The sequence below is a fragment of the Cebus imitator genome, unplaced genomic scaffold (genome assembly GCF_001604975.1).
Source record: "Cebus imitator isolate Cc_AM_T3 unplaced genomic scaffold, Cebus_imitator-1.0 Scaffold58, whole genome shotgun sequence".
Lineage (NCBI taxonomy): Eukaryota > Metazoa > Chordata > Mammalia > Primates > Cebidae > Cebus > Cebus imitator.
The window spans coordinates 2,503,243-2,574,218 of NW_016107373.1; the positions used below are offsets into that span (position 1 = coordinate 2,503,243).

Here is a 70,976-nt window from a genome sequence, read left to right on the forward strand (position 1 = left end):
TTATTTGAGAATCCTCTGTGATTCACACAGCACTATGCTTCAGGTCATCCTCACAACATTCCTATAAAGTAGAGATGATTGCCCCTATTTTGCCAATAAGAAAACGAAGGCTCCAAAATATCAAGGTTACTTGCCAATGGATCACACAGCTTAGTGCACACACAGACAAAGGATTTGAACCCATTTCTACCCATTTCTTCTTATTTCAAGGCCACTCTTCTTCTTTTTTTTTTTTTTCTTTGTTGTTGAGTCACCCAGGCTGGAATGCTGTGATGCGATCTCAGCCCACTGCAATCTCCGCCTCCCAGGTTTAAGCTATTCTCCTGCCTCAGCCTCCCAAGTAGCTGGGATTACAGGCGCCCACCACCATGCCCAACTAATGTTTTTGCATTTTTAGTACAGACGGGGTTTCACTATGTTGGCCAGGCTGGTCTTGAACTCCTGACCTTGTGATTCACCTCCCTCAGCCTCCCAAAGTGCTGGGATTACAGGCATGAGCCACTGTGCCCAGCCAAATGCACTTTTCCACTCTTCTTTCAACCACACTAGCGACTCTTAATCTGGGGTTCAAGGCATCATATGATTTTTGAACAATTTAGAGTTTCATATGGAATTACATATATGTTACATTCAGACATTTTTCTGGAAAAGGAAATTGCTTTTATTATATTCACATGAACCCCACAAGGTTAAGCAACTCAATTCTGAAAAAAATGCTAACCTTCCTTCCAATATGGCAGGTGAAATTCTCCAGACGAAGTCTTGTAATTGTTGTACATTCCAGGAGCCTAGAACCAACTGGAACCTTTAGATTAGCTTCAGAATAAACGGAAGGGAATCAAGGAGCCATGCTCATGAGCACTAGAACGTGTGACTTCATCTTGTGCTGAGATGGAATCAGGATTTGAAGGAATCCTGCATTGTTGAAAAGGCCCTGCCAGGGCAGCTGATGACCTAATGGTTAATACAGTAACACTGCAATTTGCTCCAACACCAGAAGAGTTTCCTACCATTCAAAGACTTGAATTTCTGGATCAGGGCCCCCCAGACCCAATCCCTTTCTCCCCTTTCTTCTTTGTGCCTTAAGACTCAGCCACAATTGCTCAGGGTCAGCAATTGTGACCCTGTGTTGCTCAGGGTCAGCAACAGGAGTCCTGGGAGTGGGCCTCACCCCTGGGCCTGGACTGAGCTGCACTGCTTACTCTCCTCACTGTCAGTATCTCAGCTCTCCTGGGCTCTGCAAGAGCCTGTGGTGGGGCCCAGAATCTCCACTCCTTATCCCAGGCAACTTCCCCTTGCACATCTCACCTTTGGCGAGGAACGTGGGCTTGGGGAACACCCAGTCAGCCATGGTCTAGCTTGGAGAACCTGTAAAGTCATCAAATGAGAGAGCTAGCAGCACAGGGCTGAAAACTGGGGGCCAGAGAGGAAAAGTGACTACTTCCCTACACCATACCTGCCCTCTCCTTGTGCCATCAACAATTTCAGCCTGCCATGGACTCCCCATTCCTGGAGGGAAGCATGGTGTCTCTCCCTTGGTGCCTGCTATGGCTTCCTCTTTTCCTCTTTAGTCCAGTAACCACTTTGTTCCTCCCCAATCCCTCTCAGCAATTTTTTTTTTTTTTTTTTGAGACATGGTTTCCTCATGTTACCCAGTGTAGTCTTGAACTCCTGGACTCAAGCAATCTGCCCTCCTCAGCCTCCCAGAGTGCTGGGATTATGGACATGAACCACTGTACCTGGCCAGGAATCTTTAAAAAATGCAATTCTGATTACATCCTGCTCCTCTGCCTAAAAACATGCAATGGCTTTACGATGGCCTCCAAGCCCTGTTGTCTGGCCCCTGCTTCTTTCTTTAGGCTCATTCACTCTCCTGGTTGTGTGCTGAAACTGGCTCCTCCAAGCTCACAAGAGCCAATGGGAAATTCAGGAATTTGTTGGTAGCTGGAAATTGATCACAGTGGGGATATTTTATACTAGAAAAATCAACAAATGCTAAAAATCCTATTTTTTTTTTCTGGAGAGCCTGTTGGTCAGGCCACCGCCGCTCCATCCCCACTGTGCTGTTCCCTCACAGGGCTGCTGACACACTCTCTCCTCTTTCTTTGCTGAGTTAACTCTATTCTTTGACACCTCAGCTCAATTCTTACTTCTTCCAGGAAACTTCTGTGATATATCTGAATAAGTCCTTTTCTTCTTAGCCTGTATGACATTTGTAATTTTACATGTGTGAGGAATGATGAGCATCCGTCTTCCCCATGGGAATGTAAACTCTCCATGGCAAGAGAATCATGCCGGGTTTCACTCACTCTATTTGCTCTATCACCTGGCACAACACCTGATAATGGAAACTCAACATCTGCTGAGTGAGTGAATGAATTAGAAAAATATGCACTAGACAAGGTTCTGGCTTCTGTGGCAGGACTACTTTTGATCCTGCGTCTCCACATTCTCCTCTGCATTTTCCAGCCTCTCTTGCTGTTATGTTTGTCTTGTTACCAAATTCTGACCAGTGGAATGGCGATGCTCTGTGTCCCCCATTTCCAGCTGTGTCCTCTAGAATGCCACAAGTGTCCTTCTCTTCCCTGCATGGCTGGAAGTGAAGGAGTCACAAGACAGAAGCAAACCAGATTCCCGAGTCACCAGTTGGAGAAGAGCTGCCCAAATGAGTCATCTGACTCTCCTTGAATTGAGAAAGGAGGGAGGCTTATACTTTTATTGAGTTCATCTCTGAGGTTTTGAGTTAATTTGTTATTGCAGCAGAATCAGGTTTACCCTGACCTAAAACACCATCCTGGTTGTCATTAACTCCTACCCTTTGGGCGGGTCACAATGTCTCTGAACCTCGGTTTCCTTATTGATAAAATAAAAGGATTCCCCAGGTGATAACTGAAATCCTTGCAATGTTAAAATACAGTTATTCTTCTGATATATTTCCCTGCATAGCACCATGTGCAGACACCACAGATGCTTGCTAAATAAGAGAACCTCCTATTTCTGAAATCCTTTTCTCCAGATGAAAGCATTTTAGTACCTTAGAAGTTCAGAGTGATTACTCAGAATATTTAAACATCTAACATGCACAATATTGATCAAAATAACAAGGGGGACATTTCATCAAGAGGCTGGGGAACCTTCAAAGATCCATCCCTCAGCCTCGTAGATGCTTCCTAACCATCTTGCTCTGTCTGCCCTTAGAAATGTGGCCTCAGCACTTTCAATTATTTGCAGGTCTCAGCCTCTAACTGTCTTAACTGATCTGCTCAGCTGACTCTGTCAACTGCCTTTCCCAATAGGCATACTCTCATTTTTCAAAGGAAGCTAGCGATGCCTTTTTTCAGTGGGTTGTCATTAAAGGCCACTATCTGCATCTCAGTAACCAAGAAGCAAACGTCGCATCTTTGATGAGATGTCTGAGGGTGACTGGTTGGGTAGCAAAGGTAGCTCAGAGTCCTGACGGCTCAGCTGGGCTTCAGATCCCCTGGGGTCTATTCCTCGCTCTGCCATAGGTTTATTGTGTGTGAAAGAGGCAAAGGCAAGCTTTCCTTCTTGGGCTGGGGTCCCTCTTCCTGTTATAAATGAAGGCCACTGCAGCTGCTGTCAGCTCAGTAACCATAGTAACAATGGACCACGTGACAGGTGTCTGATCCCCATCAGACATCTTCTGATATTAAGTGTTCTTCATCCTTCCCCTTTAACCCCACCTCAAATCCCGTTATGAGTAGTGGCACTGAGGGTCTCCCAGGGCAGCTGTTTGAGCATGGGAGACTTGGAGCTGCCACCATTAAGTAAACCTCTATTTCCCCAAAACATTTTGCATTGCCAGGCCCCAGAGCCAAGAAAACCTCCCAGGGCAGCTCTTGTGTGAGAGATTGCTAAGGCTGTCACCAGGGACTACAGCGATTCAGCTCCAGTTTGCAACAAATGGGGCTCAGCAGGAAAATGTGCCTTCATACAGCAGGCACACAATACATACTTGTGGAAAAGTCAGCTTACTAAAATGGAGCTCATATCACAAATGGGATTCCTTCAGATCATTGGAAATTCTACATGAGATGATCATGTGAATTATTCCACAGTTATGAGTGCCTGTTATATGCACCCCTGGGTGATGACATGGAGGCTCTGAAGATGTTAGCTTGCTGAAGGAATCCCAAGTCCATGCGGTGGCCAAGGCTCAGGGGCACATTGGGAAGTATGTAGAGAGGAGTCTGGAGGGCTTCACAGGGACCGTATCACAAAGGGATTTGGATAAAGGTTGAGTCTTTTGTGTTTATCCTTGGAGATCCTTTGAGAGCTGTTACTCATGTGAATGACATGATCAGCTTTGTATTTTCGACACTCCCTTTTGGTGCCTCTGAAGGAAAGAGCTAGTGAGAGACTATTGTTTTGACCAAATAATTAGTGTTCTAGAATTTCTGAATCCAGGCCTTAAGATAACTGACAGCTTCTGCTTCCTTCCTCCTAGAATCTAGCCACTGTGCTGTGAGCAGTTCCAGCATCATGGAGAGGTGACATAGAGGAGAACAGAAATGCACGAGTTGACAGCCCCATTGTGATCCCATTGGCAGCCAGCACCTACTGCTCGCACACGAGTGCCTCATTGTGCCATCTTGGACTTTCCAGGCCAGCTGAACCCCCAGATGACTGCAGTCCCAGAAGACAACATGTTGAGCAGGAAAACCACCCAACTGAGCCCAGCCAACCCACAAAATCTTGACAAGTGACAAAATAACTGATCTAAGCCAGTAAATCATGGGCGGGTTTTTAATGCAAGTGTAGATAGCTGAAAACCGGAGGGCAGGTCGGATCCCAGGTGGTGGTTTGAGCTGTAGCTCAGAAGAAAAGGTCTGGCTGGAGAGGCCGTAGGTTTAGGAGACTTCGGCTTCATAGAAATGTGAAGTCTCTATCGTGGATGAAATCACCTACACCCCTTTTCACACATGCCCAGCGCACCTAGAGCACAGCTGACCCACAGCAAATGTTTGCTGAATTAAATTCAACACTCCACATAATGAAAAATACTAAAAAGTCACTGTTTTCTTGAGCTAAGACAGTCCTCCTCATGCCAGGAATTCTGATTTCCCCTTGCTCTAAGCATACTTTTTTTCTTTTTCTTTCCCATTTATTTATTTTATTGCATTTTAGGTTTGGGGGTACATGTGAAGAACATGCAAGATTGTTGCATAGGTACACACGTGGCAGTGTGATTTGCTGCCTTCCTCCCCATCACCTACATCTGGCATCTCTCCCCTTGCTATCTCTCCCCAGCTCCCCACCCCCCACCGTCCCTCCCCTATTTCCCCCCAACTGACCCCAGTGTGTAGTGCTCCCCTCCCTGTGTCCATGTGTCTAAGCATAGTTTTATGCTCACCCTCTCTGAATCAAATGTGTACTTCTAGCTGCTGTGTTTGATCTTCTTTATCCTCCTGAGACAAATCCTTTTGAGTGTGGACTTGGAATCTGCAAACATGAGCTTGGGTTCAGAGGGATGATTTTTCTACCTGTGCACCTCTCTTCTGAGCCTCAGCTCCCTCATCTATATATAAAGATAAGAATACCTGCTGATTAATTAGGTAACAAAGGTGAACTCTTGGGTAACCCTCAGGGGATGAGGCTGTGCTGTTCACTGTCAGCAGGGGATGCGGCTGTGCTGTTCACCTTCAGCAGGGATGCGGTTGTGCTGTTCACCTTCAGCGGGGATGCGGCTGTGCTGTTCACCTTCAGCAGGACACAGGTGCAGCTTCAACCCAAACACCCCATGGGTTCCCTCTACCCGTGGCCTGTGCCTCCTCCCTGTAAGAAACATCTCCCAGGTTGGGGAGCTGGGAAATCTCCAGCTTTGTGTTTGAAAAGCTCTCAAAGGACTCCATTTGACAGCCACCTTGGCCAGCCACTGGGGGAAAAGGAGGGTGAGCAAGAGGCTAGTGGTCTGGGAAAGTGACTCCTAGAGTCGAAGACCAGGTTGGAGCCCAGGTTTGTCCTCTAACACAGCGTGACATCCGCAAGCTGTAGCACTTCCTGGGCCGAATTGTTCCCTTTGTACACAAAGCATTAAGGCCGGCCTGAAACAACCCCAAGGCTCCTTCCACCTGGAAGCCTCCAGCTCCCGGTGGGGTGGGGGTCCGGTCACGTGTTGGCGGGGAGAGGGGTGCTGGTTGACGCGGCTCCGGGTGCAGCCTCCTCTGACGTCCTCGCAGCCGTCCTCCCTCCCTCCGTCCCCGCCCCTCTGGCGGCGGGAGAGCTGCTGGCTCGCCCTGATCCTGGGAGCTGCCTGGAGGCGGGCCCGGCCCCGGGAAGGTGCGCGGCGGCGGGACCCAGCCCCGCGCTGGGAGCGGGCACCATGGTGCTGTCGGTGCCAGTGATCGCGCTGGGCGCCACGCTGGGCACGGCCACCAGCATCCTCGCGCTGTGCGGGGTCACCTGCCTGTGTCGGCACATGCACCCCAAGAAGGGGCTGCTGCCGCGGGACCAGGACCCAGACCCGGAGAAGGCGAAGCCCGGCGTGCTCCGGTCCGCACAACAGGTGAGCGTGGGGCGGCGCGCGGGCCCTCCCGGGGCGAGGGGCGAGGCGGGGTCGCCAGGCAGCTGCAGAGGGGGAAATGGGGTGGGAGGCGGGCGTGGATCTTTGCACGACAAAGCTTAGAGGGGAGGGGGGACAGCAGAGGCGCTGGAGGACAGGCCAAGGAGTCAAAAAGGTAGGGCGATGGGAGAAGCTGGGGGATGGGGGAGACGTGGAGGAGAATTAGGGAGGGGTGTTCTTGTGGGGACTGAGAGAAGAATGGGGGCCAACAGAGAGCTAAAGGGAGGGGATAGGAAAGGGGACTTGGATAAGAATTAGGGCTGGGAGCGGTAAGAGGGGAGGGAGGTTGGGAGGGCAATCACCAGGGTTATAGAAGACGCTGAGAGGAACTAGAGAATGAGGAGCTTGCAGAATTGGGAAGAGGACTGGGGACTGTGAGAGGGAGGAGGGTGGTGATTGTGGAGCCAGGGTCGGGCAAGCTCTGCCAGAGCTGAGAAGAGAGAATGCCTGGAAAGCCAGAGGGGAGGTGGCTACTGTCCTGCAGGAGCTGGAGAGCTGGGGGTCTGGAGAGGGGAATCCCAGAGGAGCCTGAAGGGTTCTCCCCCACCCCCCAGCAGCTCTGAGCTCCAGCCGGTCAGAGGGGGTTGCTATGGCCTCCCCCAAGATGTCTCTGCAGATATCCCTGGAGACAGGAGAGCTTTTATCCCGTGCATTTGCTGACGGCCAGAGCCCCTTTGTGCAGGAAACAGGCGTGTTCCCGTTGTAAAGAGCAGCAGGAGGGGTCTGGGGAAGCGGTTTGGAAGGATTTCCCTGCATAGGCTGTGACCTCCAGGATGCATTTCTGCAGCGTGCAGAATGTTCTCTAGAGAACCAAGAGGCAGAGTCTTGCAAGAGTGATTTGAGGAAGGCTGGCCCTGGGGCTGGGGCATGACTTAAAGGCTCTCCTAAAGGCCCTCTAGATCCCTTACGGACCACGTCGTTCCAGGAGTGACACTAAAATGCTGTGGCTCCATCTTCCTTTTTCCAATCAATAATTCAAAAGCTCAGAGGACGCAGTTGTGTGTGGCCCATGTCAGTCACTGTACAGGGAGAGTGAGAGGAAATGGCTGCTGTCCTTGAGGGAGGCACTTATGGTCCAGGAACAGTGACATTGACACTGGCTAAACAGGAACAGGCTGCACAGCAGGATGTGGGACTGGGACGATCTGGAAATGGGAATAGTGGACTCTCCACTGGCCAGAGGTTGGAGGCCCTTCTCCAGAAGTTGGGGCCGGCCTCTCAACCTTCTCTGCTGTCCAACATACTTGAGGAACAGCCACTCTCCTGCCTTTCAGTGATGTCCCTCCAGGCATCGTCCCCTCCCCTTCCCAGAGAGAACCACTGGGAAAGTAGTTGATGTAAATGACCTCTAGGGTCTCTTCCAACTCTTTGTCTTATTGATGACCAGTAGTCCACAGAATGGCTGATCATCTGTTAAAGACAAACCAGATTATGTCTCTTCCCTGCTTCAAATCCTCCACAACTTCTCACTGAGCTTGGAAGAGGTCACAGCAAACCATGACGTAGCACACACTGTGTGCCAGGCACACGGTTCAGAGTGCTTTACACTAATTGGTGCATTTCATGACCCAGTGAGGGAGCCATAGAATGATCCTAACTTAAAGATGAGGAAACTGAGGCTCAGAGAAGGTAAGCAACTTGCCTGCAGCTGCGCAGCTAGAGAAGTTGTAGAGCCAGACTCTGGCTGAGCAAGTCTGATTCTGGAGGCCACGCTGTTAGCCACTCCTCTCCATCTCTCACCTTCTTTGACATGGCAGGTGTCTGCCTCTCCAGCCAAGCTCATGTCAGTTTCTTCCTTCATCAGCAGTCTTGGCCTCTCTGGATTTACGATCATTCTTTAAGGACACCGAGCTCTTTCCCGCCCTTTCATTTTTCTCTGGCCTTTCATACACGTAGCTCCTTCTCATCCTTCAGGTCTTTTTCTGTTTGAAGTCTCAGGGAGGATTTTGCCTACTGACACATGAAACAAAACACCCCCTTCCTGTTATCCTATCCCATATTGTTCCTGTCAAATCTTTTTATGGCACTCTTTATACTAGGAAGCAATCTTTCATATTCACTTACTGGTCTAATATTTATTCCCAGCACCTACTCAGTGCCTGAAAACTAGTAGGTGTCCAATAAGAAATTGTGGATGAATAAAGTCATCTCAGGGACCATCGGGGGATGGGGGGATTATTGTCTTCAAATGTGGGTGCATGTACTATGTCTTTGTAACCAAGTGCCAGCTCAGTAGGGGCACAATAAATATTTGTTGATGTGTGGTACCTGCCCATCCACATTCCCTTACCTGGTTCCCTCAGTGACAAGGATTTGGGCAAGTTGGGGCTGAATCCATAGGCATGAATCTGTTGAAGCTGAGATCTCACCATGACTTGATTGCCACTGTTCTCAGATTTGTTCAGCCAATGGCCCAGTTGAAGTAAACAGAGAAAAGACAACCAATTGACATTTCAACGAAAGTAAAGAAGGTGGTGTTAGGGGTGGCAGACAGACAGGACGATGATGTATGTGGTACCTGCTGACAAGGAGAGCAAGAGCAGGGAAGCTCTCTGAGGATGTTCCTTAAGGAAAAAAGGTATGGGGCTGGAGAACAGGGGTCTGGATGACTGTAATCCCAACAGAGGTTTCCAAGGCTTAATAGCCAGAGTCTCTGTAACTCACTATTTGTGGCTGCTGGAAAAATTCTTTGGGTTTGGAGGCCATTACTAGAAATATGATTTCTCACCCTGAATGGCTGGATGAAGTTGAAGTTTCTAGTGATTTTGAAAAGAACTCGGAGTTTTCCCAGGGGTTTTGTTTGTTTATTTTTTTTGAGACAGGGTCCGACTCCATTACCCAGGCTGGAGTGCAATGGTGTGATCATGGCTCACTGAAGCCTTGACTTCCTGGGCTCAGGTGATCCTCCCACCTCAGCCACCCAAGTAACTGGGAATACAGGCACATGCCACCATGCCTGGCTAATTTTTTTGTAAGTTCTGGGGGGGGGGGGCCTCATTGTTGCCTAGACTGGTCTTGAACTCCTGGGCTCAAACAAGTTGCCTGCCTTGGCCTCTCAAACTGTTAGGGTTATAGGCATGAACTACTGAGCTCGGCCCCCAGGTGTTCTTAATCTGGTTACACAAACCTGCCACCAAGGGGTCTGTAGATAGCATTTAAAGGTTGTGGTCTTAGGTAGGAAAAAACTTACGGCCGGGGGCGGTGGCTCAAGCCTGTAATCCCAGCACTTTGGGAGGCCGAGACGGGTGGATCACGAGGTCAAGAGATCGAGACCATCCTGGTCAACATGGTGAAACCCCGTCTCTACAAAAAATACAAAAAATTAGCTGGGCATGGTGGCGCGTGCCTGTAATCCCAGCTACTCAGGAGGCTGAGGCAGGAGAATTGCCTGAACCCAGGAGTCGGAGGTTGCGGTGAGCTGAGATCACGCCATTGCACTCCAGCCTGGGTAACATAGTGAAACTCCGTCTCAAAAAAAAAAAAAAAAAAAACCTTACATCATTATTTTCACTTACCTCTAACTGAAATAGTATTTTCTGTAAGTAGGAGTAGCAACAGAAACCACAATGTATTATCTATACCTGTGACTTTGTCCCCAAGGGAAGTCACAGATAGCTTGGTAGCACATTACAGCTCTTGCAGATGGTTCACATTAGATTTACGCTCATCTCTCATTCTAAATTATGGTACTTATTAAATCTCCTGCTAGACTCTGTTATTTAATGAATTAATAAAGAAGCAAACATATAGCTACTTCACAATTTGGTTTTATTAGATAGTCCTTTGTAGCCCTGAGTCTTTTATTTTCTGCTTTTTCCAGCAATTCAGAGGAAGTGTCCCTAGGCAGCCCTCGGCCATTTATTACCTCTCACGCCTCCAGCTGGCTTCAAGTTACAGTTCTTTGCTTTACTGAAATCCACACTCTGGACCCTTTATCCTGCCTTCTTAGACGGTGCCTCGCTCTCACTCTTGTGCAGTCCTTCCAGGCACGCAAGGAATTCAGTCTTACTATGCCGCCCACTCCTGGCCTGGCCGGTCACCTGGGACCTCTCTGTCATCAGCCTGGCTCTAGAAGCTTGATCATGAGGCAGTGACCTAGCAGCTTGAGCAAGGAGACAGAGCAGGGGGGCAAAGCGAGCATGATGGTTTCTCCTTCACCGTTACTTCTGAATCTACTAGTGAGCAATGGCCAGACCCGTGGGTTCCTGCCCCTGAATTTCCTCATCACGCTTGTCCACACAGGCTGCCACTCAGCCCACTTCTGGGTCCTTTCGTAGGAAGTCCTCCTTTGCCCAACCTAAAGAACTTGGGAGCGAGCTGGGAGAACCGCTCTTTTCCCTCACCCCACGCCTCAGTCCTATACCCCTACCACTTGGCAGCCACCCGTGCCCTGTTTTCAGAAAACCTTCCTTTGCGTGGCCTAGTTTTCTCCCCACATGGCACTTACCTTGCTGTGCACTTAAGTGAATCTTTTCAAATGCCAGAGAGGTCCCCTGGGTGACCCCAGTGCTATTTCTTTGAAGCTAACACGTGGCCAAAGGCTTTATTGAAATTACTTGGCCCTCAGCAGGAGTTGCCACACATTTTTTTAAGACAGAGTCTCGCTCTGTTGCCCAGGCTGGAGGGCAGTGGCATGATCTCAGCTCATTGCAACCTCCGCCTCCTAGGCTAAGGTGATTCTGCTGCTTCAGCATCCTGAGTAGCTGGGATTATAGGCATGTGCCATGATGCCTGCCTAATTTTTTGTATTTTTAGTAGAGGTGGGGTTTTGCCATGTTGGCTAGGCTGGTCTAAAATTCCTGAGCTTATGTGATCTGCCCATCTTGGCCTCCCAAAGTGCTGGGGTTATAAGTGTGAGCCACTGCTTCTGGTCCCCAGGCCTGTTCCATCCACACCCTCAGCTTCCCACTGTCACGTGTGACCAAACTCTACAATCCCATCCTCTTTCCAGCAGAGTCAGGATCACTAAAGTGGCTTTCAGTGGAACCTTAGTAGATTAGCTCTAGAGTTTTACAAAATAATATAAATAAGTGCTGAATTTCTCTTCCCTCCCTCCCTCCCTCCCTTCCTTCCTTCTTTTTTTGACAGAGTCTTGCTCTGTCATTCAGAATGGAGCACAGTGGCGGGACCTCAGCTCACTGCAACCTCTCCCTCCTGTGTTCAAGCAATTCGTTTGCCTCAGCCTCCCAAGTAGCTGGGATTACAGGTGCCCACCACCATGCCTGGCTAATTTTTTGTGTTTTTAGTAGAGATGGGGTTTCTCCATGTTGGCCAGGCTAGCCTTGAACTCCTGACCTCAGGTAATCCACCCGCCTCGGCCTCCCAAAGTGCTGAGATTACAGGCGTGAGCCACCACACCTGGCCTGAATTTCTGTCAAACAATATATGTATAGTGGAGTCTTCTCAAGATCGGAGAATTTTTCCTTCATTTTCCTTGTATTCTTGACAATGTCTGGTATGATGCTGAACACATGGCAATGTTTTGAATCAAATCATTACCTTGCAACCTAACACTGAATAAAAGAGGGAAGACACAAAGGAGTACATACTGCCTGGGCTCCCCTGACACAGGCTTTGAAACCAGCACAGTTTATTTATGGTGTCACCCTGGGGGACGGGAAATGACTGCAGCGGGTGGGAGAGCTTCTGGGCTTTTGTTCGTGCTCTGCCTCCTGACGTGGGTGCTGGTTACAGAGGTGTGTTTACTTTGTGAAGAGGCATCCAGCTCTTCATTTATGATTTATGTACTTTTCTGTATGCAGTTATACGTCAGTAAGGTTTTTTTTTTTTTATTTCTCCCCAGCTCCCCACCCCACACCGTCCCTTCCCTATTTCCCCCCAACGGACCCCAGTGTGTAGTGCTCCCCTCCCTGTGTCCATGTGTTCTCATTGTTCAACACCTGCCTATGAGTGAGAACATGCGGTGTTTGATCTTCTGCTCTTCTGTCGTAGAGTGAATCGGCAACCAACAGAATGGGAAAAAAATTTTGCAGTTTACCCATCTGACAAAGGGCTGATATCCAGAATTTACAAAGAACTAAAACAGATTTACAAGAAAAAAACTAACAAGCCCATTCAAGAGTGGGCAAAGGATATGAACAGACACTTTACAAAAGAAAGCATACATGAGGCCAACAAACATATGGAAAAATGCTCATCATCACTGGTCATCAGAGAAATGCAAGTCAGTAAGGTTTTTATTAAAAAGTGTCATATTGTGACATATTTGTGAACACTAATTGAGTGCCAGGCCAGTATTTTTATTAAGAGGAGGACTTCAGGGCTATATTCAAGAGATGTGAGCCTCCTTTTTCTTTCTTTTCTTTTTCTTTTTTTTTTAAACTGCTTCCTCAGCCCTGTTTGCTTTCTGCTGTTTCTCCCGTGGCCACCTCTTTTGTGCTACATAAAGGATTCCCCCTTGGGATTGGGACTTTAAGACCATCACTGTGACCCTATTAGTCCTTCCACCTCTTCTCCTCTTCCTTAGTCCTCTAAAGCAACACCTTCTCTGATTGGTGTTAATTCATACTTGTGAGAGTGAGGATGGACATATGCTGCATTTCATTAGTTCATTCATCAAAGATTAATGAGCACATGCTAGGCCTTGGGATATGGCAATGGAAAGACAGACATATGCTCTTCTTGATAAATGGGAAGACAGACAATAAAACAAGCAATTGCCATGATGGGGAAGCACAGGGAAACCTGGAAATCCTGGGTGGGAGGTATTATTTCTGCCTTCAGCCTAAAGTAGAACTTTATCCAGTGTGGGCTGGCTATTCTCCTGAGGTCTCCCCTGTACCTTAATGAGCACAGGATGCCCACAAATTGGTAACCCCACTCCTGGAACTGATTCAACTCTGGAAGACTATAAGGTCTGACTTCCATGGATTCTCAGGCTTTTAAAGGACTAATTTTCTAGCTTACCATTAGCTGATCTCCTGACTGGTGAAATCACCCATTCATATAAACCACCACCACAACAACAAAGTATTTCCATAGAGTAATAAATAACAGTGATAGACTAGCTAACATTTATCAAGTTCTTTAAATGTGCCAGTCACTGTTCTTAGCATTTTAACCATACTAAAATGTTTTTTGAGACAGAATCTCGCTTTACCATCCAGGCTAGAGTGCCATGGCATGGTCATGGTTCACTGCTGCCTCGATCTTCTGGGCTCAAGTAATCCTCCCACCTCAGCCTCCCAAGTAGCTGGGAATACAGTCATGTGCCACCATGCCTGGCTAATTTCTTTTAGCTTTATTTTTGTTTAGAGAGGGAAGGATGTTGGGGGCTCCACACAGGCTCATTGTCCACATTATTCTGTGTTGCCCAGGCTGGTCTTGCACTCCTGGGCTCAAGTCATCCTCCTGGCTTAGCCTCCCAAAGTGCTAGAATTACAGGTGTGATCCACTGTGCCTAGCCATAACCATATTAATTTTAATTATCGCAATAACTCTATGAAATGTGCATAGTTATTATTTTTCATTTTACGGAAGAAATGTGAAACACAGAAAGCTTAAGTAACATATTCAGTGGGAGAGCTGGGAATAAAATTTACAAAATTTGGCTTCAGAGCCCACACTTTTGACTGCTAGGCTGGAGATTAGCAGAAAAAAAGTAGTCAAAATTTTATCTGAGCCATTGTGTTTCCCCAGATATGGCATGAAAGTGTCTATAAATATGCATCTTTGCGGGTCAACTTCAGAAACCTTTCCCAATGCTTTGGATTGCTTTGCTGCCGCCATCACACTTCAGGCATTGGGTGCAGCCCAGGGCCCTCCAGAGAGATTTTACACAGTAAACATGTTTGGGCTGGTTGCTTAGCAACATGGAAGACAGTATGAATTTTTCATCAAGAAATTTGCATATTTCGAGGAGATGAGCACATACCCCCTGGAAATACTAGGTTCTTCAAAGCACTCACATGTGGGCCCCTCAGCCTGTGTCCCTCAGTCTTTTTCCAGTGGCAGGTCTGACCTGTCCCATCTCCCTTCCTTTCCTAGTTCCTTCTTTTGGCACAGTTTGTAGATAATTCAGATATGTGGCTCTTCTGTTCATGGAACTGACGATTCACTTCATGAATTGACTCCAGCAGAAGACGGTGCTGCATCCTTTTCAGATTTTTAGATACTGGCCAAGTTATGAGGAGGTACCTGGGGCACAGGAAGAGGGATAGAGAGGTTGTTGGATCATGACAAAGGAAACACCTGAAAGACAAACCAGAGGTTGGTTCCAAGTCTTTGCAATTTTGAATAGCGCTGCAATAAACACGCGTGTGCGTGTGTCTGTTTTTATAGTAGAATGATTTTGTAATCCTTTGGGTATATACCCAAAATCACAATGGCTGGCAAGTTTTTAACAAACGTTTGCTGTCTGTATTGAATGCCCATTAAAATGAGTCCAGATGGGCAACCCGTAAAGACATTTCGTTGTTCGTAAGTCTCGTGACAAAAAATGGAGTGTGCATGCAGCCATCCTGGCTGCCCTCTTCTTCCAGCAAGTTTGCACCTGCTGCTCTGTCCATCAAATATGTTATTATTGTGATCTTTCCCATTCTGTTCCCCCAAGCTTTAGCCCCTCATGAGTCCCACTCTGATTCACCCCGATACCTGGGCCCTGCAAACCCCATCTAATCGAGGCAGTATTTGGCATCTTTCAATATTTCCTTATATATGAATACTCTCAGGCCAGTGCGATAGCTGGAGAAGCCTTGCCCCTCTCCAGAGCCAGTTGCTGCCCACACCATGAACCTTCAGGAGGACTTCAGTAAGTCCCGATTCATTAGATAAAGGGTGCTTCATTGCCTTATGTTATAGAAAAGTCCTGGGAGCTTTTTTACCCAGTGCTTAAGAATGTTACAGTGATATTTGGGGAAGTTGATTGGGGTTTTGGGGTGGACTTGGAATGCATTATAATTTCTCCTATTAAAATAATGGAGTACCAGTGCCTGCTTTCTGAAATTTGCTAATCAGCATGTTTCTAGGAACAGATCAGAGTCAAATAATGAGGGGGAGTTGCATATATGAATATGAATGAAAATAAGAGTAAAGGGGAGAGGGGTCCTCTGAGAATTCTATGAAATTGAGTCAGTCCATCTGGCATAGACCCTAGAGTATTTTGACATATTTCATTGACTCTTCTCCCTGCCCCCACCTCCACTCATTAAGTCTAAGACATACTTTTCCCTCATAGAAAATCAAGCAGGACTTAGCACATAGCAAGGGGAAGTGAGAAGACATATCGAATGACTGAATACATTGATGAATGGATGGGTAGACAAATGAGGAGGCAGGGATCTGTGGGGCTGCCACCTCTGCTTGTAGCCAAAACAAAATCTGCAGGCTCAGAGAGGCAGGGGAGGGTGCTAAGTTCACTGAAGCATCTCTGTGCTTGCCTTCAGTGGCGTATCAAGAAATCAAGACAAGCAGGGAGTATGTGGCAACTTCACTTTTTACAGATTTCTCTCCCTTCACTTCTCTGTTCATCTGGCTAATGTCAGAAAGAGTTTTAAAAATCTTCAGTTGCAAGGCCAATGAGGTAATACTCAAGGAGACCTTTTATGTGGAAGAGCATTATGAACCACACAGGTTGGATGCGCTGGTAAGAACGGCACGATGAAAAGGCTGTAGGTTTATTGAGGCAGGATGGCAAAGACTCTGCTTTTCAAATAGAATTAAGAAGGATGTTTTGGAAAAGATCGTGTTTGAAGATGAAGATAAGGTTGGGAGAAGCAGTTTGGTAGGGCAACTAGAAGAGTTGATTGAAGCAGCTGCAAGTCTAGAATATCTTCTGTTAGCTTCAAGCTTATTCTGCATTTTTGAATCCCCCTGCACCCCACTTCTCAGAGCATATTGCCGAGCATCTTAAAATACACTTTCATTTCCAGCGCAGTCACTTCCCATAGAAGGAAGGGGAAGCTATCAGAGAGAAATACAGTGAAGGCAGTGATGTGGCATGAAGAGAAAATATCCACATGATTTGGAGGGCTTTGCTGCACATTCTTTGCAAGTGCGTCATCTAATGATCTCGTCTCTTACTAGCAAATGGAACAGATCCTTTAAGTGGTAACATGACTATCACCCTTCGTACAACAGCCTCCATAGAAGACACCTAGACAGAAAGAGCAGAAAGGAATGAACATGAGATTGGGTGCCTCCTAATCTCACCATGCTGTAGCCTTGCATTTGATTTTGGTACCCACTGGAATTAATTTTAGGTAAGAATCTTTGAGACCACTCAAAAGAAAAAATTAACTCAGAATGAAAATGTTCATTTTTATAATCAAGATGCTGAGCTAAAATGGGTATCAAGTGAGACTTAAACGCTTGCCTGTAGTCCCAGCTACTCAGGAGGCTGAGGCAGGAGAATTGCCTGAACCCAGGAGGCGGAGGTTGCGGTGAGCCGAGATCGCGCCATTGCACTCCAGCCTGGGTAACAAGAGCGAAACTCTGTCTCAAAAAAACAAAACAAAACAAAACAAAAAAACATGAATTTGAATTCAGACTCCACCATTTCCTAGCCAGATCACCACGGCCATTCTGAATCCCCGTTTTCTCATTTATGAAACAGAGATTCTACAAGATTCTCTAAGGTCATATGGAAGAATGAATGAGATGACACTTATGAAAGCACCCAATAGATTCAGCACCTGCCATTGCTCAAAGGACATTTTTAAGAATCTGTGAATTGCTGGGAGCAGCAGCTCACACCTGTAATCCCAACACTTTAGGACGCTAAGGTGGGTGGATCACGAGGTCAAGAGATCGAGACCATCCTGAGCAACCTGGTGAAACCCTGTCTCTGCTAAAAATATAAAAATTAGCTGGCATGGTGGTGTGTGCCTGTAATCCCAGCTACTTGGAGGCTGAGGCAGGAGAATCACTCGAACCAGGGAGTCAGAGGTTGCAGTGAGCTGAGATCTCTCCATTGCACTTCAGCCTGGTGACAGTGAAACTCTGTCTCAAAAAAAAAAAAAAAAAAAAAAAGAATCTGTGAATTGTTTTATTATTTATCCTTTACCAAAGCGATGACTTGTCTAGTCCCCCTGTGGGAAAGAAAAAATTCATTAAGGTATTCCAGATGTGATAAATAAAATGTGTCTGCTAGAATGAAAAGGGGAGCATGAACATTCCACTTCTAGGATGATTATTCCTTCAATAAGTATGTCTTGCATACCTGCTATGTGCAAGGCACTGAGTTAGCCCTCAGGGCAGTGCAGTGACAAGGCAGAACCCATCCCTGACCTCATGCAGTTAATATTCTAGAGGGAGAGATGTTCATCGCACAGTCATATACATAAATATATATTTACAATGGTGGTGTAATGAGGGAGCTCAGAGGATCTCCCAGGATAGTGACAAATGATTAATGCTCTGATCCTCAACATCTCTGGAGACCCCTTTCATACATGTATATTTAATTATTTGTAAAGCGTAGAAATGTTTATATAGAATGTATATTGCTGTGCGAATACCTCATGCACATAATAAAGCATGCACAAAGACCTTTAAAAACAATAAGATAAAAATAAATTATAAAATGAAATCATGTTTTCTTTCCCCATACCCCAAATGGACTATCTTGCACACCTCTGTGGCATACAGGTAGTGGCATTTACTAGGTAAAGGCATTGGGGATGAGGGTTTGAAATATTCTAGGGACAGGCATGTGCAAAGGCCCTGTGAAAAAAAAAAAGAACTATCACTTAAGAAGGACTGAAAGAAGGTCAAAGTGGGCAGAGCATAGAGAGCTCAGCAAGGAGTGAGGAGAAGTGAGGGGTAGGTGAGGCCACGGAGGGCCACACAGGGCCTTCTGGGTCACTGCAAGTATTTGGGTTTTAGTCTAAGAGCAATGGAAGCTACTGAAAGGTCTCAGTCCAGATATGACATGGTTGGATTTGGGTTGTGAAAAGATCATTCTGGCTGCTGTGTGAACAGATTGGATGGGAGAGCAGCGGAAGTGGGGATACAAGGGGGAGGTTTTGGAGAGAGACAATGATGGCTTGGGCCAGGTGGCAGCAGCGGTTTGGAGACGTGATTGGAAAACAGACTGGCTTTGTCAATGGGCTGGGTATGAGCTCAGGAAGAGAGAGGAGTTAGAGATGACACCTGAGTTTTCCACTTATCCAACTGGATGGCGGCATTTAGTGAAATAAGGAACACTCGGAAAAGATGAGGTCATGACTGTAAGTCCTGTGTCCACTTTAATGCAGGTAGAGTGGAAGGAGTCTTGGAGGCGTCTCCACGAAGAGGCCAGTTGTGCCTGCGGATCTGTAGGTCCGGTCCTTGCAGTGTAGGTCTGGCTGGAGATGTGTGTAGGGGAACCATGTACAGGAGATCACAAGCACAGCCCTGAGTGTGGCTAGGACCATGGGAGGAAGAGAGCAGAGTGAAAGGGAGGAAGGGCCCAAAACAGGAGCTGATGGACACTGACACTTAATGACCAAGCAGGGCGGGTCTACAGGTAGGCAAGGAGGAGTGGCAAGAGAGGAAGGAGGAAAACCGGGAAATGTCATGTCAATAATAATAATAATAATAAGAGAAGAAGCCTATCTAAGGGGAAGGGGCTCATCAACTGGGAAAGCCACTGCTGAAAAGTCAAATATATTAAAATCTAAAAATATCTGTAGGAATTAGACCATGAAAGTCGTTGCTGGTCTTGGAAACCAGCAGTGCCCTTCAGCAGGCTGATGGGGTCTCTTAGAGATGGGTGGTGACTCGGGTAAATGAGGAAATGAAGACAACAAGGACAGACAATTCTTTTGAGACGTTTGGCTGCAACGGGGTTAGGGCAGTAGCTGAGCAGGGAATGAGAAGTCAAAGGAATGCTGAGTACATTTAAAATCTGATGAGAAGAAACCAGTGGGAAAAGAAAGATGTATATTCAAGAGAGGAGGAGGGAGAGACTGAAAACAGGTAATGTGAGGCTCCTGTAAGTGCCGGTGGAATGGGGTGCAAGACTCGGGTGGAAGGTCTCGTCATGGAGGGAGGGATGCACCTGCCGCCAGGTACCAGGAGGGCCTCAGTGCAGCTTTGTGCAGACCAAGGTTGGCAGGTTCATGTGTCTGGGAGCAGGATGCTAAGGGGCCTCCATTCTCTTAGCTTCTTTTCTTTTTTCTCGTGAAGAAAGTCGGGGGAGAGTGGAGAAATTCTCAAATGCAGGCTTGAAGGAGGATCTTGGGAAAAGGATCTCCAGGCAGGTCGGAGAGCCTATTGAGGTTGGTGACATGACTGTCGTGGAGCCATCTGCCCTGTCAAATGACTCCAGCAGGTCACACTCATCACAGTACAGCTGGGCCTATCCAGCATCAATTGGAGTTTTGCCAGATGGCATCAGGGAGAGGACGGGGAGCCAGGAACAGTTTTAAGACTTTAGACAGTGTCGTTAAAACGATAAACTGTGGAATCAAATTAGAGAAGTTGGACACTGAAGTAAACAGAGGACTGAGTAGGTGGCTCCCTGGTCTTAGCTGAGGAAGGACAGTTGTGGAGGGGTCCAGCCAGATGGCTGGAATGAAGGGAGGCTGAGGCCAAGGGTGCGACACTTCGTGGGGGCCCTGAGAGTAAGATGCCCCATGGGTCAGAGGTGCCAGAACCATCCTTTATTTCCCTCACCAGGCAGGTAGGGGTTGGGGTGAGGGGGCAGAGTTAGGGTGAATAATTGACGTGCTTAAAGTTATTATGGAGAAGAACAAGCTATCAACAGGCAAATGAGTCAGAACCAGGAAGCCAGCAGTCAATGTGCCATGTGGTGCTTCTGGAATTGTTCTTTATTTTAGGAAAATACGAGACTTCCTCTCATGGAGAAGCACCTTGAATCTGCAAGTTCTGAAGCCCATGGGATCAGGCGGGGTGGTTGCGGCCGTGTGCTGGAGCCTGGCTGTACTGGTGGCTTAGAGTCTGGAAAAGGGGGTTGATCCCGCTGCCTGGGATGCAGGTGACATCCGCAGCTCTACAGACTGGTCCAGGCAGAGGCACAGCAGGCCCAGGGTCTCCTAGGAACAGAGGAGGGGTGCTCTGCTGCTGCAGCTGCTACCCTGTGAGTCCCCCCGGCGACTTTTGGGGGCTGCACTAATTGCAACGGTGAATGAAATGGTAATTGGATTAATACGTGGCATTAATAACAAAGTCCTCATTAATCAACTACTGTAAAATGATGTGACTTTATGTGTTAGATGTGCAGGGGGGAGGCACTTGCGACTGGGGTTCCAGTGCTAATCCGCCCCTTCCTTGATGACCTGCGACCACCCTCTATGACAACCTTCCTTTGGCTCAATCTGGCCACCTGTTAACAGTGTCATCATGGCTGAATTGTTGTTGGGGATTAAATCAAATAATACGCTAATGATTTTGCCGAGAACATAGTAAGTGCTAGGCTGGAAATCATCCCCTTGTGCCTCTAGAACCCCTGAAGACTCCCCTCTCAACCCCAAACCTGCTCCTTCCCAACCACCCGCTCCAAGTCTATCCCCATTTTCTCCCCCTCCACACGCCGGCCCAGAAGGCCCCCACCTATTGGCTGCATTGCCGAACTCCCCGGCCTTTGGCATCAGGTGGAGTTGGCCCAAAGGAGACCCGAGGACAGAGGGTGTGTGAGGGGCTTCCATCCCCCTGCTCCCTCCCTGCTAGGTGCCTGGGGGGTGGGCACATCCTCAGCTGAAAGGCTCACATCCTGCCAGGTCGCTGTCTCCATTCATCACCCTGACCTGTTTCCGGTGACCTCTCCTGCTTTGTGCCCCTTTAGGCCTAGGGATGTTAGCAGTGCCCAGCCCCTGCATGCTCACCATTCCTTGTTGGCTTTCTTAACCCTCCGTTCATTAGTATATATCTGCTTTGTGAAATTCTCCTGAGTTACCCAGTTAGAATGTGTAAAAACCCTTATTGATAGCATACTCAATCCATGTTAGCTATTATTACCCACCCTAATAATTCATAATAATAAAGGAAGAGTCTGTGAGAGGAAGTGTGCCAGTGAAATTGGCGAAACTCAGGACCAACAGTGATAACACCCTCTATTTGCACGAGCTTCTACTGTTTAGAAGCCGCTTTCATCTTCCCTTTTGATTCAGCATCTACCCTGATGCTTTGTGCATCTTCAAACCTTTAATGTGTGCTTGCCAAACAGATACACCTGCGGGTAGGATGCTTTGGGGCTGTTGTTCTCATTTTGAAAATCTTGGAGTGAGCTGAGGAAAAATGGTTCTCATTTATAGCAGTTTGGAGCCAGGTACTCTGATATTACTGATGTTCCATGCTCATATCACGTTTGGGGACATTTTGTAGACCGTTTAATTGTCAGCCAATGTAACGCAGAAGGAAATCTATTACGTTTGCATCTCATTTAAAAGAAGGAACAGCTAGATCTATGGATCACACTCACTGGCTTTGAGTCTGCCAAAATGTCAGCTGCTAGGGGAATGTTAGAAGAAGCACCTCAATGGCCATCTCTTGAAATCTGCTTCCTGACTAGTCATGAACTTCACACCGAAGAATCAACTTGTTGCCCAAACATGGCAGAGATTGCAGACATTCAGTAACAAACAGGGGTTTCTGACACACAAGGGTTCTACTTTCTTTCTTCCTTCCTTTCTTTCTCTTTCTTTCTTTCCTTCCTTCCTTCCTTCCTTCCTTCCTTCCTTCTTTCTTTCTTTCTCTTTCTTTCTTCTTTCTTTCTTTCTTTCTTTCTTTCTTTCTTTCTTTCTTTCTTTCTTTCTTTCTTTCTTTCTTCTTTCTTTCTCTCTCTCTCTTTCTCTCTCTCTTTCTTTCTTTTTCTTCTTTCTCTCCTTCCTTCCTTCCTTCCTTCCTTCCTTCCTTCCTTCCTTCCTTCCTTCCTTCCTTCCCTTTCTTTTTATACTTTAAGTTCTGGGATACATGTGCAGAATGTGCAGGTTTGCTACATAGGTATACATGTTTCATGGTGGTTTGCTGTATCCATCAACCTGTCATCTACATTACATATTTCTCCTAACATCCCTCCCCTATCCTCCCACCCCCGGCTATCCCTCCCCTAGCCCCCTACCCCCTGCTATCCTTCCCCTAGGCCCCTACACCCCGACAGGCCCTGGTGTGTGATGTTCCCCTCCCTGTGTCCATGTGTTCTTATCGTTAAACTCTCACTTACGAGTGAGAACATGCAGTGTTTTGTGTTCTGTTCCTGTGTTAGTTTTCTGAGAATGATGGTTTACAGATTCATCCATATCCCTTCAAAGGACATGAACTCATCCTTTTTAATGGTTGCATAGTATTCCACGGTGTATTTGTGCTACATTTTCTTTATCCAGTCTATCATTGATGAGCATTTGGGTTGGTTCCAAGTCTTTGCTATTGTGAACAGTGCCACAATAAACATACATGTGCATGTGTCATTTTTGGAAAGGGGGCCTGAGAAGTTAGAGTTGAAGTATATTTTTCTTGAGGCAGCTCTCACTCTTGGATTCCTCCCTCTCCTCAGCACACGGTTCCCCTGACGTGGGTTACCTTCACTGTGTCTCTGCGTCTCCAGGGTGGTTTTCTCACCTGGTTTCCTCCACGTCTGCCTGTCCCTCCTGTATGTATTTACTGAAAACAGTTTTGCTCATGTAATTCTCCCACTCACAAACTCTCAAAGTTTCTCAATTGTTTATAAGATAGAATTCAAGATCTTTTGTTTGGCATAGGCCTTTAATGACCTGGCCTCACCATTGCTTTCCAACTCAATTTCTCCAACCCCAGCCTTCCTCTCCAGCTGACTCACCATGTCCTAAGTGTGCTCCCTTCTGGATGCACGCGCTGCTGTCCTCTCCATCTGAGAAGCCTCTCTCCCTCTCCCTGATCATTAATCATCCTTGAATGCTGCATTGAAGCACCTCCTCCAGGAAGCCTTCTCTGATCACCAAAAATGAAGATTTCCCCATTAGGTCTTCTGTAGCCTACAGTCTAGGTATTTGGCTTTTTAAGATTGCCTTCTATTTTTATCTATCTTTTTTTGTTTGAGATGGAGTCTCTCTCTGTCACCCAGGATGGAGTGCAGTGGCGCAATCTCAGCTCACTGCAACCTCCGCCTCTCGGTTTCAAGCAATTCTCCTGCCACAGCCTCCTGAGTAGCTGGTGTGTGCCACCACGCCTGGCTAATTTGTGTGTGTGTGTGTGTGTGTGTGTGTGTGTGTATTTAGTAGAGACGGGGTTTCACTGTGTTAGCTGGATGCTCTCGATTTCCTGACCTCATGATCTGCCCGTCTCGGCCTCCCAAAGTGCTGGGATTACAGGTGTGAGATTTTTATCTATCTTTTCATAAGTTTAAATCAGGAATAGCAAATGTCTTTCATTTTCCACATCAATCCCTATTAATGGATAGTAGCTTCCTGGAGCCTTAAGCTCAACGAACACCCTGAGCTCAGCAGGAAATAATGCTTTGATCAATCAGCCGAATGTGCCATGAACGTAGGGTAGGAGAATTGTAGTGTAAGCACCTCGTATTCCCCCTTTATTGAATATCTCATCTCCACCATGCGATGGTAAACTCTCTGGGGGCAGGGACTTACTCATGTATCTCCCATGGTATGTAGGGTGGGCAAACAGATAATTGGCAGGCAACAAGTATGTTCTGATTTCTGTTTGACAGCAATATGATGTGGAGTGGCTTGACTTAAAACCAAAATATAGGGAGAATCTAGTTAAAAAAGCCTCTTGTCTTGGTTTTGAAATTATATTTTACAACTCAGCTGGTTTTTAAACTTCTGGGTTAGAGATTGATGTGCCTGAATAAAAGTGGATGGATGTCTTAGATTAATGGTTCTCTGCACTTTTTTTTTCTATACTGCATCACCTTTAATGGGTGATATTCACATGGGTGTGATGGCTCTGTAGATTTGTGTCCTTTCTCCTCCACTAAGAAAAGTCTATCAGAATGCAAAAGTGTGAAAGAGGTCTTATTATAAGGATAACTTTGAATATATGTTAATCAATTTTTAAATGGATACAAAATCAAATTTTTGTGCTTTATTTTGTAATATATTAGCACAATAACAGCGTTATAGCAGCTGCCCTAGATAACGGTTTCATCAGTTGTCTGAGCACCACAGCATCGAGTAATCCTATAGCTGGTCTGAAGGAATATTCTAATGTCAATGCCAAGGTAACTGACATATAAACAAACTTTTCAGCCTTTAATACAAAAATGACTTTCTTGAGAAAAGAACGGTAAAACTATGGACACCCCAAATGAGAAACTGAGAAGAAAAGGTCTAAAGGATTTAAATGAACCAATCTTAAACAATTGTGTTCCTATCCGACAGACGCTTTCAATGATGCAGAGCTGAGATCCTTCTTCTATGCATGAACTCAGTTTAACAGGAAGACTTTGAGTCCCTAGTAAATCAGTACAGTGGGACAGGGTCGGGGGCAGAAGTGGAAATTTTGGAAATCAAAGTCAAATTTTTGGAGTCACAGAGACAGTGCTCTGAGGTGAAACGCATTGCTGACAGCCTCGTTGTGGCCACTAGAGATGGGAAAATAAGGTCAGGGTGGCCGGAGTGAAAACGCTGTGTTCAAGCCCAGATTACTGACCTTTTAAAATACAGCAGTTTACGATGCGTGTTGATGAGGTTACAACATAGTCTTGACATTGCCTTTGTTCAGGGCACAAATGTAACACATTTCCTGCACAAAGAACATCAAACCCAGATTCAGAACTGAGGACAATACCAAAGCTGATGTCCAAACATCCAGGCAGTTCATGAAAACCACCAGACCACTGGAGGGGAAAGAGGGGGTGGGTGGGGCTGCCAGTCTAACGAAGTGGCACCTGGCAGAAAAGCAAAAGCAATGATTTAAACATTTCCATTTTTAACTGTGTGGTTGGTATCCAGAGACACGGCCCCAAGAAACCACACAATATACAGGTTAGTAGGACTGACTTTGAGGTGGACATGCGTTCAAAGCCCAAGGCTGTCATATATTAGCTGTGTGACCTTGTTTCAATCTCCCTGAGCCTCAGTTTCCTCCTCTGTAGTGAAAATAATTAGGTTATTTTTTATTTGTTAATATTAGGGTCTATAGAATGAAGAAAATATTAGGCGCTTACCTATAGGGTTTCATGAAGATTAAATACAATAAAGTTTGTGTTGTGCATAGCAGAGCATCTGTTACGTAGGAAATTTACAGAGACTGTGGCCTAAAGAGCTTTATGATGTGACTGCTGACATAATGCAGGGGCCACTTACAAGAAGGAAATCTCTAAGTAGGATCTTGCCATTTTGCAGTTTCCAGTCCCACGAAGTTTTTTTTTTTTTTTTTAAATTCTGTTTTTAAATTCAGCTTCCTCCAGAAATGCTGGGATTCCAGCAACATTCACCCTCCTCCTCTCACTGGGTTTTGGTTGCACTGCACCTGTGGACTAACTGTACTCTGGACACAGTACAAACTTTCCTTCTACTGTCTTGGCAGAATGCCCCTCTCCAGTGTCTCTACCTGTCAGACTTCAGGTGCGCCCAACCCAAAGTCAGCGTCTCTATGAACCTCTCCCTTCTCCCCTTCCTGCTCCCACCACCTTCCCCTTCCCCTTCCCTAGGCAAAGCTTGGTTTGCTCTTACAGACTCTGCCAGTTTTTTTAAACTATTCCCCAACATGCTTATTACTCTAATAATCCCCCTACCTACTCACACATACAGACTGTGCGTGGGGGTGGCAATCAGTGTTGGCCATGCCTTTTGTCCCATAAAAGGCTCTCAATATTGAATGATGATTGATGGAATGAATGAGTGAATGGCTAGGCTAGGAGGGTAGAGATGAGATATGCTTCCTCCAGCCCCAGCTGGCTTCTCCTTATACCTACCCAAGACCTTGGAATGGTAACAGACCATTGTGTCTTCCCAGGAAGGGAAGGATAGGGCCAAGCTGGAAAGGCTGCAGGCTCCACAGTCCTTATTAACCGTGTGACTTCAGGCTTAACCCTTCCGTGCCTCAGTTTCTTCCTCTAAGTGGGGACGACAATAATATCTCCTCATGAGGCTATGAAGTTTCAGTGAAACCGAATGGGTAAAATGCTTAGACTTAGTATCTGACACATGGTAAAGCTACATATAATGGGTCATTTTTTTCTTCAAATTTTAATTCAGGGACCTTTCCATGGCTCTCAAATTCTTAGTAGAAACAACTTCCCCTCCCTACCAACCTCATTACCATCTGTTCTGATCTTGACAGCACTTATTCCTAAAGGAAATAAATAGCTTTTTGGGTGTACTGGCTTCTCGCTGTCTACCCCACTGGAAATGTCCACAACTTGAGGACCGTGATCAGATAGTGTTGTTTGGGCAGCTGACCATTATCAGGAGGGTTAATCAATGTGGAATGAATGATGGAATGATGACAGACAGCAGATAAAAGGCTTGGGTTAGGGCTGGCTGGTATTCCCGCTGTGTCTCATCCTGGCCAGGTTGGGAGGGTCACCTTACTCAGCTGCCAGCAGGGCTTACCCGCCAAGAAATCTCCAACTTTGTCACATGAAATACCAGCTGGGGGCAGTGAGTGCCCTGGGCCAACTGCAAACTGGCTTTTTTAGGTTTCAAAATAACCACAAGGAGAAAGGAGACTAGGAGAACGTGAATTCCAAGGGAGGTGGATTTGAGAAAGGGTTGGGGGCACAGACTTGGAACAAAGAGGAGAGGAGGTGTTAGAAGGGATAACAGAAGCTGGTACGGATGGGGCAAGGTCGCCATGGAAATGCCACACTGCCTGGACCAGAAGCCAAGCCTTCTCCTCAAGGTGGATTTCCACTGTGCAGCTTGAACTATGTCACCTCTCTCCCACCCCCGGACATAACTGTGGATTTGCCCTAGGATGACTTCACAATTCTTGAAGCAGACAAGAAGTAGAGGACCTGGTCTGGCAGCTTCCTAGGAGATGGAGGCCCACCAGACAAATCAGCACTGCGGGGGGAGCTGAGCGGACTCTGAGACAGGAGCCCACACCTGTGGGCGGCCTACCGTGAAGGAGGTGGTGTCTACATCCACCCTACCTGGATGTTTGGGGCTCCCCTAAATCAGGGTGTTCCCAAGTGAGGCATCCCGAGGCTCCACCTAGAGCCCACCAAGTCAAACCCCTGGGGGGCCTGGAAGTCTGAACTATGCTCTCCCCAAGTGAAGTTGATGCACGTCAAAGTATGGGAATCAGCGCTGACAGTCCTGTTTCCCTGATCGAAGGACATGCAGGGGCAGCATAGCGGGTGGGGGGACCAGGCAGTGTTCTGGGCATCCGCCTTAGGGGCACAGAAACGTGGCAGAGTGGTCAAGGCTTAGTAGAAATGGGAGGCGGTGTCTGAAGTGGCAGGAAGGCAGCAGGGCCTGGTGGTTCCCCAGGGGATTCTGGAGCGAGTCAACCTGGGTCTGAATGCAGCCTCTACTGCCCCCTAGCGGGCCATGACTTTTGGCACAGAACTGAGCTCTGCGGACTCAGTGTCCTCATCTGTAGAATGGGATTGACAATGTTGGTACTTCCTATAGTGTTATTATGAGGATTTGAGGAGTTTATATTTGAATGGTGCAGGGCACAGGTAAACAGGGCCACAGGTGGAAGAGGCTGGGACCCTGAGTTTGAAAAGAACCAGCCCTTTTCAAAGACTGTGAGAAATCAACTTTCATTGTGCTCAGCCTTGAGGTATAGCAGTTGGCCTTCCCTGATGAATGCAAGTCTGTTAACAAGTGACCGGCTAGCCATGAAGGTTCAGATAGTTGTTGGTATCTGCGAGGACACAATGGGTTGGGTGTGCCTTCCTCTACAGAAGGAAGGGGCAGAGGAGATGGAAACTTTGGATTGGTTAAGAGCTTCTACTGCACCCCATATCTTCTCCAGGAAAATTTTCTCTGCAGTTGGAAAGAAAATTTTGATAAGCTTCTAAGCTATCGTCAAAGGATAGTGAGGCTGTTCCCACTCAGCTTCTAGGAACTGGTCCTTCCCTGAAGGCAAAATGAGCACAATGAGGACCTCTCTCAGCTTCTTCTAGATTGCTATAATAGACTTAATGTCTGTGTCCAGACATTAGGGAGTGTGTGTGAATGTGAATGTGTATGTGTGTGTGTGTGTGTGTGTGTGTGTGCACGCGCTGTGAATGTGTGTGTATGTATTTGAGGGGGAGTAGAAGGATTGTGGTACCAGACCCAGAAGTCATAAAATAAAAGAAACTTTTCCTTGCTGGTAGTAATTTAAAACATTTTAATACTAAAACAACCATATGGAATCAAATACAAAGACTTATGAATTTGTAAGATAGAACTGAAGATTTGGAAAAAGATCCGCAATTGCTCCCGACTGCTTCTGTTCCCTAGAGTACGCATCACCTTCCTCTGCCTCTGAGGCTATTTGGAAAGAAAGTTTGAGAAATACCGGTCTAGAGACCAGTGGATCCTAAATGCAGGTCCACGGATAAGCTCTGGGCTGGCTGTATGCAGAAATCACTCAGCAAACTTGCTGAACATACAGATTCTTCAACCACCCCAGAAAGCCCAGTTCAACATGCTGCTCAGGTGCATGTGTGTATGTGCATCTATCTGCATTTTATTGTGATATAGCTTGCATACGGTGAAATAGACACATTCTAAGTTTACAGTTTGATCAATGTTGACAAATATGTATCCCTCATGTGCCTCTTCCCAGTCCATTCTCCCCAAAAGCAGTCACTGTTCTGATGTCTATTACCACAGATTAGTTCCACCTATCCTAGAACTTCACCTGAATCAGGGTTTCCCAACTTAAGGTTCATAAGTGAACCTTCATGGCGAGCAGGTCACTTCTTAACAGATTTGCATTCATCAGGGGAGGCCAACTGCCACACCTCATGGCAGAACACAATGAAAGTTTTGGGTTGATAATTCTTTGTTGTGGGGGAATTAGGGACTGAATGTGTCGCCTCGAATTCATATGTTGGAACTCTCACCCCTAATGCTATGGTATTAGGAAGAGGGGCCTTTGAGGGGTGATTAGGTCCTGAGGGTAAGGCCCTCGTGAGTGGGATTAGTGTCCTTGAAGAGGACGTGTGAGAGCGATGCTGTCTGCTCCCCACCATGTGAGGATGCAACAACATGGCTCTCTGCAAACCAGAAAGTGGGCAGACACCACACACCAGATTCGCCAGCTCCTTGGTCCTGGACTTCCGGCCTCTAGAACTGTGAGAAATAAACATTTGTGATTGAAGCTACTCGGTTTATGGTAATTTATTATTGCTGTTCAAACTAAGATAGGGGTTGACCTGTGCATTGCGGCTTAGCAGCATTCCTGGTGTCCAGTAACAGCTCCCAACCCCCGTGGTGACTGTTGTCAATAGCAGCTCCACCACCTCCAGTTGTGACAGCCACAAATGTCTCCAGACACTGCAAATGTCCCCTGAGGGGCCAAATTGTCCCTGACTGAGAACCTGTGCTGTCAGTGGAATCATGCAGTATGTATTCTTAGACATCTGCCTTCTTTTCCTCAGCGTATTTTTGTAATTCTCCTCTATTGTTGAGTGTACCTGAAGCTCATTCCTTTTGTAGGTTGAGGAATATTCCATTGGACGAATATGCCCCAGCTGACCTCTGCATTGTCCTGTTGGTGGACAGCTGGGCTGCTTTCAGTGTTTGGCTAGGACAAGTCACATTGTTCTCAGCCATATCTAAGTCTTCTTGCAGATTCATGTTTTCATTTCTCTTGGATAAATACGTGGGAGTGGAACTGCTGAGTCACAGGATAGATTTATGTTTAACTTTTAAGAAACCTCCAGTTTTCCAATGTGGCTTGCCATTTTCCCTTCCACCGGTGCTGGTGAGCAGCCCAGGCGTCTCACATCCTTGTCAACACTGGTGTTGTCAGTCTTTTTGATTTTAGCCATTCTAGTGGGTGTGTAGTGGTGTCTACGTTTTTTAAACACCTTCCTGGGTAATTCTCACAAACAACTGTATTAGTTATCTATTGCTGTGTAACAAACTGCCCCCAAACACAATGGCTTAAAACAACAATTATCTCACAGTTTCTGTGGGTTCAGAAATCCAGTCATGGCTTGCCTGGGTCCTTTGGCTTAGAATCTCTGCCAGGCTGTGGTCAAGGTGTCCTCTGGGGCTGTGCCCATCTCAGGATTTGACTGGGGCAACCTCTAGCTCCAAGCTTGCTTTTGTGGTTGTTGGCAGGATTCAGTTCTTCCTGCAGTGCCCTCAGATCTTTGCATGTGGGGGTCTCCATAGGAAAGCTCTCAACATTGAAGTGTGTTTTATCAGAGGGAGTGGGTGAGACAGAGCAAGGAAAATGGAATGTCATTTTTTCGGTCATCTAATCTTAGAAGCATCTTCTTCTCACATTTGCATATTCTATTCACTTGAAGCAAGTCACTAGGTCCAGCCCACACTCAAGGGGAGGGGATTATACAAGGGCATGGACACCAAGGGACAGGACCCTGAGAGGTTTCATCATAGATGGCAGCTGCCACGGCAGCTCCAGTGTGAGAATGCTCAGTCCAGACCAGAGCTTCTCCAACCGTGTGTGAAAGATGAGCCAGTTTAGGTTAGTTTAGGTATGTTGTAACGCTCACACTCAATTTCAATATTTATCACAAATGGGTAAAAAAGTAACAACAGAAAAAAGAGTTTATCAACTGGTCCCTACGCGCAAACCCCACTTTTCACAGCACCTGACTAGACCCGAGGGTCACATAAATATTGCCGACATTTGTCAAGGGTTGGCTGTGCCAGCCTCTGTCCTAAGAGCTTTGCATGGGTTATCCTAGCGAATCCTCAATCCAACTCCAGGAGATAGATGCTATTGTTAGCATCCCCGTTTTACAGAGGAAGAAACTGGGCACAGAGAGGTTAATTAATCAGACCCAAGGTCACACAGCAAGTAATTGACAGAGCCCAGACTCCAACTAAGCTGTCTTGTTTTAGAGCTTGAATACCTGACCAGCAGGGTATATTTTGTTATATACACGTTAGTGTGCATCATCGCCAGTATTAGAGCCCAGAGTGACAGGCTCTTGTGGGTCCCTTTGCCCTAGCCCTGCTACCCCCTTGAGAGGGGCTTAGCTGTACTACAGACCCCAGCAGCAGCAGTGGCCCATCGTAAGCCTCATCTGAATACTGGATGCTCAACTGGATGCTGCTTCTCTGTCCTCCTCCTTTTTGAACTTCAAGTTTAAGGAGCAAAGATGTCCCCTTTTTCGGCCAGATCTGCTTCCCCCACCTGCAGCCTCCTGGATGGTGCAATGCTACTGTAAGAGGGATGTCCCCGCATGAAATCCCAAATTAATAAACAGCCTTAAGGTGAAAAACTAATCATGTCACAAAAAGGGTCACCTAGCATCTTTGGTAAGGTTAAGTGTTTGTTTACAGGTCATTAACTACATAATTAATTTCTGGTTTTCCAACGTAAGCCCCATAAGGGAAGAACAGCATCTGCCCTGTTTACTTCCATATTCCAAACACTTAGCATAGGCCCTGGCCTGTAGTGGGGCTCAATAAATATTTGTTCATTAAATGAAGGTTCAGGTTCCGCCCCCCATGCCATCTGTCTCTGCCTGGATTATTACCACAGGCAGAGCCAGAGGCATCTGTGCTGCCTTCCGTGAAGAGGCAAGAGCCGGGGGACGGTGGGCGAGGCCCAGGAGGAGGGAGGACAGGCACGGGGACATTACTGAGCCACCACCACTTGGCATCCAGGGTGACTGCTGGATCTCCAGGGGTCATCTTCCAAAAGGCAACTGAAGGCACTTTTGGGAAGAGTGAGGAGGAGGAAGGATAATTCATTGCCTGTCTTCCTGCTCACGGGGGTCAAATTCCTCCCATGGAGGTGTTTTGGGTTTTTTTTCTCTTTTTTTTTTTTTTTTTGGGAAAAAAAAATAACATAAAATTTACCATCTTAACCATTTTTAAGTGTACACTTCAATTGTATACATATATATATGTATGTTTGATTTTTTTTTTTTTTGAGATAGGGTCTCCTTCTGTTGCCCAGGCTGGAGGGCAGTGGCACAATCTTGGCCCACTACAGCCTTCACCTCCCGGGTTCAAGCAATCCTCCCACCTCGCCCCCATACCCAACTAATTTTTGTATTTTCTTTGTAGAAATGGGATCTCACTATGTTGTCCAGGCTGGTCTCTATCTCCTGGGGTCAAGTGATCCTCCTGCCTCAGCCTCCCAAAGTGCAGGCATGAGCCACCGTGCCCAGCTTCAGTTCAGTGGTATTAATTTATTCATTATGTTGTACAAACATCACCACCATCCAGCTTCATAAAACTTTTTGTGTATAAAACTAAAAATCTGTACCCATTTAATAATAACTTCCTATTTTCCCTTCTCTTAGCCTCTGGCATCCACCATTCTATTTTCTGTCTCTAATTTTGAGGGCTCCAAGTATTTCATTTAAGTGGAATCATGCAATGCGTGGCTTTTTGTGGCTGGTTGATTTCACTTGGCATCATGTCCTCAAGGTTCATCCATGTTGTAGCATGTGTCAGAATCTTCCTCCTTTCTAAGGCAGAATCATACCTCATTGTATGAATATACCACATTTAGTTTATTCATCTGTTCATAGATGCTTGGATTGCTTCACCTTTTAGTGATTGTGAATAATGCTGCAATGAACATGGGTGTAAATATCTCTCCAAAGACGCTGCTTTTGATTATTTTGAGTACATGCCCAGGAGTGGAACTGCTGGATCATATGGCAATTTTATTCTTAATTTGTTTTTGTTTTTGTTTTTTTTTTTTTTGAGACAAGGTCTTGCTCTGTCACCCAGGCTGGAGAGCAGTGGTGTGATCTTGGCTCACTGCAACCTCCGACTCCTGGGTTCAAGCAATTCTCCTGCCTTAGCTTCCCAAGTGGCTGGATTACAGGAAAATTTTTGTATTTTTGTAGAGACGGGGTTTTGCCGTGTTGGCCAGTCTGGTCTTGAACTCCTGACCTCAAGTGATTCACCCACTTTGGCCTCCCAAAATGCTAGCATTGCAAGCATGAACCACCACACCCGGCTAATTTTCCTTTTTTAAGGAACTACTATACTATTTTCCACAGCAGCTGTACATTTTACATTTCTGCCAGCAGTGCACAGAATTCCAGTTTCTTCACATTCTCACTAATACTTGTCATTTCCTGTTGTGTTGATAGTAGCCATCCTAATGGGTGTGAGGTGGTATCTCGCTGTAATTTGGGTGTGTATTTCTCTTTAGTGATGATGAGCATCTTTTCATGTGCTTATTGCCCATTTGCATATCTTCTTTGGAGAAGTGTCTATTTAAGTTCTTTGCTCATTTTTGAATCAGGTTGTTTGGGTTTTCCTTGCTGAGTTCCCCTATGGAGCTTTAACTCTCTGTTCATTTCGGTTACTTCTGAGTGGACAGAGTGCTCCTGGTGTCTCACAGCTCAGCAGCCACGGAGAAGCCCCAGGGCAGAAGGCAAGAAGGGCATGGCTTGAGCCCAAATTGAGGCCCTGTGGGGCTGTGCCCATGCGCAGCTGGTTGGACACAGCGGGAGCAGCAGGCAGCCAAATGTCCCAGGGACAGGTGAGGCTGGGAGAATCTAAGGAGGCACATCTGAGGGGTCTGAGGCACATCTGAGGCACATTCCTCCATCCAGATGCACATGCAATGCTAAGCACAGCTGTGCACCCATCCTCTAATTGTTGAATGCCTGTCTCCACTAGAAACCTTCCCTCATTTGTCCTGCAGATATATTTCCCAGGCCCTATTCCTGGGCTTCAAAGGACTCGTAAACAGAGAATCCCTGATTCTGAGTCCTTTCCCTCCTGCACCCATGTGGAAGGCTGGAGCAAACTCTCTCTCTGGGGCCCTGCTACCCCGAGAGCCTCCTTCCTCCACATGTTCTTGTTCTTCACCTGGAACCCTCTCCCAGGCTTCCTCTCTCAACCCCGAATCCTCTTTTCTGTTTCTCTGGCACTGAAGTTTCAGCTATTTAAGTGCAAATATAGATGCATTTGAAAGATGTGGAGAAACCAGGCTTTTGAAATGCCATAAATAAGATTGTACAGAAGAAAGAGATAGGTAATCAGCTGCCGCTTTTGCTCCTTGAAGAGACTCATGTAACTGTCACCAGATTCTGCTCTTGGCCTGGGCAAAGGCTGTAAGTCATTCCCGGCTAAAGCCAGCCATTTGCCACACAGGATAAAGCAGGATAAGAAGAAACAGCAAATGAGGATGCCTCGGGCTGGATGCACAGATTCAGGAGGGGGCTTCCTACCTCAGGCCTAGTTTCTCTACACCAGGGTCATGATCTCCTGTGATGCTTGTGGGAAAAGGCAGTGCATCATTTGGGATGCCCTTGGCTGCAAGGCACAAAAATCCCCATTCAAACTGGCTTCAACAATAGGAAGAGCACTACTCATATCACTTGAAACGCAGAAGTAGGACAGAGTGCAGGATTGGTTGCCTGAGCAGCTTCATGACAAGGACATGGGTTCTTTCTGTCTCTCCACTCTGCTGCCCCGATGCTGACTCACCTTGCAGGCACAAGGCAGGGCCACCCGCTTTCCTGTCCGGGGAGGAGGGGACTTCGTCTACTACTGTGGAAAGCATCTGGGTTTCATCTCCCTTCCATCTGGCTTGGCTTCCCCAGGATGGGTGCCAACTCCTGGGCTGGAATCAGTCATCAAGATGATGCCAAGAGATGATAGGATCTGACCTTTTCCTGGGAGCTGGGGATAGGATGGAACCTAGACAACCTGGTGATGTTTAGGGCAGGTGGAGGGGAGAGGGAATGGATGTTGGTGGACAACCAAGAAATGGGCAATCTTTTGGCCATTTTAAGCTCCGGTAACAGGATCCTGAGGTTATCAGGGACACACAAATTGAGATCCACTGGGGAAGGAAGAAGGCAGAGCCAGACTCTGTCAAGACTTGAGGCAATGCAGAGTGAACTTCACTCAGACCTCAGCCCAGTGGTCATTTCCCCCTTGGAAATGCAGAATCATCCAAATTGCATCAAACTGGGAATGAAGCCCAGGCCTTTTCCCAGATGATTGAATTGGGATGAGACCAAATATAAACACAAAAATGTTTCCCAGGCCACCCAAACAGTCTTAGTTCCGGTCCCAACCAAGTGACAGAAGAGAGTAACTTTAAGTTAAGTGTGCGCTGGGGCCCAGCAGTCTCTGGGATAGATTTTGCACTGATGAATGGGAGGGAGTGGCCATGGGCAGCCCCTGGGATGCTGTGGTTGGCATTTAGAATACAGTGGCAAGACCAACAGGGATTTTGCAGGGGGAGGTTGAGGCGGTGCTGTTGAGAAGCAGCTGTAGGGCAATGGAAATGACGTGAAATTCAAAGCGAAAACATCTGGAGGCTCGATGAAACATACCACCTGTCAGTTGTATGATGGCGAGCTTCCCTGAGCCTCGGTTTCCTCATTGTGAAACAGTAGGATGAAGGTAATACGGAGTTATATGAGCTATTGAAGGTGGAGGTGACTTTGTGCAGGATAGAGAGATGGGGACATTAGTCATCGCTCTGTACGTCTCCTCCAAGGGCCCTGAGCATCTGGTGTCAGGAGCACACACTTTTACTCCCCTGACCCTGGTCTTCGCCCCCACCTTCCAAATCCCCCTCTCTTTCAAGCTTTTGGTCGTGCCCTGCCTCCTCCCTGAAGGCTAGCTCAGCCTCCCAGGTGCCTCTGATTATGCCCTGCATGTACCGTGCGCTGGCCACCAGGTGTTATTTACACAGACTACCTCCCATCCGCTTCTGTATTGCGGTCCTGGGCGGCCAGATTTACCTGTTTGTGATCATCCCCAACTTACCTATACCTGAAAATGAAGCAATGGTGTCTCTCACCTCTTGGCAGCCTAAAAAAGCAACTCAGAATGTGGAATGGGATGGCCCGCAAATCACCTGTCACTTAAGGTGATGACCCAGAGAGGTGAAATGACCTGCCCAAGGCGACCCAGCTCCAGCGACAGGGTTAGTACTGGAAGCCAGCCTCCTTGATGCCAGTGACACTCTCAGTGGGGGTGGAGGTGCAAAGGGGACCTGATTTTGCAAATCATACATGTCACCTCCAGGGTGACTGGTTGCTGTGTGTAATAAGATAATGATACATATTTCTGATGGGGACTGTTGTGCTGGGGAAAGATTTGAAGGCAGGAAAAATGTCGAGAGCCATGGGTGCAGTGGGCTTTGGGCCAGGCTGATCTAGGCTTGCTCTGCTGCTGCTCTCACCAGCTGCATGATTCCAGGCAACTTCACTCCATCAAAGTCAGAAACGTTTTTAGAGCCCATGTGCGCTAGGCACATTCAGTGGTGATCAGGATAGAGTCAGGTCCTCGCTTAGGTTACATTATAATCTACTGTACAGTGTTTCTGAGAGAACTACGGGTTTCTTAAATCTCTTCTGAGCCTCAGTTTCCTTATCTGTACAAGAGGGATAATCTCCACCTCTTATGAAGTTCAGAAGAAAACGCACGGAAATGCAGGGGCAGCAGGGGGAGGGGCCCTGGCAGGAAGTGGACTTCACAGAGGTCCCCTAGAGGCCAGCCCCAGCTTCCTCCCTCTTTGCGCCCTGCTGCAGCTTATGCATATCCCCTCTGTGTCCAATGGATGAAACTAACTGAAGAATGCCCCTGTCACCTAGGTCCAGCCTTCCTCGGGAATGGTTGGGGACAGTCTCAACCAGGGCAGAATGTCTCGGATTCATCTCGGGAAATCTAAATAAGGAGGGTACAAAAATTAGAAACACAACTTTTTGAAATAGTGTAAACTGTTAACTGCCTCTCCCTCCAGACCACGTCCACTTCCACCCCTACACCGTGCAGGGTCACTCTTGCCACCCAGTAGGGCGGCAGGAGGCTTCTTGGGAGACTGTCATCGATCTCAGTCTCCAGATCTGCCTGTCTTAACCTGAGGGACATATTGTGGGCTGCCCACCCAGGGTGCCAGCGATTTAAGCTCTACACCTGGTCTTCAACCCTGAGGAGCTGGAAGGCTCCTATTGCTACCTGTCACATAACTTTGAGTCTCTCAAAGAGGAGGCAAAGACAGAAGATCCCACTTCTCTGTGTGAGGAGCCCCGTGTACTTAAGGCTTGACAAGCAGGTGGGTCATTGCAAAAAGAAAGATTTCCTCTTTTTTTCAAGTAAAAATGCCCTAGCCTAGGGCACACAACTGGGCAGATGGCGCATAGGCTGGATTTTGGCTTCTACTCTGTCCCCAGCCAGAGATTTTTGTGCAGTGCACAAATCATACAACATGGCAGCCCTAGTCACAGGTATTTACTATGTGCTCCCTGTGAGCTGACCCCAAGCTAGGTACAAGGGACACAGCAACTTGATGCCAGTGACACTCTCAGTGGGGACGGAGGTGCAAAGGGAACTTGATTTTGCAAGTCATACATGTCTCTGCCAGGGTAACTGGTTGCTGTGTGTAACAAGATGACGATTAGTGTTTCTGATGAGGACTGCTGTGCTGGGGAAAGGTTTGAAGTCAGGACAAATGTCCAGAGCCATGGAGGCAGTGGGCTTTGGACCAGGCTAATCTAGGCAGGAGCAAGACAAGACATAATCCCTGTGCTCATAGATCTCGTATGCTCGTGGGAGAGACTTACTACAAACAGCGAAGCCTATGACCAGAACAGCCTAGGGTGAGAGCAATGCTGTGAAGCAAAGAGTGGGACATGGTGATAGGGAGGGACAGGCTTGAGGGAGGGATTTAATTTAGATTGGAAGGTTACAGATGGACTCCCTGGTCTGACTTCAGGCGTGAGATGGAGCCAGTCATGCAAAAGGCTGGTAGAGGTCAGGGTGGGCAGTTTGGGAGGAAAAGTTAGGGGCTGGAAGCTGGACCAAGGAAAGAGTCCAAGCTGTTTGAGAAGCAGGGAGCTCAGTGACTGGAGGTGAGCAAAGGGAGGATTGGGGACAATGTCAGAGATGAGTAGGATCAAGCTAGGCAAGCTACAAGGAACCTGGATTGTGTTTCAAATGTGGCAGGAGCCGCTGGCACTTCTGATCCATTAGGTGGAGGAGAGAAGGGAGGAGGGAGAAGGAAGAGGCAAGGGGAGCAGACGACAGCAGCAGAGTGGGGACACCTGCAGCAGGTCCAGGCAATACACACCGGCACAGCCATAGGATGGATGGGCCGATGGGTGGCGGAGGGACGGATGCACAGGGCCCAAATCTCAGTGGGCTGTGGATTTGGGTGGGTTTGGAGATGATGTTAGACCTTCCTAGGTTGTGCTTTTTGGAGCAGAATGAAACCACACCTCTTCTCCTACCTCCTACAAAAGGTCAGTTCGCCGCTTCTCCCTTCCATGGGGAAACAGATGGGAGGGCTCCTTGTGGACTAATCAGAGTAATTTGTGTTTGTAGTTCAACATTAAAAAATCCACGGAACCCGTTCAGCCCTGTGCCCTCCTCAAGTTCCCAGACATCTATGGACCCAGGCCAGCTGTGACGGCTCCAGAGGTCATCAACTATGCCGACTACTCGCTGAAGTCCACGGAGGAGCCAGCTGCACCTGCCAGCCCCCAACCTCTGAATGACAGCCGCCTCAAGAGGCAGGTCACAGAGGAGCTGTTCATCCTCCCTCAGAATGGTAGGGGTCTCCTGCCCACCACACTTCCATGGGCAGCACTCCAGTGGGGTTTGTCAACGTCTCTGCAGATGCTGTGTGTGGCCTAATGAGGAGGCCGAGTGCCCCCCACATTTGATGCCGGCCAAGCGGGTGGGCATTGGGCCTTGGAATTATGGTTCTTTCTTTCTGATAACATGGTGCCATAGTACTTCTCCCCCAGGTCACCAACTTTCTTCTGGGAAATGGAGTCCCTTTCTAGTCATGTGTTTGTAACTGAGACAGGATAAAGAGCTATGGTTAAAACCATGGGCTTCAGAGTCATGGCTTTAATTCACTGCCCTTTCATATGCTTGCTCTGTGGCATGGGTCTTGCTGTAACTCTGTGAACCTCAGTTTCCTCATCTACAAAACGGGACTAGACTGTTATCTGTCTGGTAGGGGAGTTGTAAAGTGTAGATAAAACAGTGCACATAAAAAGCTTAATTCAGAGCCTGGCACAAAGGATGTAACAAAAAACATATTGTTTCTGTTGTTTTTTTTGAAATAAGGTCCCAAGCACTTTTTTTTTTAGGTGGGGTCTTGCTCTGTCTCCCAGGCTGAAGTGCAGTGGCATGATCATGGGCCACTGCAGCCTCAATCTCCCAGGCTCCAGTGATCCTCACCTCATCCTCTTGAGTAGCTAGGACTACAGGTGGATGTCACCATGCCTAGATAATTTTTGCTTATTTTTTGTAGAGGTAGACATGAGATCTCACTACGTGGCCCAGGCTGGTCCCGAACTCCTGGGCTCAAGTGGTCTTCTGGCCTTGGCCTCTCAGAGTGCTGGGATTACAGGCATGAGCCATCGCATCCAGCCAAAACATATTGTTATTATTTCTACTCTCCTTTTTATCAGCATCAACATTGAGTGAAGCACCTTTAGGTGTACCGTGCTGCCGCCGGGAAGATATGGGAAGCAGAGACACAGTCTCTGACTTAAAGGAATATGTAGGCCTTTTAGAAAGACAAAACATAAAGCAGGGAGAGTGGATTGTTGTGTAGTCTCTGTTTTGTTTTGTGTGGTTCGTGAGGGAGCCAGTGGACACAGATGCAGCCTAATGGGCTGTGACATTGACCCCATGTATTGACCCTATGTGTTGTCTTCCTGTGGCCCCTGTGATTCTGCACACAGCTGGGAAGATTTGGGTTTAGGTTCCCGGCACAGATGATAGAGATGGGAAAGCCGTGATTGGGAAAGCAGAGCCCCAATGTGGGTGGCAGTGACAATTTTGCCTTTCTTAACAGGTGTGGTGGAGGATGTCTGTGTCATGGAGACCTGGAACCCAGAGAAAGCTGCCAGTTGGAACCAGGCCCCCAAACTCCACTACTGCCTGGATTATGACCGGCAAAAGGCTGAATTGTTTGTGACTTGCCTGGAAGGTACTGCTCTTATTTGACTCTCATGGGTTTCTATGTGTCCATCTCCCCTGGAGGAGCTGTGCAGGCAGGATGGGTTCATCTGTAGCTGGAAGGAGCACTGGACTAGAACTCTAACAACCAGACTCTGGAACACATGGAGCTCAGACACAAAGATTTCCCACACCCCCAGCCCCAGTAGTCCAAAGTGGGGATTCCTAGTTGACAAACATTTTTTTCTCCAAATAGTGATTTCAAAGACCAGGATCCTTTCAGCTGTGGCTCCATAACCCTCTCCTTGTCCTCTGTATCTTTGTCATATGTATCTGGCAGGTAGAAGGAGAAAGGGAAGGAGAGGGCACAATCACTCCTTAATAGCCTTTACCTGGACTTGGTGGATGTCACTTCTGCTTGCATCTCATTGGCTGTAACCCAGTCACATGAGCACAGCCAACTGCAAAGGAGGCTGGGAAATGTGGGCTAGCAGGTGCCCAGGAAGGAAAGGAAATGAGTTTGGGGTGAGCAGCTAGCTGTCTCTGCCATGGATGAATTTGAAATTGGACAGGGCCTTGTGCTGGACATGGAGGGTGTTCTGAATAGTCAGAAAAGTTTCTACAATCTAAGAGCCAAGCAGCCTGAGGGTGGTAGGATGTCCTTGGTTTCTCTACCCTGACAATTCACTTTAAGGTCAGCAAATAAAGCTAAGGCTTTGCAAAGGAATTAGGACTAGCAATGGGGCCAGATAAATTGGAATTTTGTATATAATTATGTTTTCTGAGTCTTTTTTCTTTTATTATCTTTTAAGATTTTAAAGCACCTTCCTCCTATACTTCATTGTATTTAGTCTTCACACTAGTCCCATTTTACAGATTAGGAAACTGAGGTCTGGCAAGTCATATGACTTGTCAAAGATCACAGTATGTAACTGGTAACAGAGCCAGGACTAAGAAGTCCCTTGAAGTTCAGTGGAAACCTCTTGCTCTTAAGACATATGGCCTCAGTTCTTCTTCTCTTCTTGTGAAATGTCAGCTACCACTTTCCAAATGATCATTGAAGAGCCAGTTGGGAAAGCACCACGGGTGTAAATTTCTGGGCAAATCCACATTATGAAGCGTTGAAAACACCAAGGTTCAGAACATAAAGCCACACTCATGAGGTAACAGCCAAGTGATTTACACGTGAAATGGTTATGTAGTGACTATTTAAAGTTCAGAATGAATGGTTACATGTCAGCAACATCACTCATAAAGGCCCCCAGCAGCAAGCCCGGGTACCTTGGCAAAATTTCAGAATCCAGAGCTCCGGGGGCTCCAGGAAGTGCCAGGTCTTGTCCCTGTTCTCCAGGAAAGAGAATCAGCTTGTGCCGAGGCCAGCCCCCCAGATGATCTATTTCTGTGTGTCTCACCGAAAGGCGATTCCTGGGTGCCCAGGGTGGTCAGCCTTTTAGAAACTCAAGGTCATGAACTTGAGCTGGATTCCACAGCCCTAAGCAAGGCCTGCTTCTGTCCCCTCCGCTTGTCCTGGGGAAGTCCCACCTGTGTTGTTCTCCTTCCCTGCAGCTGTGACCAGCAACCATGATGGAGGCTGTGACTGCTACATCCAAGGGAGTGTGGCCAACAGGACCGGCTCTGTGGAGGCCCAGACGGCCCTAAAGAAGAGGCAGCTGCGCACCACCTGGGAGGAGGGCCTGGTCCTCCCTCTGGCGGAGGAGGAGCTCCCCACAGCCACCCTGACACTGACCTTGAGGACCTGCGACCGCTTCTCCCGCCACAGCGTGGCCGGGGAGCTCCGCCTGGGCCTGGACGGGACGTCTGTGCCTCTGGGGGCTGCCCAGTGGGGTGAGCTGAAAACTTCGGCAAAGGTAGGGTTACCCCTAGGTTAGAAAGTCAACCCTGCCTGTGCAGCATGGGATGGCAGAACCGGGTGTCCTCCCAGCTACTCTAGGCCAGGTCTTAGAAAACAAGCCTCAGAGACCTCCCTGGCTCGGAGCTGGAAGAGAGGTTGGAGTCTTGAAGGGGACAGAGGGTTAGAGGAGACCCATGGCCCAGGATCTGGGATCCCTGGTGTCTGCTCCTCATCTTGGCTCTAGCTTGCCATGCAAAGACTCTCTGCCATCATGGTAAATGCCACGCTGTGTGTATTATCTTTACTGCTATGAAGTATTGCCCCCATTTCAATCTAGTTATACTCCGCGTGTTCCTACTATTTGCCAGACACTGCAGGGCACTCTACCCTCCCTCCCTTTGTGCGGATGAGCATGAAGGGGCAAGGGTGGAGCCCCACCACTCAGGAGTGTACAGACCAGAGGCCAAATTGGCCCACCCAGATGATGATGATGTGTTCCACATTGAGCCATGTAAGAGTGATCTAACCAGTGTGCTCTGATAAAGAGTTCTAGAAGGCCCCGTGTGCTGGGCTCTGAAGGAGCAACCAGGGCTGGGGACAGGCCCAGAGTCCAGTGGTCCACAAAGTCCCCAGCCTCAGGATGATTTCCTCACATCTGCTGTTGGGGAGCCACGAGTGGGAAAGAAGTGTCTTCTGAGATGCCACAGCCCTCAAGAAAGGGGACTCTTGGAGAGCAAATCATTGTTCCCCATGGGCTGGGACAGGAGGAGGGTCCAGGAGGGTCAGGGCTACAAGACAGTATGTAGTTACTTAGGCCCCTGGGTCAAAGTCCCAACCAAGGGCCTGCCCTGTGGTGCCTTGAGGGAACCTTCCGAGTGACTGGTCTCCCAACCAGATGGGCAGTGCCAAGCTAATCTAGAGACTGTATAACCTGCATAGCCCCAAATAGGTATTATCAGGCCCTTTCCAGAAAAAGCTTGCCAATCCTCATGCTAGAACAAAAAGAAATATACTGATCAGGGCACCATTTTTTAATGTGCACCATGTATCAGTCGCTATGCTTAGGACCCTACCTGAGGTCTGTCACTCCCCAAATCAACCAAATGAGAGAGACACCATGACGATCCCCCTTACAGATGAGGAAACTGAGGGTCATAGTAGTTCAGGAGTCCACACAGGGTCCCCCAGCCAGGAAACAGCAGACCTCGAGGCTGGGTTGGTCTGACTAAATCCTGCTCTATGTCATTACCTGCCATGCAGGCCACCTGACAAGTAAGAGGTGTGACCAGCAGTCACCTTTCCTAATAGACACAAAAATGGCAAGAGGGAAGAGTACATTTCACTCCCTGCCTGCTCCTCTTTTTGCTGTGATTTCCTCTGTGCTCCATTTCCCCCTCTTTCCCAGGCTCAGAAAATTGATAGAAAAATCACAGCCATTCTCAGATGGAACTCAGCTGTTCCAAAGCCCACTCTCTAATTAGTGTGTGATTTGGGACTTCTGTGGAATCACAGATGGGGATCCTGGGAGAAGGAATCGATACTTAGGGTTATTAAACTAGTAAACTAGCTTTCTCTCGAGATGCAGAGACTCCCCTGCTGGGCTCTGAGACTTGGTACAGCCCCCAAAGGCTGGAAATCCAGCCAATCTAGGCAGAAGTCTCAGGCACCTAGCATGCTTCTCTCACCACTCCCAGAGGAGCAGCCATCACTCACTCATTCATTCATTCTGCAAATACCTTGCCCAGTTTCTACCATGTGCCAGGCACTGTGCCAAGAGCTGGGGACACAGCAACCATAATTAAGATGAAGCCTGACCTTGTAGCTCATCCATCCTAATAATTGTCACAGTTTCTGTAGTTCTTTCTGTTCTGCAAATGTGTACCCACCACTACTTTGACCACTGGCCTGTTTATGACAAATGTGAACAATCTCAGAGGATGGCATGGAGTCAGAAGTAGGCATGACATTCTGGGTATATAGGGCAGGAGAAAGCCAGAAGTCCAGGTCAGGAAGCCCCTCACCCCAGCTTGAGAGTGTGGGCTGATTTGAACAAGGTGAGCGAAGCCCTCAGTCATTGTAGCCCAGATGTTTTTCTTCTCTAGGCCAGCATGGGTTGACAGAGGTGCCCACGGTGCCCAGTTTTAACTGGAAGATACTCAGTCAAAAGTGCCAAGCACATCAAGAGGGACCCATAGGGCAACCCACTCCAAGGGCAGCCTTACATGGTTCACTGAGACCCCAGGAGAAAGAGAGGGGCAGGGAAAACCAGGGGAAGGAAAAAGAAAGAAAGGATTTCTTTAGTCCGCAGGTACTTTCAGCAGCAGTGCCCAGGGAGCAGGTGCTGTTGAAATTCTCTGGCTATGGTACAGCTGGCTAGGCTAGACAGACCTCACTCTATGCAAAAGCAAAGAGCCCTGCAGAGGCCAATAGGTACTGACTCCTCTCACCTGGTCTGCAGGGAGAGAGGACTCATGTCTGATCACCTTGTGGCTGTAGCCCAGGCTATCTGTGGCCCTCTAATAACTGACCGTGAACCAGGAGGCTGGTGCCCATCCCAACTCTGCAGACACCTCTCTGGGTGCCTGGTACAAGTCCCTGGGCCTCAGTTCCTTCACTGCAAAATGAGAGGGTTGGGGAGGGCTGTCCACTGAGAAAGCTGGAGAGCCACAGATTCAGGACTTAGGTTTTGCTATCAGACTAGACCTCCTGTCCAAGGATTTTGGTACTTCCTGCCTACATAACCTCTGGCAGTGATGTTCCCTTTCCGAATCTCAGGTTCTTAGGCTTAAAATGGGAACAAAATCAGTAGCCCTCTTGGGTTGTTGTCAAGATTATAAATGAGATGTGTTACTCTTTTTTCACAAATATTTATTGTGTGCCCACTGTGTGCCAGATGCTGGGACTGCATAGTGTGAATGGAGGCCACTGTGGAGCTTACGGTCTAGTGGAATGGGCAATGAATTGCATCTAGCACATAGTGTTTAATAAACATTAGCTGCTATCATTCATTTCCTTGCCAAGATCCTCCGTGGCTCTCACATCATTTCCTCATATGGCTAGTCCCTCAAGGCTTGTGGAATCATTGGGGTCATACAGAAATAGAGGTTTAGAAAAGCGAAGTAACTTACCCAAGGTCACACAGGTAGTAAATGGTAGGATTGGAACTCAGACCCAGTTAACCTGGTCTAGAGTCTATGCTCTCAGCATTACTCTTATTCTGGATTATTAATAACGGTTGTTTTGACAATTGTCATTAGAATTGTAATTTATGACCTTTCCAGAGAACTTATTATATGCATTTTTTCACTTCATCCTTTGATATCCATACACTGCTAATGCTGCCCAATGTTGTATATTTAATCACTTCCTGTCTGTCCTCCCCAAGTGACTGCGAGCTCCCTGGAGGCTGACTGTGTTTCGTTCATGGCTTTAATTATGGCATCTGGAATACAGTAGGTGCATTATGTATGCTTGCTGAATGAATGGATCCACAAGAGGCCACAGTGAGCAGAGAAAAACTGATTCCGACCCTTCTGAGTGCCTGGTCCAGGATGGATGAACAGGCATCATCACGTGTGCTGGGTGTGACAGGAGGGGAGGAAGCTTAGGGAGGTATGGTGGCTGTTAGCCAGGACCCCAGCCTGGTGCCAGACTTCACTGAATTACCCTTATTGCACAGCTGGGAAAGCGGGACAAAGCTGGAGGGAAGGGGCACAGGACTGAAAGCTGGGACATCTGGAGGGACAAGCTTCCCGCGCTCTCCACCCACTCTCCCTCCCCACACTTCATCTTGGCACAGCAGGCCACACGCGTGCCTCTTCCTTGAGATTTCAAGGGAAGGGCATAGACTTTCTGCTCAACAGTGGAGACTTCTGACCTTAGCTGATCCCTGCCCACACATTCCCTTCTCTTTCCTGCCAGGCCTCCCCAGAGCTTGGATTGCAACCAAACACCCACTCCTGGGAGGGGTCTTTTGGTTGTTCTTGCCCCTTGATGGACTTGCTGAAATTCCAAACAAACTCCTGTCAGAATTTCAGGAGAGTTACTCTGAAGCTGCATACAGGGATAAATGTGTTTGTTTGGATGCTTCATCGGGGCATCAGTACCTCCTTTGAGGTGTGGTTATTGCCAGTTGCCTCTGGGCATGATCTACCATCATCTGCCCCAGACCTTCATTGATGTAATTGGTCACTCTGTTGATGAAGCAACCCCCTGGAGCTGGAAATAATTACCTTTTCAAACAAAGTAGTGAATTACAACTCTCCTACTGCACCAGGAACCTGATGGGTCAATGCAGGAATTCTGAAACTGTTCTCTGAAGCCCTAGAGGACAGAGGTGTCCCAGGAGCTTGGGGGTGGTGGAACGTGAAGAATAATGGGGCATTCTGGCCTCCTACCCCTGCTGCTTCTGAGTAGCATCTCTTTGCTCTGTTTTGTATGTTGGGTTTGAGTATATGGTATGTGAAAAATCACATTTTTGTGGCAAACAAAGAAACTACCATTGAAGCCCATGCTATGTGGAATTCCTCTGTGCCTCGCTCTCTTCTGCAAGGGTGGAGACCCCAGCATTGATGGGTAAATGATCTTGAGGATGCCCGTTGGATGCAAGTCCAGCCTGACCCCAGCTTCAGCATTTGTTGATGGGTCAGAAGCCGTCCCCAGGTGAGACTCCCCTCCTGTGTCTCCTCTTCTGTTTCAGGAGCCATCTGCAGGAGCTGGGGAGGTCCTACTATCCATCAGCTACCTCCCGGCTGCCAACCGCCTCCTGGTGGTGCTGATTAAAGCCAAGAACCTCCACTCTAACCAGTCCAAGGAGCTGCTGGGGAAGGGTGAGTGAGATGTGAGAGGACTGCTAAGGCCCCTCCAGCTACCGGGAGTGTGTGCAGAGGGAGGTGGTGCCTAGGAGGACATGGTAACAGGTAAGCAGGGAGGTGGAATATGAGCACATCTGTGGAGTTGTGCTCAGTCGTGTTCTTCACCCTAAGTTCAGAAACAGATTTTCAAGGACACACTCACTTCATTGAGTTCACATCCATTTACTCTTGGGGCAATCCCATATGTTAGGACCCAAGTGTGAGCTGCCTGGGGCTTCCTACCTTGGAGGTCCACTATGAGAATCATCAGGCCTATCCATAGAGCACAAGAAGCCAAGGATCAGACTGTAGCTGTGGAGTGAAGGGCCTAGGTTGTCGGGAAAACTTGGTCCAGCCCTTGTCACCCACACCTGGCTGGACCCACCTCTCAGGCAGGTGTCAGAAAGCCCAGGTTCTCCCCCTCCTGTCTGAACTCATCACTGCTACACTCCCTCCACCCACCCCAGTCTCTTTTCTCAGCCTTTACCAACCGCCACCCCCATACCAGCTGAGTGTGGTTGATGGCAGAAGGTGTGTGGGTACGTGGGATGAGGCCTGAGGCTTCAGGCATCTGTGCCCCAAATACCCAAATAAGCTTTTCTTCAACAACCTAGAAGCCTCAGTTTTTCCTTCTGGATACCCCAGCCCAGGTCCAGTATCTCGGAGACCACAGCAAGTTCTCCTATATAAGCAGGAAAGCATCCTTGGCTAGCCAGATAATACCTGCACTGGAAGCCACGTGCTCCTAGCAAGATATAAATAAATCTCTATTTATAGCAGGGTACAAATAAAGAATTGCCACTGCATTCAGAAATTCGAGCAAAAGACTTGGGGCTAATGAAATCAGAAGAGTTGGTCTTGCTGGCAGGCTCCTGAGTCAAAGGTCAGAGTTCAATGCTTTTATCTCATCCCCTTTAGAGAATTCTTTGCTTCTTGCTCTCTTTTTATAGCTCCTGTCAGGGCAATTACAGTAGGACACTTTGTTGCTCAACCATCTCTGCAGAAATAACAAACTAACCTCCCAGGGGTGATAATTACAGCCATAAATACAAAGTAGCAATTATTCTCACATTAACTTCAGAAACCTTGACTAAGTAATCCAGTCCAGGCTTGTGATGTGGCATGAAAGCTCGCCTGGGGACCTGTTTGTGGATTTCCTTAGGGGCAGCTTTCTTAGTGCTGTGCCCTGACTTTGGGGGAACGTGCAGGAATAGGCAGTCTGCCTTCATTCCTCTGCCACATGAAGTTGGGGTCTTCAATTAAACTTTAAAAAGTGCAGATGAGAAGAACTCAACCGATCAGCAGGGGATCTCCTATTTTAATAATAGACAAAAATGTTTAGACCAAGAATGAAGGGGATAAGACTTGAGAGCTGGCTTCGTTTTTTTTTTTTTTTTTTTTTTTTTGTCTGAGTTTAAAATTCAGCTGCAGGACCCCTGAGCTATTGTCCTGGACAATAGCTGAAGCATGCATTTTGGGCTCAGGTTGGCCATATTCATTTGATGTGGGGATATGAAGTCATGTAGCGAAGGATGGTTCCCTGGTGGTACTCTAACATGCCCCAATCACAGGCCACCCAGTGGCCAGTCGTATATCTTGGTATTGGCTGTTTCCTACACTTTAGTGTAAGTTCTACACAGGCAAGAACTTTCGCTGTATCCCCACGTCTAGACCAGCGCCTGCCATAGGATAGGCACTTAATATTTGTTGAATGAATGCATGGCCTAGTGGGGGAGTGGAGAATGATCCCCAACGCAAGGAAGTGAAAGTAGCCTGGATCAGCTCCTAGAGTTACAGATTGTCAGGCAGAATGCTTTCCTGCTCATACAGCAGAGCCTTCTTTGGTCACATAGACTTGGGGCCTGTGCTGGGGTATCCAGAAGGAAAAACGGAGGCTTCTAGGATGTTTGGGTATATGGGGCACAGATGCCCAAACTCTTGAACTAGAGACATCATCTTTCCAGCACCAGGAGGGAGCATTGTCCTGGGCCCCGCCAGATCCCAGAAACTCACTACTGGTCCTTCTCTCTGTCTCTTTTCTCCCCTGCCCCTCCCCAGATGTCTCTGTCAAGGTGACCTTGAAGCACCAGGCTCGGAAGCTGAAGAAGAAGCAGACAAAACGAGCCAAGCACAAGATCAACCCTGTGTGGAATGAGATGATTATGTTTGAGCTGCCCGACGACCTGCTGCAGGCCTCCAGTGTGGAGCTGGAAGTGCTGGGTCAGGACGAGGCAGGGCAGAGCTGTGCGCTTGGCCACTGCAGCCTGGGCTTGCACACCTCGGGCTCTGAGCGCAGCCACTGGGAGGAGATGCTCAAAAACCCGCGCCGGCAGATTGCCATGTGGCACCAGCTGCATCTGTAACAGCTGCCTGGCCGCCTCCCTTCTTGGACAGCCCTGGCCTGTCCTCTGCAACCTCCTCTCTGTGCCCTTTCCTAATTCTGACACCCAGAAGACAGTAACAGATGTGTTTGCAAGGCCAGGATGCCTCTCTCATCATACTCCTGTTTCTAAGAAATAGCAAGATAGGGCAGGACAGTGTGTGGAAATGGAGTATGTGGGTCACACTGAGGAATGCATTTTGCTCATCTGTGTTATTGAAAGAGATGCTTATCAAATACAGTTCCTATGCCTGTTTTATAGGTGGGGTTAGGCCAGATGCAGAGGAAGCTAAATGTGGGGATCATGGATTCAAAGAAGAATTTGGCTTTTTGAAAAACAAGCATTTCAAAAATGATGAAGGAAGTGAAAATATCCTGGATCAATTCCTAGAGTTGGAGGTTGCCTGGGTGGAGTGAAACCTTAGCCAGTGTTCAATCAACTCACCACGCAGGGCAGCCCCTCAGCAGTTCCCCAGCTTTAGCATGTGAAGAGTCACCAGCAGATTCCTGGGCTCACCTGGAGACATTCCTAGTTGGTATTCCTGGTCGAAGCCCAGGAGCCTTTGTTTTTAACAAGCTGATGTAGAGGTTGGAGCACTGCATTTGTAGAAATTCCTTCTACAACATTCCAGACAGTTTTTCGGCCGCAGTCCTTGATGGAGTCCCAAAACCATGGTGCAGCCAGTTCTAATGCTGAACACCTCAACCATCGGTGTGAAATCTGGGGCCTCTGCTTTTTAAAATTTAATTATTTTAATTCCTAATACCTTAATTTGTGCATTTCTTTAGGCCCCTGCTCTTGGACTGAATTTTGCGCATCAAGAATGTTATTGTTTTTATCTTAAAGTCAGTTTCTAGTATCCTTGGGGAGACCATTCCTAACAAAATACATGTGGGATCTCCTGTGAGTGATTGGCTGGGTTCTGATTGCTAGATGTCACGCCCACCAGCATCACCAAAGTGACTCTGAGATAGACCTGTCCCTTTTCAGTATTCCAGTCACTTCAGGAGGAATTTAGTTATTGACTTAGTCTATGATATGAAAGACAATTTTTAAAAGGAAGTCAGGTCTTTTGCAAATGTGCCTCCCTCTGTCCATTTTCACTTGAATGGGTAAATAACCAGCAGCTAGGGTTTGAATTCCTACCTTGTTACTCTAAACAGATGTCCACACTGTTAATTAAATCTAAATCATTAGCCTTGCTGAGTGGATACAATACTTACCCCTGAACCAGGATTCCTGGGTTCTGTTGTTGACCTTGTCCTTCAGAATCTGATGGCTGCCTGTGTAAGACGGGACTAATGACTAGGAAGCTTACCCCAATGAGTGATATAATAGATGAAGTAGTGTTCGAAACCTGTAGGCACTTCCTGGCTAAAAACAAACTCTGAGAAAACAGCAGTTCATTTTTAAGCTAAGTTACTATTTTTCACTTTAATTTGACAGCTGGGAATGTCCAGAAAGTGCCGGAAGCATCCCAGGCATTTCCAGAACCATGGATTCTACCTTTGAACTCCTCTCTACTAATATTAAAACTCTGGGCCTTCAGCTGTCACTCAAATCCCCTGCCCTAAGACAGCATTCCTAGACAGCATGGGTAAGGGCTTCATTCCTTCAACAAGCCAAGTCATACTCCTCCTGAGGAGGTTGCCCCTGATGGGCGCCATCTCTTCCTGAGAATCTGAGCAGGGGCCTTATAACCTGTGGTCATTATTTCTCCTTTCTATACAGAAAGAGGAAAGCATTAGAAATAACTTCTACCCATCCTCTGAAAAAAAAAAAAACAGAAAAAATATCGAATCCCTCTTTAATGGGAAAGTCTTTTGGATAGTTGGAAACCTTCATCACTGAGGTTGACCAGCCCCTGTCCAGTGTTGTTTAGGCAAAGTACCTGTTAGTGCTTTCCCATAACATGTTTCTGAGATCTCTTCACCATATTGGTTTCTTCTCTTTGGTTGGTATGGCTAAAAGAAAACAAAATATTCCCCATAACCTGAAAGCTGACCAGCATTCTCTTCTTGGTAACATCTGCTACTCCGATCTAGAAAATTTGGATTCTAGACTAAAAATCAGAAAACATGGCTCCTTATAAATGCACCTGCCCTATAGTACTACCAGAGGAATTTGAGGTGGGCTGGGCAGGGCTCCTGATCCCAAGGTATCAACTCCACCCATAGTCATTTGATCATGAAGCTTGCTTGCTTTAATTCATTCATTCATTTCTTCTTCTTCTCATTTCTTCTTCTTCTTCTTCTTTCTTTTTTTTTCTCTTTCTTCTTCTTCTCCTCCTTCTCCTTCTTCTTCTTTTTCTTCTTCTCTTCTTCCTCTCTTTCTTCTTTTATCTCAAAGTTTCAGTCTTCCAGAATCCAAATTAAAAGTGGCCCCTGATGGGAGCCAGTTTCCACCACAGAATATCTTGAATGTCAGCTTTGACCTCACTTAGCAGGGATTACAGAAATGAGATACATTTTGAAGGAGAGTTGTCTGTTATGTTCACTGGTGTATTCTAAGTGTCTGGGATAAAGCTGTCTCATGGATGCTCCACATTAATGAATGAAGAGTGGCTGGTGGAGTAGGCAGAAAAAGACACTGCAAATGGCATAAAAATTAAAGTCCTAGCTGAGTTCTCAATGGTAAAGGCATCAGATGTCTTAGCAGTCAGGCTAGAAATTCATGATAGTGAGTATTACTGTTTGCCTAATGACAATTCATAGCTCTCCATGCAAATGTAATTAACAGATGAAGAGAATATAATTGCTCTGTTTTTCCACTAAAACTCCATCTTAGTGAATTTTAAATTACCCAGAGATGTCAGACTGCCAAATCAAAATATTTCAGTAGTCTTTGCATCAGCTTACCTTGTACCAGCAACATTTCCAATTTACTATCAAATTAGAGTAATTCAGCCTGTGTGAAAGCATCTCATCATTTTTGAAAGGAACGCCTTGTGCTATGATAGGGAGCATTTCTAAAAAGGGTGTGAGGCAGAGGTAAAAATGAGGTGAGAGACCATTTCAGAATGGGCTGTTGCCCAAAAGGAGATCTGGGTTTTTCATTAGAGATTTCTATGGGGATAGAAAATTAGGAGTCCACCCTCATTAATCTGTGACTCCACCTTTTGCATCAAATCAGTCTCTATTTGTTGAGCATTTACTGATCAAGACCTTGCTTACATCTGTCTACTTGGATTTGAGATATAACTTTTTGTGTGGGTTGAATGGCAAGTCACCCCCAACAAAGCTGGGCACAGAGAGTCAGCTAGGAGGCCAGTTCTTCAGGGTCAATTTCTCTTGGATGTAAAGGAGTCCTGGGTGAAAGGTGGCTGTAGCCTAAACCAACTAGTCCTTGTGATTTGTTTCTGCCCTCTGTGTTTCCTGTTGTCAAATGCTAAGTGTGTGTTTTGCAGTCATGAACTGAAGCACAAAAAGACGCATGAGACATTGTAGTCATATGTCTGGTGTCACACTTTGGAGCAAAAACCTTGCAGTGGTAAATAAAAAATTTCCAACAGGGTCAGCTGCCTGGTGTTTTCTTCCCCCTCCCCCCACTTTTACCTAATATTTTGGAATATAGAATGCAGAAGAAACCATCTGATAAGCACATATGAACCACTTCCATGTTTAATAGAACTTGACAACTACAATTGAAGTACCCTCAATTGAAGCCCTTTACTCAGAGGACCATGACCTTAGATTTGGGGTTTATCATCCCAAGCATTCCTTCATACTTTTACTACATGTCTGTGTAAACCTTGAGTGTTTTTAAACTTCATTTAAATTGTTTCACACTGCTTTTGCTCAACATTAAAAATTTCATCTTCATCTGTCCAGACACATGCAGCTTTAGTTTATCTCTTTTTTACTGATGTATGCTATTTCATTGTGTGGATATGCCACAGTCCCATGTGGTTAATGTATATTTACATGTTTCCTCCTTCCTTCCTTCCTTCCTTCCTTCCTTCCTTCCTTCCTTCCTTCCTTCCTTCCTTCCTTCCTTCCTTTGACTGTTACAAGAAATACTGCTATGACATTCCTCTGCATGTCTCCCTGTGCACTTGTGCAAGTTTCTCTAAGATATATACCTAGGAGTGAGTGGAATTCACTCATAGAGTGAGTCATGGAGCACTCTGCTTGTGAATGTGCATTTGTGTGTACCTTGGTGGCCTTGCTTGAGTACTGAATCAAAGAGGCCATATATAATTAAGAATGCCAAAGTTGGGTGAGGTTTTTCAAGGATTTGGCTTCATTCTTGGGGAGAAAAATTAGGTGGAAACTAGTAACTTTTCTTTCTTTAACATTCTCCAAAGAAATACGCCATCAATGGAAGGCTCTTACAGCAGCCAGAGGTACTGATGAACTCCTGGTGGCAAGGAGGGACAAGGGGACTCCTGGAGTCCTGGCATCCTAAGTTTTCCTCGTGGCCACTGCAACCCTGACCTATGGAGGAAGAGGCATTAAGCAAGGGGCAGGGCCTGAATTTTAAAGCCAGTGGAAAATTAGCCAGATCACACAATAAAAATAGAAGGTTCTTAAGTGGGATAAACAATCTATAAAGAAAGCCATGCGGTGTCTTTGCTTCCCAAGTCTGCATATAATTCCTTATTTCATATTATGCATATACATACATTCTATTTTATTGGCAACAAGCATTTTAATTTTCATAATAAAATAGGATGAGTGAGCTTTATTCCACATAGCTAAACGTTACACAGACTATGTTTCACAGGTAACTATGAATATGGCCAACCTGAGCCCAAAATGCATACTTCAGAATCTGGATTAATATAAAAGAGAAATGGAAGGGGGAAGCAAAGTTCATGAATCACTTTACACAAGGGCTGTCCATTGAAGTGCCTCAAATAGCAAGCCCTGTTCCTGTGTATAAAACTGAGTCATGTCTAGAGCACTGATTTAGGAGCTGGGAATCTGTGACCTGGCTTGGCTTTGTGACTGGCCACCCACCTTCATGGCCCTGGGCAAGTCACTCACCTCTGGGCCTCAGATTCCACAACTGTAAAATGAATTTGGACCAAATGATCACCAAGGCTCCTTCCAGCTTTAATATTTTGTGATTCTGTGACCTAGGCTGTCAACAGCTTTCTTTCTCAACAGCTTTCTTTTCTTTTCTTTCTCTTTCTGCCTTTCTCTCTTTCTCAACAGCTTTCTTTTCTTTTCTCTTTCTTCCTTTCTTTCTTTTCTTTCTTTCTTTCTTCCTTCTCCCTTCCTTCCTTTTCTTTCTTTCTTTCTTTCCTCCTCCTCCTCCTCCTCCTCCTCCTCCTCCTCCTCCTCCTCCTCCTCCTCCTCCTCCTTTCTTCCTTTCTCCCTCTCCCTCTCCCTCTCCCTCTCTCTTCCTTTCCAAGGTCTGGCTCTATTGCCCAGGCCAGAGTACAGGGATACAATCTAGGCTCACTGCAACCTTGACCTCCCAGGCTCAAGCAATCCTCCCATCTTAGCCTCTTTAGTAGCTGGGGCCACAGGCACATGCCACCACCCCAGGCTAATTTTTTGTATTTTTTGTAGAGATGGGATTTCACTACATTTTTCCCAGGCTGATCTCAAACTCCTGGTCTCAGGCAATCCACTCACCTTGCTCTCCCAAAGTACTGGGATTACGGGTGTAAGTCACCACACCCAGCCAACAACTTACTTTTTACACATACCTTTAGCCTCCTATCTTGCGCATAAAACAAATTAAACCCACATACATGTGTACCTTCCGCCCCCCCATGCCTGCCTGGCAATGCCCCCGGTATCTCCTGACAGTCCCTCCTGACTGCCTGCAATGGCACCTGAGGCTTCAAGTCAGCCTCTTCTCATTTGCTTAATTGCTAATGGGGCTGGTGGTAATTTTCCATCCAAGAGTTTCAATTGGAAGTATTACCATTTCAGGAGCTCTGAACTCTAGCATCTGTTCTATCTCCGTCTGGAGGCAGACGCCGGCAAGGATAAAGCCACAGGACATGGTTGTGGATGGATCTGGGGAGCTGGGCATTTTCTTAGTGCAGGTGTTGGAGAACTGTCCCCTTGCTCCCCTTCCTCATCTCCCGCAGGTGAACCACCAACACATGGCCCTTGGCAGGGACCCCAGCAGCTTCCCCAAGCCAGAGAAGGAGACCCCTACCTGGGAGGATGGAAGGAAGGAAGCCAGACTTTCTCCCAGGTAGGTGCCTACATCTCTAGAAGCCAGACATCACCACGGAAACTGAGCTACTTGTGGCCACTGTGTGATCTGGACCCTGTGCTGGCTCATCCCAGCCAGGTTTGGTCTGTCAGTACAGCCTACCCATGTGAGGGCACAGTCCCCCAGCTCAGTTTCCCAGCACCCTTTCTTGGTGTTTCAGGATAGCCTGTTGGCAAGTGAGTGATGGCAGAAATCTTGCTTCTGAAACCCAGGGATTCCAACCAGGGACAAGCAAGGAGGAACATGCTTTTCCAGCCAGAACAAACAGAATCTCCCTGCAGTCCCTCTCTCCTTGAGGGCCAGGTGAGATGAACTGCTGGAAGCAGAACAAGGTGCCCTGAGGATTCCTTTGAGAAGGGAATGGTGATTCCCATTTAGGTAGAGGCATCCACGCCAGTTGTGAAGGTGCAGGTGTAGGTGGCTCTGTACTAAGAGTCACCCAGGGCAGCCCGAGGGATTCTGAGTAAAAGAGGATGGCAGCAGGAACCTCAACACTTCCTAGCATCTCATTCGCCCTGATCTTAGAGGTTGCAATGAGGGTAATAAGGATAATCAGCACCTAGTAAACCATGGCTCTGGGCTAAGAGCTGAAGAGATAGACTAGGATGAGTGACTCATCCATGGTCCAATAGGTTGAAAGAGGCAGAGGAGGATTTGAATCTGGGACTTTCTAACCCTAAAAGGTCCAGGCTCTGGAGTACAGCCAGTAGCCCAGGGTCTTTATTGGAAGGTCACTTACATGCATAGGCAGTAGTTTAAAAATGCTATCTGGAACCGTGAACTCTGATAGTTACCAAGCTGGAAGGAGCTGGAAAAGTTCTCTTTCATAGTGGAAGTAGAAGACACCTGGCTGGATTGGGTAGAATATTGCGCAAGGGGGAAGAGCAAGTTGGAATGGAGAGGAACCCAAGTGAGTACCATGGGAACAACCTCCAGCTTTGTGGCATAGGGGCTGGGTCAAGGTTAGATGTAACCAGAGGTCAGGCGCAGGGTCCCTCTGATCAAGGAAGGAAACCAAGATAGAGACAGGCAACACAGAAGAACCTAGGACCTCAGCTGTAGCCAATACAGCATTGCAGGAGTTGCACTTCTATCAGGAGTGGCTTAAATTCATTCATCCCTTGAATACCCACTGATTAACTGCCCACTATGTAGCTTTTCCCTTGTAGGCATTACAATATGGAAGGGGGAGACGGATATAAAACAATCTCTCATTCTCTCTTTCTCTCTCTCTCTCTCTCTCTCTCTCTCTCACACACACACACACACACACACACACACACACACACAGACAGAGTTATACATTTTTAGAGAGGGTGGTTAGGAAAGATCCCCTTTGAGGCTGCATCTTAGTCAAGACCTAAAAGAAGAGAAGAGTTCAGCCATGCAACCATCTGGGGAGAGCTATCTTAGGCAGAAGGTTCATGGCATCAGAGATCCCAAGGTAGAAAAGAGCTTAGTGAGCTGAAGGCAGTGTGGCTGCAGCCCAATGCAGGGGAGGACAGCATGAGGCTGGGAGGTAGGCAGGGCTGCACCGTGCAGGACGGATGGGTCATAATTAGGAGTTTGGATTGAATTCTAAGGGCAATGGGAAATCGGTGGAGGGTGTTAGGCAGAGAAGATGTCGTGACCGGATCTATGTTTTAAAAGGTCATTCTAGAAATTGTTGCATGGTAGCCTTTCAGGTTTTCAGGTGGCTGGTCATTCTTCTGAGTCCTCTCTTGGTTGAATTTAACTTGCCCTTGAATTCCGGGGAAGGAGGGACAGGAGAAGCTGAGGAGAGGAGGGAGGAAGGGAGTGGAATAGACTTCACTCTCTTATCACTTTCTCCAAGCCCCACTTTGGGAAGACCAAATTCAGGGTGAAGTGCAAATGGGGAATCTTTCCTCCCCTTGCTTCTTGGTGATAAAATCATTAACATACTCCAGATACTGCTGCAAAGGTACATCAAATCTGAGCAGCCCTGCATGGGGGTGGGGCTGAGCCTGGTTCACCTGCCCTGGTTGGGTGTGGACAGTTGTGTCTCTCTGCTCCTTCTTTCCTTCCACCTCATCTGCGAAAAAGAAAACTAGACCATTCCATGGGTTCTGTAGAGTGGCTTTCACAACAGGAAGCCTCTGAATGATCAACCAGGGGAAGGAAGCCTTCAAGGGTTGGGAGGAAAATGGCAGAAGACAGAGGTTAAGAAAAAGGAACAAAGAAGGCCCCTAAAAGGAAGACAAATGGGCAGGGCAGGGAAACCAGGAGTAGGAGGACTGAGCAGTTCAGGAGGAAACAATAAAAACATATTATGCATCTTCACTGGATTTATGCTCATCTTTATAAAACGACGTGGGCAAAGCATCACTCATCACCCCATACCAGTATCAATGACAAGCCATTGAGGAAAGACCCTTCTCCGACGACTAGTCTGCAAGTAGAGAAGCATGCAAGGCAGTTTGAGGGAGAAGGAGAACAACAGTTGATCTGCAACAGCCCTGTGTGCTGGCTCCAAGATTTTCCTGTGGGATGAATACATATGGGGGCAGAGAGATTTATTTTAAACGGTTTCGGTCACACCTCTTTTGGCCTGCCTGGTGGGCGAGGGACGTAGGTTACTTGCTGGAAGGAGACTCTAATGGGGGAATGAGGAGAGCAGCAAGAAGGGGCTAGAGGCCTCTTCTAGTCCCTTCCAACCTGGCAGCAGGCAGGCTCCTATCCTGACACCCGAGCCCTTGCAATGGGGTCCATTATGTCAACCAGAACACAGGCCGGGGATAGAGGCAAGAGGCAGCAATTCGACTGTGGTGAGTAAATTTAAATGCTTTTATTAACAATCTTCTTACATTACAAGGATAATATGACAAAAGGAAAGTTTCTGCGTACATATTATGATAAACCAACATAGCTCTATTTGTATCCAGTGTTCTAGGTCCCGTCACACAGGTACTATAAAGCGTAGTCTGCAAAATAACAACATCAAGAGGTTTTTTTTTTGTTTTTTTTTTAAGAAAGAAAGTATTAACATATTAATATGTATGTGATAATAGACTTCTAGGTATTTCCCCCCACCCCCACTTATTTTTCCTTTGTGATTGACATGAAAATGGTTCAGCAGCGTGGGAGTGGAGAGGAGAGAGACGGGGGCTGAAATAGACGGAATCAGACTGCTGGTTCTTCCGGAGAGACAAAAGTGAAGACTGAAGGATGCCCGAGGGCAGCCTGGACTTTGTCTTTTGGTGAGCAGTATTGTGACCGCTGTCCCCCTCTGAACAGAGGGCTCGGTCCCTTGGTGCCCCTGGCCTGCTCTCTCTCTGAGGTACAGTGCATTGTGGGATTGCTACCTGGGGATGCCCATCCCCTGGCTGTGGGTCTGGTCCACTGCAGTGGGAAGAAGCCTCGGCCAGGCCTGGTCTCTCTTGAGCCAGGTACTGGAGGGTGTCCCGAGACCCAGTTGGCAGCTAGCTGTGGTTCAAAGAGATGGGCATTGGCAGAACAGACCCACCCTGGGCTGCGGGTGGAAGGGTGGGCCTGCTGGAGACTGAGGTACTTGTAGGATGGTAGGGAAGAGCAAGAGAGGGGCAGAGGAGGCTCAAGATGGGAGCAAGTGCCCCTGTGGACCCCAAAAGCGGAAGGCTGGTCTGGAGAGAGGGAGCATGCAGCTGCCCTCAAGCTCCATCATCTGGTGCCTGGTCAGGCCCTCTCTCCTATCTCCAGGAGGAAAAAACACAAGAGAGAGGAGACTGGAAGCAAATGGGCTTCTGGGTCCCATCAGGGCTGCACAAGAACTCCGCCATGCTGCCAGCTTGCACCAGTGTGCAGCCCTCACCCCGCGACAACCAGACATCCCTGCCCGGCCCGGGCTGGGAGCGGGTAATAAACCCAGGGAGGCACACTCCCCAGTGAAAGTGGGTGGGCTTAGGGCATCCCGGCTCAGCCTCTGCCTCAAGTCACAGAATGCGAACAGTGTATATGAACTAAACCTGCCTGTTACAGCGTGAGTGGGGTGGAGGCCACAGGGCCTCTGTGAGGGGGGGGAGCAGCGTTGTCCTGAGTACAGCCAGCAAGCTGCTGTGTGGAGTGGGCTGGGCCAGAGCCCTGCTTCTGGACTGGAGTTGCCATTTGAATTTATGAGTGTGCAGAAATGCCTCTCCCACCGTTTCCTGCTAGCTGATGGCCCCTACCCTGGCCAGAAAGCCTCTGGATGGTGGGCAGCAGTGCCCGTGTCCTCACCCACTGACAGTGGCTGAGCAGGGCAGGCGAGGGAGGCCAGGACGGCTGCACTTCAGGGGCTCAGCCACTAAGGGCAGCAGAAGCATCTAAGAGGGCAGGGGCGGTATCTTTCCTGGACCAGCTCTTGATCCACTTTGCACCTTTTCTATTGTTACTGACGCTGCTCAGTCCTGGTGTGGGAGGGTATTGGAGGAGTTTGTGCAGTGGTTCCTCCACCAGGGGTCAGAGACCATGTCCTACTGCCAAGCAGCAGTGACCGCCTAAGCGTAGGCTGTAGGGGTGGGGAGAGGTAGGGGGCACCTCAGCTGGAGCTCAGGGGTATCTCCTTCCAACCTCAGACCAAGCCGGTGGAAAAGGAGAGAAAGTGCATGGAGCCAGCCGGGACCCAGCCACTCTCCTCTCCAACACTCCGGGTAGGAGGCCCCCTTGCCAGCCAATCCTGCCTGCTGGCCTTCCCCGGCTCCCTCTCCAAAGGTCCTGCTCCCCACTCCCTTGGCACAACACAGCGCCAGGCTTCCCACTGCTCTCCCAGCTCTATAGACTCTGTTTTTATATCTATTTAAAACATAGAAATGTATAAATATATAGGATATTATTTATAGATATATAGACGTGATTTACTCTTCTTACTCTGTGTGTATACGTACTGTATATGTCCATATATACAACATATATGCTGTAGCATCTGTATTCTACACTGCACATACCCCTGCTTCCATGCACTCTCTCCTAGGGAGACTGGATTGCATAGGTATTTCCAGGGCGATACCACTTGAGGGGGTGGGGGGGGAGTGCCAAATGGAAGTGGAGGGGCGTACCATTTTCCTCCCAAAAGGGCACTTTTTCTCCCTCAGGCTAACATGCAAAGATCGCCTCGAAGGGTCCTTAAAAATATCACAGCACCATCCATTCAGCTCAAGCACCCTGACCAACAGACAGCAAGAGAAGGGCCCCTGTCAAGTGGAAGACGGGCTTCCCTCCAAGCCGGAGAAGGGCTGTGCCAGTCTCTTGAGTCCTCCTGAGGACTGAGGAGGAGGCCAGACTAGAACCCATGACACAGCACCACCTCCCCACATGACTGGTGTCTGGAATGGGTGCTCCAAGCTCCGTTGCCATCTGAAAACCCCTTTCTTGTCTGAGGAGGCCTGGCCTGCCTGTTTCAGCTGTTCCAGCCTGGCCTGGCTACATCTGCCCCTTGAAGCAGGAAGGGGGCACAAGTCCAGTGCCTTCTGCCAAAGTTGTACGTACGGGCCAAGAAAAAGCACGAATTCTACTTGGAAATCAACCCAGACTGAAAGCCAAAAGCAGATCTCGGTGTAGAACTCCCGTTCCTAGAGTGGGTAGAAGGAAAAATGAGGGGGATCCAGAAGAGGGAGGTTATATTTCAACCCCTCAGGCCGCCTCCTGGGTCCCATCAGGCTCCAGGTGAGCAGGTGGCATGGCACCAGCCCCTCAGCGCAGGCTGGGCCAGGGCTCTGGGCCCACGGCAGGCTCTCAGCCATCCTCTCCAGCCTTCTGCATGCTTTCCCCTGTTTTCTGCCTTTTGGCACCACCTCCAAACGAATGGAAAATATTTAAACATTACTTTAAGTAATTACAAGGTCCTTTTCCCAAATTAAAGGGTTGGCATAAGCAACTCAAAGGGAGGGGATTCAGCAAAACAACTCAACTTGGAAACGTGGCAGGGGCTAAGGTCAGTGACCCCCAAGTGCCATGGATTCCGGGGTCCAGCACTGAACCTGGCCATCCAGGGTCCCAGAGCTTGAGCCTGCTCAGTCCCAAGTGAGGATAGGGAAATGAGGACGTGCCCCACATCACAAGGAGTCATAGGCCAGTCATTTAAAAAATTAAATAAGGCTGCTGTTTCTGATGCCTGGACTCATATTCAACCAGGCAGGGGATTCTGACATGGCAAGAGTCACAGACGTGGCTGGGCTGTAGATGGCAATGGATCTTTCGTTTTGTCCTCCATGAAGGAAAAGCAGACCATGTTACTCATAAAGGCCCCAGCTCCCAGGCTCTGCCAGGTGTCTCCCTGGCACAATTGGCCACAAACCTGGGCCTAGAGGTTAATCTCACTTCCCACCATCTCCACGAGCCAAAGAAAGTCACTAATCAGCCAGCCCCGTTATGCCAAGTCTCGGCCCCAGAGACGCATTTCATTCTAAGCCTGTAGTCATCACTCCTAAGCCTTAAAGGGCTCTGTCTTGTTTGAAGTAACCACATATGAGATGTACCAACTTCCTCTCCATAGTTCTGTATACCCATCAAGGGGAGACTAGGTTAGCCAAGCATAGGGGTCCCTGGGCTAGACCCTGAGTGTCCTATCAATCTAAGTCCTTCTCAAGCAAGCAGGAGAGTGAGCAATGCCTACGACAGAAATCACAGGTAATTTCACATGCAGAGTTCACAGGACAGATGCACTGGGCCTCCCAGGGAGCATCCAAGCTGAGAAGAGACCCCACGTAAATTGCAGTGGTGTATCACCCAAATTATTCCCTGTCCCATGGCCATGTGGCCTACAGAGTGTCTGCCATAGCCCTGGCATGGCTAAATTCAGCAGAAGCCACAAGCACCCAGAGTTTTAGGGGTGTCCTAACCTAACTTTAAGACCATCTGAGAGCTTAGCTTTTCCAAGGTCTGGTGGCCAGCGCAGGAGGTGACCCCTGCAGCCACGTGCTGCGCATAGCAGCTCATTCTGCTAGGCCAGAGGTGGGTCACCTGTTCCTAGCTTTCTCAGGAGCTACAGGGTAGGCACTGGCACTGCCCCATAAGCTTGTCCCCATCCAGCTGAAGATTTTAGCTGATTTTGACCATGATCTCTTGAGAGGAAAAAGTCCAGCCCCGACTGACTAGGTGCTCAGGCAGACACTGGTTCTCTCTTCCTGGTTTTCAAATGAATTAGGGGTCTTAGCCTGCTCCTCCCTACCCATTACCCAAGGTAAGGTGTAAGGCAACTAGTGGCTGGAAGAAAGGATCTCAACCTACTGTTTCTGTCCTCACCAAGCCCTGTCTTGCCAGCCATCTCTGCCCTCAACCCTTCTTAGTCTCTGCAATGTTTAGTGATGACACAGCAGTTTGCGTGTGCGAGGGGAGAGGAAGTCCCGAGGCTGGGGCTGGGCCAGGTGGGACCTGGGGCTTTGTAACAGCTCCCACTTGACCACAGTTAGTTTTAGACCCTGATGAGAGGAGCGGATGGAGGGAGATAGCAGTTCAAAGTGGGAAGTGGAACGGGGCCGGAAATCTCAAAGCTTCAGAAAGGGGCTTTCAGCCTTTCCTTGCTAGTTCCTGCTAACTGTTTTCTTGCTCGGAGGAGGGTGGGGAAGTATGTGTGCAACTGGGGTGGGAGGTGGGTTGGATGTCACCAGGCAGGGGTGCATTGATTTGTTGAAGAAGGCAGCATATGAGGCCTGGCAGTGGGACAGTTGGAGGAACCCAGTTTTTTGTTTTTTAACATGCTACATCACTGTTAAAAACAAACAAAAATGTTTCAAAAATAATATATAATATATATATATATAATATATTTATATAATGAAAAGCTATTGACTAGCAGCAATGATTCTAAAGTTACCTTAGCACCAAGACCATGGGGGTGAAGGGGAAGGGAGTGGTGGGGGATGGAGGGACTGGCAGGACCAGGAAGGGGCTATAACATGTTCAGTGTTGATGACGTTTCCACTATGGTTCTCAACGGCGGCATGAGGCCTCAGAGACAAGATCAACCAAGAAGGAAGGAAGCCACCAGTTTTATAATGTCTGAACCAAGCAGGTTGGAGACATTGGGGCCTTGCCTGCAGCCAGATCACACCAACCAAGAGGTGAAGCTCTCAGCAGAACTGACCACATGTATAGAATTCAGATCTTCCTCCCTCCCCTCAAAATGACCTGTATCCACATGATAAGATCTCTGCATACAAACGATGCATAAATCAGATGTAGAAACATGAACAGAAGTTTTTAACAGCTCACGCACATTTTTTAAAACTCCCTTGCGAGGTATACCGGTAGTTAAATGAATGAAAGAGCATTGATCAGACTCCTCTAGCTTAAACCACTGCTTGCCCCAGGGAGTAGGCAAGTGGCTATTTCTAAAGCTTGTATTGTATATTGTGATTGTGTGTGTGTGTATGTGTGTGTGTGTGTAGGCTGATGCCTTGAGAGTCCTCTCTTCTTTTCTCCTTTTCTTTAGGACATCTCTACCCTGGTCAAAAAAGGAAGATTTATAGGCAGAGACACATTCTCCAGCTTCCTGTGACCATGGGGCATGTTATCAGCCTTGTTGCAAAAGAAGGACCACATCTCTAGAGGCTCTCATTTGAGTTATGCAGAACTCAGGGCACAATTTGCATTGATACCTCCTGCCACTGAACTTTAGCAGGCATTTCTTATTAAAGGAAAAAAAAATTATTAAAGGAAAAAAAAAATACCCTCAACACATGATATGATTATAAAGACAGAGTATAAATAATTCATGTAAATTGAATACATACTTTTCATTTTACTTTCTTTTTTTTAGCCAAAAATCACTCCCTTATAGGGGCCTGGACTTCTTGGCTCTTCATCTCCCCAAAAGCCTTGGATCAGAATGGAACTGTATTGTTTATTCTCTACCTCGTAAAAACAGGAATGCTAAAAGCTCACCCCTTCTCCCTTTCCCAGGATTTCAAGCTCGGCGGTGAGGCAATCTTGCCTTCAGTATAATGGGTAATATCGTAGTTTCCAGGGGGCTGGAAAGAAGGGATCCACATCCCAGGATGGACGAGGCAACAGAGGTGAGGTGCGGCGGTGTCACAGTTTGACCGACACTTTTGTTTGTAGGACAGTGAAGGAACCCTCATCAGGAAATGAATAAAAAAAAAAGATCTCAAGCTGAAGTTAGACGGGGAGGGAGAAAGGTCAAACCCCCCAATCCAGACACACAACTCACCCCGGCTTAAGTCTGAGACCTTTGACCAGAATGTCAATGAGGAGGCCAAGGACCTCCCTCCCATCATAAAATCAAATGAAAAAAGAAAAGGCAAGAACATAAACCCAAACCCAAAGCCCCGCCACCCGCAAATGAAAACATAAACAAAATGAGCTACCTAAAGGTGATGACAGAGACCTGTCATTTTAGCTTATGCTGTTGGTGGACAGTAAGTTGGGAACACAGGTGGCCCCAGCACGTGCTTCTGTGAGTGAAAATGAGTTGCCACGTATGTTGCAGCTGCCAAATTTTGTAGACAAAAGAGTCAGTTTCCAATATTTTTCCTTTCTGAAAGCTCCCAGGTGGCTTCTGGTGGATGTGTCACCTTGGTTTTTAAAAATTTTCAGTGTGGGTTTATATATATATATATATATAATATAATATAATATATATTTATATAATATATCAAAGCTTATGAGTATAGATTAAAAAAATATTCAATAGCTTCGTGAACTCTGCAGCGCCAACTCCCTAAAGGTCTGGGTAAAACTCCGCCCCGTGGTCCACGGTCTGTAGCGCTGGCTTCTGCTCCAGCACGGACATCCTGCTGAGGACCTCTGCGGACAGTGCATAACTGTTCCCCGACTTCTCCTCAAACCAGCTGTCCAGGGCTCGCTTGGCATCAAAATTGGCAATTGGCGGTCCGTTTACAGCGATTGTCAACAGGTCGCTAAGTTGCTCCAGGGTCAGGCGGGAGCGGTGGTTTTTGCGAACTCGCTGGAGGGCGTTGCGGCCTTTCTCGCAGCAAGCGGTGGAAGTGGGGAGGACTTTAAGAACCTGGATGATCTTGTTCAAGAGTGGAAACCTCTGTTTGTACTTGCAAATGTGGCTGATCAGGTCTTTGAAGCCATTTTTGGTGTAGTAATCTGCCTTGAGTTCTCGCCATTCCATCAGCAGACTGCCCCGGGGGTCCAGCCCTTCCCTACAGATATCCCTGGAAAAGGTCGGGATGGCCTCCAGGTGATCAAATATCTGCACCATATCCTCCTTGCCATAGCTCATCAGCTCCTCACTGCTCCTGGGCCAGGCAGCCAGGTCGAAAACCTGACAGGCCTTCACAAAGATCCGGCTGCGGGAGTCGAACCTCTGAGCCAGGATGACCTGGGTCTTCTGGCAGATCTTCTCCCTGATGGACTGGAACTTGGCTTCAGCCACCCTGAGGTTCTTCATGGCGATCCCATTGAAGCTCTCTCGGAAGTTCTCCTCAAACTCCTGCAGGTATTCTCCCGGGGAGTCAGCCAGCCGGCTGATCTCCTGGATGGCCTCCTCGATCTTGTCATCCACCTGGGACACCAGCAGGTACTCGCCCTGGAAGACGTAGGCCAGGCGTGAGAGCACAGCGATCACGTCCAGCAGGAAGTAGATGAGCTTGATGGACTGGTAGTCCATGAGGAACTGCAGCAGGGCCAGGGCGATGGCCGAGGCATCTGCCCGCTGGGTCTGGCTGCTGACCTCCTTGAGATGAGCCACCACGTCCAGGTAGTCCTTGATAAGGGCATTGAGGACGTTCTGCTCGCCAATGATCCACCGTACCGCCCGGATGTCCCCCAGGAACTCTGTCTCCTCGCAGAGGGTGGCCGCCGTGGACCGCAGCTCGCACATGAGGCGCGGCGAGTAGCGGTAGAAGCTCAACAGCTGCTTCAGGTTGTTCTCCAGCTCTTCCAGGCATGGGAGCTCCTTCCCGCTGATGGCATCCAGGATCTCCAGGTGGGGCCGGTGCACCATGAAGGGCAAGCACAGCAGCCAGGGCAGGGTCTTGCGGATCGTCATGAACATGCTGGCCCGGAGGCTGGCTGTGATGTTGGCCCCATCTACACCCAAGCCCACGGTTGGCTTTTCATCCTGTAACCGGATGCCCAAGGCCGAGAAGGCCCGGTCAAGTGCCTGGAGATAGCTTTCTGTGCTAGAGAACCCCAGCTCCTGCAGGGACAGGAACTCTGTGGCCGGGGGCCCGTCGCTGCTGGTGTACTGAACGTAGACAGCCACCGTGTCGGCCAGCAGGTCGTCGCTCTGCCCATCCAGGATGATGCTGAGGCAAGGCGACTGGCGGATGCGCTCCACCAGGTCTTCCCGCAGGGCCCGGGCGATGTGATGGATGAGGATCTGGCAGTCTCCCTCATTCATGTACTGGTCCACCACCTTGAGCTCACACTTCCTCAGCAGCTCCGCCAGGGGCCGGAAGTCCAGGTAGGGCCTGCCCTCCAGGGCCAGGTGGTAGGCGGTGTTGAAGAGCAGGGTCATGTTACGACACATCTCCTCCGTCTTCTCCGGGTGCATGCGAAGCTTGTACAGCTGCAGGCACTTCTTGTGCAGGTTGCTCTGGCTGTGCAGTTTGATGGTGTGAATCTTAAACTGCTTGGAGCCGATGATGAAGGCCGAGGTGCGTGAGGACTGCACCGTGTACTGGCGGCAGACGTGGCACCACATCTCATTGAGGGTCGGGGAGTACCGCAGGAACCAGAACTTCTTCAGCCATTCCTGCTTAAAGCGCCGGATTCGGCGCCCGGTGGCAGACGACATCTTGGAGGGCTCATCCGTTGCAGTCATCATATCGTTGGAGACAGATTCATCTGCTGAATCAACTTCCTGGTCATCGTCCTCCATGATGGCAGGGCCAGAGACCATGCTCTCTGAGGCTGAAAAACAAATGGGAAAGAAACATTTATACCTGGTGGGAAAAACAGGCTTTCCAAAATTCACAGGAAACACTCCTGAAAGGTGGGTGCCACACCGTGGGAAACAGAAGTCCGTGGAAGCCTATGACAGATTGAATTCCAGCCCAGAATTAGTTTATGAGCACTCCTGCTCGCCCATGTGACTTTTACTCTCTGTGAATTGTCCACGGTGGCTTTCTGGTCCCCCAGCCAGGCTCCAGGCTGCCTGCCCTTGCCCTCCACGCGTGGGTGCTTGAGGGATCTAAATGCCCCCTGTCAACTGGATAGCACAAACTAGGAGAGTGGATCTGATGGAGGGGGAAAAGCACATCACACATTCTAAAGTTACATATCAAGGACTTGGGATTCATTTGCCCTCCACTAATGTGAAGAAAGGCAGGTTGGATATGGCCTCAAGTGATTTCAGGATCAAAGTGCAGTTTAGTTTAGAGGCATGCTTTGAATACAAGAAATACCTCATTCTCAGCTAAGGGATATAGTTAAAAGAGGAAGCGCTGTGAAAAGAGTCTCCCTCAGCTGCACATGTGAACTAGAAAATCTCCCTAGTTGTCGATCAACTCTAGAGATCCAGGCAGCCAACAGACTAGGGCAAAGCCATGCAGGTGAATGAGCTGGATCCCCTCACTCTCCATCCTTCTAGAACTCCAGGCAGGGGAACAGGGACCATGTGTGGCAGAACAGAGATTCAGGAAGAGAAGAACAAGGCCATGCTCCTGGACTAATTTTGGGAAGCCATGAGATCTTTCCAGTGGGACACCCTGCTTGGAACTGAGGAGAGAGAGAGACTGGGTTTTAGAAGTTGGGCTTTGGGGCAAGACACCAGTAGGACCACCAGAGAAAGGCAACAGGTCAAGAACACAGCACACACCCCTTCTGCAGCGGAACTTCCTTTATTGACAAGGAGGATACAAGGGCAACACACGGAGCCCCTGGCAGAGCTGCCGATGGGCCTGCCAGAGGCACTGAGGACCTGGGCTCCCACCCACAGAGGTGGCCACCTCCGTGTTACACTCCTCAGGTCTCCCGGAAGGTGGTTTCCACAGAGAGCTTTAGGCTAACCTCCACACAGCCCACTGAGTGCTCTGCCCTCCGACAATAATCTCAGCCAAGACAACTTACCTGCAGGGTCCGAGAACTCTGGGAGCTCCAGTACCTGTGGTGGCAATACAGGGGGCTCAGGAAGTTTCCCAGACTTAAGCATGTCTAATTCTGCCTGGAGCTCCCGGACCTTCTTCTTTAGGCGAATACAGTTAGGGCAAAAAGAGGTGGTGGGAAGTTCATGAGGGTCAGATGCAAGGGAGGCCTCGGCGGGACTGTCGGCCTTGAATGATGAAGGCTCCTCTTCTTCATCTTCCAGTGGGCCTGGCTCTTTGGAGACCCCCTGGGGGACCTTCCAGTCCCCCTCCCCCTGGGTCCGGCCTACATTCTGCACACCATGGGTTATGGTCGTTGCACGCCGACTGTAGGCATCATCCTGGTACTTGGGGACTTTCCTGATGACCAGTGAGGTGCTCAGGGCCAACTGGTGGGCTTCCACCTTTGCAGATTCCAGTGAGGCCTCCAGAACATCCTTGAAAATCAGGTCAATTTTCTTCTTCTTGGCTTGGGGTTGTACGTCCCCCTCATCAAAGCCACGCTTGTAGGGACTTTTGCCCTGTCTCAGCACAGGGAGATGGATGGGACCCCTCAGGTCTTCTGGGTTATCCAGAACCTGCTCAGACTTCTCCCTCTGCAACCTCTTCTCTCCTAGGAAGGAAAACCAGGCTGTAAGGAAGTGGGGAAAACCCCCAAATTGGAGAAACCAACAGAAAACAAAGCAGGCCTCCTGTTAGGTTGCCTGACACATCCCTCCAGCTCTGGGCTTGTGGGGCAGGTGTTGCAAAGGGGTGAGGTGAATCACTTGGTGGACCATAAGAGTTAGATTCACAGGACCTGAACAGTGGAAAGGCCTTTTATAAAGATAGTTTCAAAGAAGCCTCATATCTACAAGCTCTATGGTTATAAGTTAAGAGAAATCTGTAGGGGAGAGTAATTGAATGGTCTTTGCTATGACCCTAGAAGACAACATCCCACCCAATCACACTGGGTGGTGGGAACATACCTCAGAGCCAAGTGAGTATCAATTCCCCCAACCTTTGTAGCTTCTCCCAAGCCCTAGAAATGACAAGATGGCTGCTTCGACTTGGTAAAAGGTAAATGTGAAACACCATAGGCCTCACTCCTTTCTCCTCCCTCGTTGCTCTGGAGACAGCCCACTTAAGGCAAGGTCCATCCTATGGCAACTGTCCTTTCTAATTCTCCCGGTAATCAGCAGACTAGGAACACGTGAGAAAGTAAGATCTGAACTTCTTTGGTTAGACTAAGGATGGAAGAAAGGGGATGACAAGGAGACCTATGGCACTGAGGGCTCCAACATGGCTGCCTCCAACAAAATAAAGGACAAGGTAGCCACAAGGACCCAAAGCAGTCTGGAAATACAGCCTGATTCTTTAAAATTACCAACATAGTTTCATAAACTGCTACAGAAGTGCTGATGCTTCCTGGTGAGAGATGCTAAAAAGGCAGAGGAATCTCTTCAGTCCTTAGAGGGTCCTGAAAGCAGCCTATGGAACTCAGAAATCTCAAAGGTTTCCTAGACCAGGAGCAGGAGCCCTGGGTGATGTGTCCCTGAACAATGACTTGAACTAAGCTGTACTTAGGCTTCTGATGGCTCCATTTGCCAAAGGCTTCTTTTCTGTGTGAAGGCCAAGGGTTCGTCATAAGCAATCCAGAGGTTGCATGCCTGGTTTCCCATAGCTGGCATGGGTGCTGTGCCTGTCTCATGTTTGACTCCAGGTTTCCTTTAGGTTACAGCACAAAAGGAAGTTATCTATTCAGGATCCCCCTTTTCTGTCCTCACATGAATGCTTAAGGAACAACTTCACCTCCAAGGCTTCTGGAACCCAGGCAGCTCCCCACAGCCTGCACTTCCGTATCAGCTGAGCTGCAGAAAGGGGAGGGACGGAGATAACTTGAGAATGCAGCCTGTTTGCCTTACAGATCAGATGCATCCCTTGCCCATTGAGAATCTCCAAAAATCAAGGGCCACCTTTTCCTTTTCCCAGGGGACAATCAGGCAGCAAATAGCTGAGGGAGTCGAGAGGTCAAGCCTACAAATCACCAGAGATTCCTCATCATTGTTTGTTGCTCAAATTTCTTAGAATGAGCAGGAGATCTTTGTAGCCCTTAGGCTTCCAGAAAAATCTATGGGCCAAAACAGACCTTTAAGCTTCATGAAATTGCTTCCAAAGCCTCCATACAATATGGAAAACAAAAACAAACAAAACCTCAAAGTAAATTAATGACTCAAAGTAGTTCAAATAACATAAATTG

The 70,976-nt window shown here is 47.9% G+C and overlaps 2 protein-coding genes across 8 annotated transcripts in view; one reads left to right on the forward strand and one right to left on the reverse strand.

The window, feature by feature from the left end:
* The first annotated feature begins 6,204 nt into the window (after nt 1-6,204).
* On the forward strand, nt 6,205-53,081 carry SYT13 (synaptotagmin 13). The gene is made up of 6 exons (XM_017529376.2): nt 6,205-6,526; nt 38,890-39,115; nt 40,379-40,513; nt 42,049-42,350; nt 47,034-47,163; nt 49,246-53,081. The coding sequence occupies exons 1-6, from the start codon at nt 6,344-6,346 to the stop codon at nt 49,548-49,550; spliced, it is 1,281 nt and encodes a 426-aa protein (XP_017384865.1). The 5' UTR covers nt 6,205-6,343; the 3' UTR covers nt 49,551-53,081.
* Nucleotides 53,082-64,433: 11,352 nt separating this feature from the next.
* PRDM11 (PR/SET domain 11) overlaps nt 64,434-70,976 on the reverse strand; it is an 82,059-nt gene continuing 75,516 nt past the window's right edge. For 4 of the 7 annotated variants that reach the window (XM_037738863.1, XM_017529381.2, XM_037738865.1 and 1 more), the window contains exons 7-8: nt 68,724-69,350; nt 64,434-67,565 (exon numbers count right to left, since the gene is read on the reverse strand). In XM_037738863.1, the coding sequence (XP_037594791.1) occupies nt 65,401-67,565; nt 68,724-69,350 (2,792 nt within the window). In that variant the 3' untranslated portion in view covers nt 64,434-65,400. The remainder of the gene's footprint in view (nt 67,566-68,723; nt 69,351-70,976) is intronic. The other 3 variants (XM_017529378.2, XM_037738864.1, XM_037738866.1) reach the window with 2 other exon arrangements.

What these genes read in the sequence shown, in the direction of transcription:
- SYT13 (XM_017529376.2), top strand. Translation starts at nt 6,344, where the DNA reads ATGGTGCTGTCGGTGCCAGTGATCGCGCTGGGCGCCACGCTGGGCACG. An exon ending in GTTCATCCTCCCTCAGAATG is followed by an intron (nt 39,116 to 40,378) that starts GTAGGGGTCTCC and finishes CTTTCTTAACAG; the next exon opens with GTGTGGTGGAGGATGTCTGT. An exon ending in GTTTGTGACTTGCCTGGAAG is followed by an intron (nt 40,514 to 42,048) that starts GTACTGCTCTTA and finishes CCTTCCCTGCAG; the next exon opens with CTGTGACCAGCAACCATGAT.